This window comes from Podarcis raffonei, chromosome 2 (genome assembly GCF_027172205.1).
Source record: "Podarcis raffonei isolate rPodRaf1 chromosome 2, rPodRaf1.pri, whole genome shotgun sequence".
NCBI lineage: Eukaryota > Metazoa > Chordata > Lepidosauria > Squamata > Lacertidae > Podarcis > Podarcis raffonei.
The window spans coordinates 76,754,954-76,827,042 of record NC_070603.1 but is presented as its reverse complement, the minus strand read 5'-3'; the positions used below and the strand labels follow the sequence as shown (position 1 = coordinate 76,827,042).

Here is a 72,089-nt window from a genome sequence, read left to right as displayed (position 1 = left end):
GAAAATGACAAACAGGAGATGAATAACTCCTGGTATTTACTTGGGACAATTAGTCCTGACACCCACATTGATCACAACGCTAGCTGTCACCAACCACCCCAGTCTGGAACCTATACAGAAAATTAATCAACAAGTGCAATACTGGCTAGATTCACATCTTGAATGTGTTTCCTTTAAACAAAAGCGTTTGGGGAGAGACCATCCAAAGTGGGCGCCCAGCCAGGGAAAAGACCCTTCAGTGCTCACTAGATCATGGTACAGACAGTGAGCATACATCCCCAATCCCCCAACCCTGGTCTTAAAGACACTTTGGCTGATAATGGAGGTACTCCTGCAAATATTTGAGCAACAAACTATTTAGGGCCTGGTGCAACATTACTAATACCTTGAACTGGGCCCAGTAGCACACAGGGCCAATGCAGTGTTTTTAGAATTGGTGTTAGCAAGATGATCTCACCCTGCTGCCATAGTTAATAACTGACAGTCACATTTTGCACTAGCTGTAGATTCTGGACTGTATTCAAGGGTAGCCCCAAGGAAAGCTCATTGCAATAATCGCTGACAATTTCATTTCCCGGAAGGTGGAAGAAGCAACAAGGGGATCATCTACCTTGGACCTGGTCCTCACCAACAAGGAGGACAAAGTGGAAGTAATGTGAACCTTGGGAGGAAGTGATCCTGACCTCTTGGCTTCATGATACAGAGGCAAGAGAAAGCTGAGTGTGGTCAGACATGCATTCTGAATTTGAAGAAGGCTCATTTCAAAAAGCTTAAGGAGCTACAGGGTGAGGGCCCATGGTCAGAAATACCTGAATCCAAGACGGGTGGGAGTTTCTTAAAGGTGAAATATTGAAGGCACAAAGGGAGACAATTCCAACAAGAAAGTGGGAGGCATCTAAAGAAACCAGTGTGGCTGCATAAGGAGCTTACAGATGAGCTGAGATTTAAGAAGGGCAGGTATAAGGTCTGTAACTTGAACTTTAATGAATATTATTACACACAACAGCACAAAAACCAGCATATAAACAAAATGTAACATATCCAGAAAACTTTGTTGAGTAAGCTAAAAACAAACCTTGGCTACAGATTGTGGCTTGTTTGGAGTGAAATAAATTTGAATCCTAGGTCCATGGGAAACGGTAAAGCAAGGATTATGGTTTGTTTATTCCCGGACCTAGAGGGAAGAAATATAAAGCTATCATGGCTAGCAGTCATTAATAGCTTTATTTATTTATTATATTATTTATTATAATAACTTTATTTATTTAATATGTCTTAGCCCTTTTTAAAGCCATCTAACTTGGTGGCTTTACAACTAGCCAATAAAAGACTTCAGTGTTATTATCCCTATTCAGCAGATGAGTTATAAAGGTTAAGGACCAAAGATCAGCTCTGATCATGCTGAAGGTTTTGTGCATAGACAAGGAAATGGTATGTGAATCACACCCGCATACCCCACTTGCAGATAGACTTGTGCATGGAGACTGTGCAGAATAATTAGTGAAGAGCTGAAGGGCAGTGCCTCCTCCTGCAATCCCGCCTTGCCCCCCCCATTCAGTGTGCTCAGTTGGTCATTTTTGTCATTGTGAGCAGGGCTATACTGTCTCACTGTACTGTTAAGAGATATCTGATCCCAGTGATGACAAAATTGAGTCATGCTCACGTTAGTCAAGACATAATATATATGGCTGTATTTCTCGCCATGAGCCCGTTTATTTGCAAAACAAACAAAATGTACATTTAAAAAAGATCCTATGATGTTCTCAAAATAGAAAACGTCACTCCACATGTCAGTTCTGAACCTACTGATGACTGCTCAGTGTGGGCATTGCCACCCACACGAATCATGCATGTTTACTCTTGACAGTTGGGACAATCATTCTCATGGGAGGCAAACCCACACAGCTACATGCTGAGATATTATTTTGCATGGTGGTCATGTTAGGAGAAAACGTTTTCTTTGCTGTTAAGTTTGTTAAGTCAAAGGAACAGAAGCAGTGAAACTATGGGTATTGTGATGGGATGGTGAGCTGCTTGTGCGTAAAATCCTAGTCCCTCAGAGTTTGGCTAAGTCCACAAACCTCTGTCTGTGACGGAGCTCCTTAAGCATGGCTCCATCAGTCGCTCGTTGAATCGGACAGTGGGCGTTTACGGAACTTCTTCCAGCATAAAAGCTCCTTAACGGAAACGCGTCTTCTGGACTCTCGGCGTGACAGTTTCCGGCGAGGAGTGGGTGTCCCTATAGGAGGTCCCGAAACCTCCCCACTGTTCTCGCTTGAAGTGTCTCTGAGCCCTCCCTCCGACTCACTTTCCCTTGGAACTCCACTTCTCCCCCTGCTGGTTCCCTCCTCAGCTGAATGGTCTCTCTCACCCTCCGTGAGCCCTTTCACCTCCTGCGTCTCAGATGGCAGTTCCCTGACATCCACCTCCCCTCCAGGGCCCCCTTCACCCCCTTCCCTCCCCTCCTCTGTGGGAGGCGAGGGAGCAAAACCCCTGAAGGAACCTCCCTCATCTTCCGAAGTTTCGAACACTTCCCTCCACCTGTTGCTGTTTCCGGTTTCCAAGTACTCCTCCTCATCGGAGTCTGTTCCTTCTTCCAGCTCCGATTCCCTGAATCCTTCCAGTTCCTCCTCATCGTCGGTGGTGCCAAAGTACTCCCTCCGGAACCTCGCTACTGGCTGAGGTTTCCTGGGGAACCTTTGGTGGAACGTTTCGATCAAGATCTCGTCACGGACCTCCTCTGCCGTCACCCAGGTGTTTTCCGACTCCGGTTCCCCTTCCCACGCGACCAAATACTCCACCTGATTACCCTTCCACCTGGAGTCGATGATTTCCGCCACATGGTTGCTGCTTTCCCTTTCTTCTATGGCTGGCCCCCGTGTGGATACCCCTTCACCCTCCCCCCTATATGGTGACAGTAATGACCTGTGGAATACTGGGTGCAGTTTCATGTGGTTCGGTAACTGGAGTCTGAAAGCCACTGGGTTGACCTGTTGGATGACCTCAAATGGTCCCAATCTTTTGGGTCTCAATTTCTTGCAACCCCCCTTGAACGGCAACCCTTGGGTTGATAGCCAGACCTGACTCCCCACCCTAATGGTTTCACCTTCCCTTCTGCTCTTGTCTGCCTGCCTCTTATATTCTTCTTTGGCCCTTTCTAAGTTGAGTTGGAGTTGACGATGGATCGCTTCCATTTCTTCTACAAAATGTTCAGCGGCCGGGACACTCCATCTCTCCCCTCCTCCCCCTGGAAACGCCCTGGGGTGGCACCCATAATTAGCCAAAAAGGGGCTCATCCCGGTGGACACATTCTCTGCATTATTGTAAGCAAATTCCGCTAGCGCCAACCTTTCGACCCAATCGTTCTCTCTGTCATTGACATAACACCTCAGGTATTGTTGGAGGATACCGTTTGCCCTCTCCGCCTGCCCATTGGTCTCAGGGTGCCTGGCAGTCGAAAAGTTGACCTCTACGTGCAACAAGCTCATAAGTTTCCTCCAGAATCTGGACGTGAACTGTTTCCCTCTGTCGGAGACCACCCTCAAGGGGGCGCCATGCAGCCTAAAAATATGTTCTACAAACAATTTCGCTGTCTCTTCCGCCGTGACTGCATGTGAGCAAGCTACAAAGTGACCCATCTTAGTTAACAGGTCTACTACGACTAGTATGGCGGTTTTCCCCTGGGATTTAGGCAGATCAGTCATAAAATCTATCGATACCGCCTCCCACGGTCGTTCTGGTGTGGGTAACGGTTCTAATAACCCCGCTGGCGCCCGCCTTTCTCCTTTGGCTCTCTGGCATTGGTCACACCTTCTCACATACTCCCGTACATCCTCCCTCACCTTGGGCCACCAAAACTCCCTGGTCACCAACCACATGGTCTTGTGTTGCCCAAAATGCCCCGCTGTGGGGTTGTCGTGCAGTTGTTTGAGTACTCTCCCCCTCAATTCCCCTTCGGGTATATATAGTGCCCCTTTGTAATACAATGCCCCGTTTCTTTCTTCAAAACCTCCGGGGTCTTCTCCCTCTCTCCTTAAACCTCTGAGCTTATCCTGGGCGTATTCATCATTTACCGTTCCCTCTACCAGTTCTCTTTGCCCCACCCAGGCCGCCCCACACACCCAGTGGTCCTCTGGGATAATATGTCTCTCTTCAGGCGCTCCCCCCCTCCAAATATTCAGGTTTGCGTGAGAGAGCGTCCGCTCTGATGTTTTCTGGACCTGGCACATAGCAGATTTCAAAATGGAATTTGGAGAACTCCTGGGCCCACCTCACTTGTCGTTGGTTGAGCACTCGTGCCGTTCTCCAATACTCCAAATTCTTGTGGTCCGTACACACTTGCACCTTATGCTGTGTGCCAATTAGTAAATGTCTCCATCTCCGGAACGCTTCGTGAATGGCGAGTAGTTCTCGGTCATATACGGTGTAGTTCCTCTCGGATTTGTTCAGCTTACGCGAAAAGAAGGCACACGGTCTCCATTCCGACTTATTGCTCCCTGGCTGAAGCAGCACCGCCCCCACCGCCCGGTCTGAGGCATCAGTTTCCACTCTCATGGGTTTTTGTAAATCCACAGGCAGGAGCTGTTCTTCCGAAGCGAATGCCCTTTTCAATTCCTCAAATGCTTGCTCCGCCTCCGCCGTCCAAACGAATTTCTTCTTGCTGCTTAGACAGTCCGTGATGGGAGCCGTTAAGTGGGCAAAGTTCTTGATGAATTTACGGTAAAAGTTCCCAAACCCTAAGAACCTTTGCACATCCTTTTTCGTTTTCGGTGTCTTCCATTCCAGCACCGCCTGGACCTTGCCTGGATCCATGGCTAATCCCTTGTCTGATAAGCGGTACCCCAGGAATTCCACCTCCTTGGTGTGAAACTGACACTTCTCCAATTTCACCCACAGCTGGTTTGCTTGCAGCTGGCTCAGCACTTCCCTGACATCCTTTACATGCTGCTCCTCATTCTCTGAATATATCAGCACGTCATCGAGGAAGGCCACGCAATTCTTGTAGAGCAAAGGTCCCAGGACATGGTTCATGAGCGATTGAAAACAGGCGGAGCCTGATTGCAATCCGAATGGCATAACTAAATATTCAAAAGCCCCCAAAGGGGTGAACATGGTGGTTTTCCATTCATCCCCTTTCCTTATTCGTATCAGGTTGTATGCCCCTCTCAGGTCCAGTTTCGTGAATATCTTTCCCTTCCTCACCCTGGTCAAAATGTCATCAATCCTGGGCATGGGGAAAGTCACTGGTTCTGACACGGCATTTAGCCGCCGGTAGTCCACTACAAGCCTGGGTTTATCCGTGTTTTTTTTGTCCACAAAAAACACTGGGCTCCCCCCCACCGCTCTGGACTCTCTGATGAAGCCCCTCTTCAGGTTTTTATCAATAAACTCCCTTAACTCCTGCATTTCCCTGTCTGACATGGCGTACAGCTTGCCCACGGGGAGCTGGGCCCCAGGGACCAGGTTAATTTGGCAGTCAAAGTCTCTATGCGGTGGTAGTTTATCTGCTTCCCTTTCGCTGAAGACCTTGCTCAGGTCAGCGTATTGTTTGGGCACCCTCCCTTTGTCCGCCACTTCCGTCCCTGCTAGAAAGGCTTTTGCCCCTTCTGGCACCTTTCCTTCTCTGCAGTGTTCCAGGCAATGTGCTGACCCAAAGGAGACCACTCTCTGATGCCAGCCCACTAGTGGGTCATGCAACGCTAGCCAGCTCATTCCCAAAATGACGGGAGCCCCTCCCAGGGTGGCCACATTGAACGCTATCCTTTCGGTGTGCCTGGCCACCCTCATAACCATTGGGACGGTCTGTAGGCTAACTTCTCCTCCCAACAGCTCCCTCCCATCGATAGTGGTCACCTGCAGGGGGTTGCTTAAAGGGAGTATCTGTATCTGGTGTTCGGCTGCAAACTCCTTACTCATAAAATTACAGGAGCTGCCTGAGTCCAACAGCGCCTTTGTCTTTAGTGGGTATCCGTTTGCCAGCTCTAGCAACACCTCTATTACTAGGGCTGGTCTTGGAGGTTCCGGAGTGGGCACTTTTACTGCTCCTTGGCCTGGCTGCAGTGCCCTGACGGTGGCAGCCAGGCGTTGGCTTTTACTGGCTCCTGGATTCCCTCCTCCTTCCCCCCAACAGCTCCCGCCATCCCTTGCCATTCCTTTCTTTGCGGGCAGACTCTGGCAAAGTGACCTGGCTGCTGGCAGAGATAACATTTCTTGGCGCTCTTTCCCTCCTTCTTCCTCCCTTCACTGGGATTTGAAACTGCGCGCGCGCGCGCTGTTCCAACTTCCATCGGCTCTCCTGGCGGGAAACTTGGCTCTGGAATCTCTGGAATGCGGAAATCCCTCCAACGCTCTCCTTTCCCCTCCCGCTTCTCCAAGGCTCTTGCCTCCTGGCGCGCTCCAATGGTCAGCGCTGATTTGGTCAGCTGGTCCATAGACTCCGCCCTGGGCGCCCGGGAAATTTCGTCTTTCACCGCCGAAGAAAGCCCCTCTTCAAAGAGCATTTGAATGGGTTCCGCCGATAGGTCCCACCCCAATTTATGTATCAACATTGTAAACTCAGTCCAGTACTCACGAACCGATCGGCTACCCTGTTTGCAAGCCATCAATTGTCTGCGCACCAGTCCCTGTTCAATCTCGCTGGAAAACATCAAATCCATGGCGCGAAAAAACTTCCTCGTGTCCTTCAGCATTTCACTATTCCCTGCCATCAGGGGTCTAAGCCAGTCTCTCGCCCCCCCTTCGAGATGGCCAATCACAAACGCCACTCGCGATGCCTCGTCGGGAAAGTCGTTAAACTGCAGTTCGAGAGCATACTGCATCTCTGTCCTAAAGGCTTGGTAGTTCCTGGGGTCCCCCCCAAACTTCTGCACCAATCCTGGCATCTTTCTTGCTAGTGTAGCGCCTTTTGCCTTTTCTGCATCCTGCGCCCTCCTTTCCTCTAGCCTCGCCGTTTGCAGTGCTAGCTGGACTTCCAACACCCTGTACCTTTCTTCCAGGCTTGGACCCTCTCCAGCTCCTCCTGCTCCCCCGGCTCCGGCTGGGTTGCTCATGATGCCTCTCTGCACAAGCTGCTTTCAGGGACTGTCCGATTGCTGTGATGGGATGCTGAGCTGCTTGTGCGTAAAATCCTAGTCCCTCAGAGTTTGGCTAAGTCCACAAACCTCTGTCTGTGATGGAGCTCCTTAAGCATGGCTCCATCAGTCGCTCGTTGAATCGGACAGTGGGCGTTTACGGAACTTCTTCCAGCATAAAAGCTCCTTAACGGAAACGCGTCTTCTGGACTCTCGGCGTGACAGTTTCCGGCGAGGAGTGGGTGTCCCTATAGGAGGTCCCGAAACCTCCCCACTGTTCTCGCTTGAAGTGTCTCTGAGCCCTCCCTCCGACTCACTTTCCCTTGGAACTCCACTTCTCCCCCTGCTGGTTCCCTCCTCAGCTGAATGGTCTCTCTCACCCTCCGTGAGCCCTTTCACCTCCTGCGTCTCAGATGGCAGTTCTCTGACAGGTATGTTTGCACTAATGATCAATGTGTACTCACCATGTTTCCTGTACCGTATTTTCATTAGATGTTCTCAGCAATGCATGCGCATCCTGTTTATTTTTGAAGAAAAAACACGATTGAAGTGCTCATTCTCAAACTCGCTTCACAACAGTTGGAATCCACAACTGATGCAATATCATCTTTAGCTAATGTGTGAACCTCTTTACCAAAGCCACTTCTTCTGCTGTAGGTGGTCCTACACTGAAGAAGAAGAAGAGTTTGGATTTGATATCCCGCCTTTCACTCTCTTTAAGGAGTCTCAAAATGGCTAACATTCTCCTTTCCCTTCCTCCCCCACAACAAACACTCTGTGAGGTGAGTGGGGCTGAGAGACTTCAAAGAAGTGTGACTGGCCCAAGGTCACCCAGCAGCTGCATGTGGAGGAGCAGAGACGCGAACCCGGTTCCCCAGATTACGAGACTACTGCTCTTAACCACTACACCACACTGGTGATGTGATAGTGAGAGTAAACAGGACCAAATTCAAATCCTTCAGAGTACGGGTGTGCAGAGAGTGGTGTGCAGATGACTGCTACATCACATCCAGATTACCACTCTTGCTTTCAAACCTTTGAGCATGCACTGGTGGAACAGAGAGTACAACATTGCACCGAGGGTGAAAACACCACTACTCCATCAATGCCCTCGGGTGTGAACACATATTGAAATGGATCAGAGACTAATCAGCAACGGGGAGCCTGCTTTCAAAGTGCAGTGGGTGAAACAGACTTCTGTGTGCTTTAAAGGGAAAATGTGAAGATACTGTTGTGAGTTGAGGGGGGTCAGTCTGCATGATACTCTGAGTTCCTTCTACTTCCAGAAAGGTTAAAATCTAATGGGGGGATTCCATTGTTGTACTAGTCAGGCATGTTTTTTTGTGAGGTAATGGCTGCACTTGTCACCTAAGAAGTGCCACCTAAGTTAGTATTGTTAATATAACAAAATATGTTGCTCTGTGCCAGAGGGCAAATGGGTGGGCCCCTTCCCTTGCCTGGCTGGTACAGTGGTTCCTTGGGTTACAGACGCTTCAGGTTACAGACTCCACTAACCCAAAAATACACTGTAGTACCTCGGGTTAAGAACTTTGATTCAGGATGTGAACAGATATTGCACGGCGGCGGCAGTGGGAGGCCCCATTAGCTAAAGTGGTACCTCAGGTTAAGAACAGTTTGAGATTCAGAACGGACCTCCAGAACGAATTAAGTTCTTAACCCGAGGTACCACTGTAGTTAGAAGACAAAAGCAGAGGGTGTGAAAGCTGAGCTGGAAGACAAAGGCCAGCCTTGATTTCTGCTTGATTCCAAGGCTGTGACTATGGGAGAAGCAAGACCCTTCAGGCTGTTGATGCTGTGAGCCCCTCCATCTTAGGATCAGGTTGTATATGTGTGTAAATAAATCCTACATCAGAAAGACAACACAGGCTCTGCAAACTGAACCCTGGGTAAGTGGCTGGAACCCCTGCAATCACTTGCCAATTGGAGATTGGGGTGGCGTGTAACAATACCCTCTGTTTGATTAATCACAATTGCATTGCCATAACTGCAGTGTTTCCTCTAAATGCTAGTGGAGAGTTGAAACAGAAGTTAAGCCTAGGGTGGAGAAGGTATACATAGAAATCTATTTTTCTCCTTCCCTCATAATCCTCCAACTCAGCTGTAGCTACTGGGTGAGGGGGGTGACTAGCTAGGGATTTTGCCCCAGGTGAAGCCTCCATCGGGCCAACATTGAGGCTGCCAGCCTGTGTGTGTGTTCGCAAAAGTGCATGGGGGTGCCAAACTGGGTTTTTGCCTCAGTTGAAATAAAGTCCAATTTCATCCCTGCTCAGGGCCTTCCAGTGAAGCTGAATGTTGGAAGATTCAAGACATACGAGAGGAGGTACCGAGTTAAACTATGAAATTTGCATCATCAAATCATGCTGGCTGGGGCTGATGGGAGTTGTAGTCCAAAATATCTGGAGGGCATCAGGTTGGTATGAAAATGCCCTTTTCTCCACTATTTCATTCTGCGTCTTCTGTTTCAGCATAAATTCAGTTGCCACCTGTAATCTTAAAGCCTATTAAGAGCAACCCTACTAAAACCATAAGGACTACTCTGAAGTAAGAGGCTTGAGGATTGTGGCAATAGTTTAGAATGTGGGGAGAACTTTCAGGCAATCGCATTTTGTGAGACTCATTTCCTGAGCCAACGCAGAACTCTGCAAATCTCAGATTCCGAGAACGGCAATCCACTGGGACCAATTACTCCCAGCCACCTTACCATTCATATCCACATAGTTGTGTCACTGGCTTAATAGCTCCTTCCCTTGCCATACGCATGCTGCTTTGTTTGATTTCGCATACTGGCTTTATCAAACAGATAATCTGTTTGTTTTAGCAAGGCTATTGTTCAGGAAGCTGCAGAAATAAAGGAAGGCTTTGGGGGTGTCAACTTTATTGGAGAAAACTAGTCCAGCTTGAATTATGGGTTTTCTTATTTAATCAAACCCACTTCAAGTGATATGCTTGGAAAAAAACCCAACCCCCAAATCTTGGAACAAACCTCATTCTGTACATCAGAGCATTTCTGTATCCATTAACTGGGAAATCAGAACAAAACACCGCATAGACATCCAGCAGGATTTACTTACTACTGGCATTATATTACTGTGGTGTTAAGTCCTGTAACTGAAGAGAAGCAGATGTTGTTTGTTTAGCAATGCTGGACATGATGAGACATTGCCCTGAAAGCTTTAAACAGGGTAGAAAAGTCTGCACAGCACGACACTGGAGCATTGTAAAACTACCCATGTGTAAAGTCTGCTATTGCTTTCCCAGGACACTTATTTCTGGACTCCTCCTCCCTCCTTTCAATTCGAAGAACAAATTGGACTTTTCTTTTTCCATTCAACCTCATAAATTTGTTTTCGTGAAACAGTTTAACCGAGCTTCAACAGCATTGTTTTAGAAGTATATAGTTTAATAAATGGCTGGCACATTTATTTCTGATGTGCTGCTGTGGCCCAGCCGCTTCTTCTGAATCTGAATGGCTTCCAGACGGCAGCTGGTTTCATTTTTAGCTGGGTCAGTGTGAGCCTAATTCACAAGGAACAGTATAAATGTTCTTTATAATTGTTTAGCTTTGGATTCTTTAGGAATACTGTGGGGTATGGTTGCTGTTTTTAGCTGCACGGTAATATTTAAAAGTGATGTCTATTTGTGTAATAGGATTATGTGACGGGAAAAGGGTTTTCCATGATTCTAACTTATGGGATTCATCACTGGGAGATTAGCACACATGCCCTCCTTTCCCCTTTGCCTGGATACCTTCAGAGGAAGAAGATCCAGCCAAGATACCCTCCCTGGTTGTGTATGCTGTTCCACCTTTCTCCTCTTGAATAATGACATATACCATATACATGTCCATTAAAATGCAGGTCTTCAAAATTTGCTCGGCACAGTTCAATGAATATTATTACTCTAATGACTAGAGAACACAAATGCAAGGTCAAAGATACATAATCCTATCTATTAAAATAAAATGACAAAACATCACAAAGTCTGTTCCTGAGCCCATGTTTGCCAAGGTAACCTAGAGGTTCAGGGGAGGATTTGGGTGTGGGGGGCAGCTGTTTAACTTCTAATCCTAAATCTATTTATGTTGCTATGGGTTAAACCACAGAGCCTAGGACTTGCCGATCAGAAGGTCGGCGGTTTGAATCCCCGTGATGAGGTGAGCTCCCGTTGCTCGGTCCCTTCTCCTGCCAACCTAGCAGTTCAAAAGCATGTCAAAGTGCAAGTAGATAAATAGGTACCGCTCTGGTGGGAAGGTAAATGGCATTTTCATGCACAGCTCTGGTTCGCCAGAAGTGGCTTAGTCATGCTGGCCACATGACCCGGAAGCTGTATGCCGGCTCCCTCGGCCAATAAAGTGAGATGAGCACCGCAACCCCAGAGTCGGCCACGACTGGACCTAATGGTCAGGGGTCCCTTTACCTTTACTATCTTTTACTGGTTTCAAGTTAAGTATGCTTAACACATAGTCACTACTAGGAGCTTTTGTACCCTCCACCAACTACAACTCCCATCAGCCCTAGACAGCACCACCATAGGAGCCCAAAATGTTTGGAAGACACCCAGTTGGAGAAAACAGATTTAGTAATTCTGAAAAGAATCTGTAGAGCTCACAGATTTCAACCCCTGTGTCTACCTGCCTGAAGTATTTATCTTCCTTGTTTTTAATTTGTGCTTTGATCAGCATTTCCCACAAAGTTCGCCTCATTCCAAATTGTATATATTGTCTGGTTGGCAGCCTAAGAACACACATTTTTGTGTTTTTTTGTGTAATCCATAAATGTATGGGTTGTACAGTGAAATGACACATGTTTGGCCAAGCAGGACAGTAACAGTATACATTGGGAGCCTGTGAAAAACCAAAGCACAGGTACAGTTCTGGTGTTACACACTCTCACCTTCCAATAATTCAAACATGGGACTGAATAGATGAGACAGTTTGTTTGATCTGGCCTCATGCTAAGCAGTTTCTGCCATGCCAGAACTCATATAGAGCGAGAAACAACAAAGTATAACTCCCAGACGGGTAGCCATGTTGGCCTGTGGCAGCAAAAACAACAGTCCTGTAACATTTTAAAGACTTTTTAAAGACTTTAAAGATTTCTGGGACAAAGAATCTTTTTTATCCATTTGGAATTCTTTTAAGCATGACTAAAGAGGTCGTATGAATGACTTACCAGCAGGAGTGGGGACTTCTTTGAGCCTGGGGGCTGCTGTACCTTCCAGCCAACATTCCAGGGGTCAAGCCCTAGCAGTGTGTAGGGCCAGAGACAAAAGCTATAAGGCAACAAGTGTACATTTTACCTTTGTGCAATAGCCTATTTTGATAAGCCTCTGTAGAGCTTGCTCAGAATGCGCTGTCAAGGCATACAACATCTCTCAGATAAGGACCTGCCACACTTTTTTCTTGGTGTGTAGCCATGTGAGGTTGAGCAGACCCCCATTGCTCTCTGGAATGGAGATACACTTCGTCTTCAGGCATAGGACAGGGAGAAGAACATGCCAAAGAGAGTTGGGGTAAGAACACAGCCCTGTTTTACATCATTGAGAGCCAAGTAAACAAGGCTGGGAGGCTACTTGTGATCCCTGGGTCTATGGCCCATTTAGAGATACACCAGTCAGGATGCTATACAAGAACTTTATCATCTCTCTCTTATACAAGATTGGAGCAGCACCATGGTGCATCTACAGGAGGCACTGCCAGTCTCCTCCCACCCTTGCCCCCAGTGGAGATCTTAGCTCACCCTTCTTCCCTGGTCTGTGTGCCGTTTCGCGGTTCACCTCAGGTGCCAAAATGTATTGGGTCAGCTCTGTGCATCAACATATTTAATCATGTTCCTATATACAGGATTCCTATTGCATAGTTATAAGGGCTTTAGAGTCCTCTCAAGCTACCAAAAGCAACCTGAAGAATGAAGTTGCTTTTTTCCTTCACTTCCTGTGTTCCATGCTATTCATTTAAAGAGGAGTGGCCTTTTCCCAGAACATGCTCTCCAGGACGAGTGTCAGGCCTCACTGCTGTTAGAAATGTTGCAAATCCTTTGAAAAAGGTTCTTCATTTTCACCCTTTTGTTGGGGCAAAAGGCTCTTTTGAATAAATCCAATCATCCCATTCAATTAGGCTGTTGCTGGCTATCTATTATTCATAAAGTGCTTGATTGCCTTTTCATTGTTGACTGTGTAAGGTTGGATAAGATATGATTTCTGACTGTATTCTTAGTCTAACATTGCCCGACTCCTCGGAGTGATACAAAAAAGTCCCCTAGCTGGCTCCACATTAAGCTATCATCACCTGCCTGCCCATTTACCAGTGATAATAGATACTGGATCATAGGAATGTTCACCATGTGCCATCAAACAAGTTCACCAAAAGCTTATCAGGTGGTAGCTTTCTCTCCTTGCTAATTTTGGGCTAAATCTGAATTAGAAAACAAGTTACTATGAGATATCAAGCAGAATAGGTTTTATGTGCACCTAATAGTGTTCCTTTGGGGGTCAGCCACCTGTTCTGACACTGAGAGTTGCTGTCTACCACTTGCCCTTCAGATGTGGAGCACAGACCCAGCAGTGCTGGAGGATTAATGTACAGTGAATCACCATATCTGACACTGAAAATCTTGAAAAGCGTGGACCTCAAAATACACTGAAGACCAGTTTAGATGTCACACTTGTCACACCAAAATGTGTGCCATTTTGTCACACCAAAATGGGTGCCATTTTGTCTGAACGCACCAGCCACTTGCACTCAGGGCTGGCCCTCCCATGACGCATGGAGAGGTACACACCCATCTATTTTATTTGCCACATATTTTGAACACACATTTTACATGCCAGCCTTCAGAATGATTTTTCAATGCATGACACTATATATACACGTTGGCCAGCATATTCCCAAAATAAAGGTTTTCCCTGGAGATGAAAAGTTTACAAGAAAAGGCATCGAGATTGAGACAGAGAAAAATGCCTTATTGGGAAAGAAAATAGCTGCAGTCATCAGATACATTAAGATAATATGTTTTTCTTGTGCAGGGACCTTTTCTGGATTTTATTCTGGAATTAAAGAGAAAAGCCTTAAGCTGCAGCTTCACCACTAATATACCCTAGTGTAATCATATTCAAGTCAATAGAACAGCTCTACAGTAAGATGACTCTATTTTCTTATCCTCCAACAGGCATCAAATAGATATTAACTGGGTCAGAGTTCAGCAGAGAAGTAATGTGGAGTATTAGCATAAAAAATGAGATGCACAAGCTTCATGGGTTTGCTGAGTGGCATTCAATTTGTGGCAAGCTGTCCAGTTTTTCCAAACATGCTGAAAGGTGAGCCTTAGTTTGGAACAAACCATTGAGCTGTCTTTCTTGAACTACTAGCTGCAGTTCACTAAACAGTCTAGATCCTTAAGAAAATGCTTGCCTTAGTTTTCAAGTGAAGTACAGCTGAGCTTCCCAAGTCATGTGCAAGGCTTCATTCAAGCAAGCCTAGAACTGAGGATGTAAATCTGCTTGCAAATGGTTTGGATCCAGAACAGCCGCTCCTGCTTGTACATGGCCCTTCTCATTTGCTCTGCTTCACAAGAGGAGCAGTGGGTGTAATCAAGATATTTTGCTTCTTGGGGTGATGGACAAGATGGCAGCCCACCCCATACCACAAAGAGAAGCTGATTTGACTGGCAGTTAAATCTTATCTCCTTGGTAGTGATGGGCCAGCATTCTCCACTGCTCCTGAGGGTAGCAAGCGAGTTTTAGGGGTGAAGGGCAGTCTACGTTACCCACACAGCACTGTCCTCACCCCAATGCTAAGTCCCCACAAAACTGAATGCGTGAGGTGGCTGCCTGACACTAGGTTCTTTCCCTGAAATTCCTTTTTTAGGGAGCCCCATTTGACCATCTCTGAATTTTTAGAAAGGTTGCTATGGCCTTTTTAAAACAACAACAACAAACCAATGCCATTTAGGACTCTGGGTTGTTTTATTGTACTGCTCATTTTCCTTTCAGCAGCTGACTTTAAACAATAATCTTAGTGTTTAATAGTGGTTTTTATTGTACTGAAGTTATCTGATATATGCTGCTTTGAGGGATCCCATGGGCTAGTTAAGTGGGATGAACATGGTTTAATGAACAAATAGAGAGAACATTGCCCTGAAAATGAGAGGGAAAAGAATGTCTTTTTCTAGTCTTAGGGCTGGTTCATATATTCATATCAATTCCTTTGGTAACTTCAGAATCATGTGAAGAAATTTGACTCTGGAATTCTTACACATACGGTGGCTCTCAACAGGGATTGTACTTCTGTGTTCAAAGTAGGAAGACAATAGAGCAAGGATGGGAGAATATGTGGCTCCTCCCACTGTTGTTGGACTACAACTTCCATCATTCCTGATCTTTGGTCATGTTGGAGTCTTAATAACATTTGAAGGCCCCAGGTTCCCCATACTTGCACTAGAGATACAAACGAAAGGAACATTTCACTGACTGGTGGGTCTGCTTATTATATTGCAGTCACTGTGTTCCTCTAACTACAATACTAAAACTCCCATCATCCTTGACTATGGACCATGTTGGCTAAGGCTGATGGGAGTTGTAGTCCAAGAATATCTGGAGGACACCTCAGCTAACCAAGCTGTACTATTCTTAGAAATCCATGACACAATGAAGAGCTCGCTGCAATGAAATGGGAGTTTCCCGGTAGATTTTGAGGAAATCTTCAAAATACACATGTTCTAAAGACAATAACTTGAAAAAAGCATATTTTAAAAAATTACGAATGAGAGCCTTTATATGAAGGATATACAGATGAAATAGGCATCAAGTGGTGGAAGACATCGAGTAATTGAAGTTACAAAAATAACTACCAGAATGGAATTCAACTGAGCAGTTCACCAAGGGAACAGGAGAGCATCTGAGAAGGAGGGTAATTGGCAGGCATTCAAGCATTCCATTCCTTTCAAACAACCACCAGTCCCAGCATGCCTTTTTTGGAAAATGAAGTGTTTTTTGTTTCCTTATTTGCATGAATTGATCCATTCCCATCATTTTCTGTAAATGCTGAACCAATGGTGTTGACATTGCAAATGTGCCATGAATCAAAATAAACATTTTTCTCACAAAAGTATAGATACTAGAAACAAATTATATTTTATTTTTTCCTTTACACAGATCGACATCTGATTCACACAATTGCTTCTTGGGCCAAATCTATGACCACACAGTATGGATCTATTTCTATATTTTGGTATGCATAGATAACTAATCTGCATTCAGGTACCTAAACGAATCATACAACTACTGGAGCACAGTACTCCAGAATGGACTGTGGCTCTGTACACATTAAAGGCATAAAACACAGTGAGTTCGCTCCCACTCCCCACCCCCATTGCATTTTAACTTGAATTTGCAGTGTTGTGCACATCAGAGAGGGGCAGGGATGTCTTCACCCAATGCTCATGGCCTGGTTTGTTTCCCTACCCCACCAATGCTCCAGAACACATACCGGTACTCATGAAGTTCTTGTCTGTGCATGTGCAGTCCTCTGCACATGTGTGGCAGCTGTCTCAAATGTACACACTCAGCTTAAGTACAAAGTGAATGTGACTTAAGTTTTCTAGTCAGATTGAAGCTCCCTTGAGGGAAAAAAATATCAAAGAGCAAGAAACTACAGGATGAATGTGGATTGGGGCTAAGGTTGTGTGTATGTGGCTTCAAAAACTAGCAGTTGAAGTGTGTTGGAGTAAGCAATAATGTATACAAGGCCTGAAAATAAGCCCAAGAGCTGCTTGAGTGAATTATCCCTAAGTTATGATTTCATTTGTGTGGTGCGTAAAAATATTAAGCTTTAGAATAAGTATCAATCTTCTCCAGGACCTGAAAACTTGACTATAGCATAGTTTAGGGTCAAAACACAAAAGGCGCCCCCCAATTTTCCTGTTCAGATTAATGATTTTCTTGGGGGTGGGAGGGATGACTAATAATTTCCAAACTTTGTGCTTGGAAACATTACTAGCTATCCATTGCAGAAATGAACTTGGCTCAGTTATTATCCAGCTGCTACAGACTGGAGATTGAACAAAGGGGAAGGCTTTTGCATCTAGTATTTCAAGAACAGAATAGCTGGCCTAAAGTCAGCTCTCTTGGGGAGAATCTTTCTGCTCCCCTTTGAAACTAAAACCCCTCAAACAAAGAACTGTTCTCTCATGCAGTTTTTTCCTTCTTGATGGAGAAATGAAACTTCTTGGATCTTTTGCTTGCTTCTTTATGCACCAGCAGTTTCTTACTAAATATTTTAGTGCAATTTCTGTACAAGTCACTTATTATTAATTGTATTATTAATTGCAAATTTAATTGCATGTATGTATAGCCCACATTTTGAACTAAAAGTGATCCCCATTCCAAGATTCTTCACAAATTTAAAGTCCAAATACATACATACATACATACATACATAAACTACCACAAAAAATGATAGCAAAACAGAAACAGACTTCTTCTTTGGTGATCCCTTGAGACTAAATTACTGCAATGCACTTACTATGGGGCTGCCCTTTGTCCTGGTTCAGAAGCTTCACCTGGTGCAGAATACGATGGCTAGGTAGCTGACAGATTGTGACACCTCTGCTAAAATATCTGTGATAGAAAGGAAATTTACATACCAAGTTTATTCAGTGTCATTTCACTATAACTGATTACCTAAGCTCTTTTAAGTTTTATTCAACATAAAATTAGACATTGTAGAATGCAAATAAGTCAAATTATGGAAGACATATTGTCAGAGCTGCCCGAGGTCCCAGCTCACAAAGGACCAACGCCGTTTTGTTGTTAAGTACGAAAGTCTTTATTGAAGTTCAGTTTCACTTTCACAGCCGCAGCGTGCAGCTCTACGTCTCAAACTCTAGACCGCTGAAGCTCCGTCTGAATCTCCTCCCCCCAGACACCAGTTTAAGACTCTAGCCTTGCTCCACCTCTTCCTTTGCTCTTTCCTCCTCTGGTTCCGCCTGTCTGTCGGGGTCTCGCCCTTCCTAGACTCTTCTGACGCTGAGTCCCCTGAGTCTTCCCCCTCCCTCCGGTGGGCTTTAGGACCTGGTTCCCAATCCGGGTTTCCTGCTGTCCCGCGCGCCTGTACATTTGAACTTGGCGCGCGCGCCCAGCCGGCAACCTTCCTCCTGACCGTTTCACTGCTGCTGTCACTGCTTCCCCCTTCGGGGAGGCTAGCTGGAACTGACCTCCCCTCCGTTCCCCCACTCTCCGATGGAGGCGTGGTCAGCCCTGACTCATCTTCTCTCCCTGCTGGAGGAGACGCTGGTCCTGACACATGTGACTCTTCCCCCCCACTACGCTCTGGTGGGGAAGCTGGTCCTGATCCCCCGCTGCTGCTTTGGGAGTCCCCGCTGGCCCCTTGTTTCTGGTGCGTCCCCCCTGGGACCCCCCTTGCCCTGACCATCGGCGCCCCCTTCTGGGAATCTTCTGATTCGCTGGAGAAGCTCATGGAATCTCTCGGGTCACTGTCATACTCCCCTACGCTGCCCTCGGATTCTTCCCCTTCGCTCTCCATTTCCTCTCTCCCCTGTGCTTCTGCTCCTGAGCCCCTGACACATATATATGGTGTCTTTGCTGATTATTTTTCATTCTAGTCATATAGTTCAGGGATGGCAGAACCACCATCTGAAAGCAGATGTTATTTTTAAATCTCTCTAGTTTGAATAAAGACACAGGTTTGAATAGATGATCTGCATCAAGAAAAAAAGGGTATATCTTTTTTTCCTGAGCTGGCAAATTCACCTATCTGTCGAAGAGAATTTTTTCCTTTTATCATTTAGCAATCTGGACTACTTACCACATGAAACAGTTCCCTGTTATTTGAGCTGCGTGATCTAACCAAAGAAAGAGTCATCGCTGACTTATCATTTTTATTTGTTCATGTACTACCTAAGAAAGTATTGGAAACAAATTTATTGTGCAATGGCACCATGAGCATTTTCCAAAGGGGTATTATACATTTGCTGCTGATTAAACTCACTGAGCATGGCTACTTTAAAAAGAAAAGAAAAAGACCAGTGTTTTGATATCCAGTGCCTCAAGAGCTTCAGAAGATTACACCGTAGTTAAATGGAGGTACAGAACTCAAACAAAGGCAATGTTTGTTTGACTACATTCAAACTGGCTCAGTTTCAGCTCCTGTTCTGGTTCAGCACACTGCATGTTTTCAGTAACCAGATAGAAAATCTATGTAAAAATGAAGAAAGAATGGATGAAGGTTATAGTTAATCATCTTTTTACTCTGGCTTTAGGCACCTGAGGTGTATATTTTTAGGACCCACCTTATTTTTGTGACTGTAACTTGTTTTTAAACTGTTTATTATTATTTAATGTTGTAACCTGCCCTGGGACCTTAGGGTGAATGGTGGGTAATTAACAACAACAACAACAAATGTCCAAATGCCTGAACTATCCTGAAGTAGATTATGAAATTACTCTTCGTATAGAATATGCAACTTACTTGTTCCCCCAGGAAAAATGGGAAACCATCTTTCTTTTGTACATATGGCCAAAATCGCCCACTGCTTCTGTTCATTGTCAATCCAAGTATCATAGCTAAACGAGGAAGGAAGGTGCTTCAGAGTGGCGAACAACTCGGCATGAGGCTAGGAGGTGCATTAAAGAGCTAAAGCCTGCAAAATCTCCAGCACAAAAGCAAAGTCCATGCTTCAGAATTATCATGGGTTTTAAATCCAATCTCAGGGCAATGCCCTGATTAGAATGTTTTATAATTAAATATGTCCCCATTAATTGACTAGACTAATGCGCTATTGTGTTCATTACTTTGAGCCGTGAATGGATAAAAGGCCTTTCTGTTTTTGTAATCCAGTAATGCACTTGGATTTATTGTGTACAAAAGCATAAAATGAAGGGATTAAAGCACTGCAAAGCAGAATTATGTGCCACTTGCTACAATTTGTTCCACTGATAACCTTCTTTTAATAGGCACTTTACAAAAGAAATTTATTTTATTATCATCCATTTGCTGTGCCAAGCAGGGTTTTTAAAACACTCAGATGTCCTTGCTGAGTACCTTGATGTGTGTTAACCACGAAATAAGATGTGGCTTTTAAATAGGACGTTAATTAGTGCATTTGGAGGAAATCTTCAGCGTTGATAGCTTAGCTGTCAATGATCATTGTCTGTATCTGGATTCATGTCATCAATTTATATTTTCCAGAGGAAAAAAAAGTAGTTTACGGTAAGGATGCTTACAAGTATATAGTTTTATAAGTGAATCCTCTGCAGATACTGCAATTTGGGAAAATAAACTTTGCCCCCTGTATATAGGGAAATACAGTCTTTAGGTTTTAAGCACAAGACAGAATTTCACAGTGAGGCACATTCAATGAACTTGGCATCAAATGTGAACTGACTCCGTCAGAAGGCACTGTGTTGTGAAGAGCTGATGAGACTATTTTGTACCTGGTATGTGAACAAGTTGGTCTTTCTCCCTGTGCTCTGCTTTATCTATTTCCTGTAGAGTTGGACTAAGTCCTGATTCATTCATGACCACAGCAGGTGTACCACTCCTTCAACTCGTTCCCAAGTGACAAGATAGTAATGGCTGTGTGGAGAAACTGTACGGGCAGGATGCGTGATATGGTTCCTTCCCACACAAGCATTACCCATCTGCCCAGAAGAGTGACACTTGCAAGGCAAGGAACTATGTAATTTGCCTGTCTCATGTAGAGATGTTTCCTGGAGCAGTGTGGGAGTGGATCACAGGGAATCAGCTCCCACACTTCTCCAGTGTTGCAGGAATCACATCTAACATAAAACACTAACACGAACCCTCTATACATTTACACAAGACGGTCACATTGAACTTAGTAGAATTTATTTTTCAAATAAACAGAGCGTTGGGCTATATGGCTTGCCCCTACAACTTACCATGTGTTGGAACTATTCACCTGACCTGCTGCCCTGTTTAACTGTAAGTCATTATTCATTTTGAACAATTAAAAAGTAGGACTTGCAGTGATAAGAAGGCATCCCTATATTTAAGGTTGCAATCCCAAATAAACTTACTTGGAAAAACTCTCCACAGAAATACGGAGCAGAGATATTTGTGTGGCTGCCCCTGTTCTGTGGAACAGCATTCCTGTTGAGATACAACAAGGGCTCACTATCTGCAGTTTATAGAAACAGTTGAAGACATTTTTTTATTCTGGAAGGCTTTCCCAGTGGGACAAACGAGTCTTTAACATGGGGGTCCATTTGTTAGAGTTGTACATGTTTTTCTGTTTTTTAACTGTTTTAAATTATTTAATGTGTAAATTGCCACAGCAGCAGCAGCAACAACTTTCTTCCTTGAGTGTGAAATTAACATGCAACAGGAAGGAAGAGTATGCCATGTATATGTCTGCCCTTTCCATACAATGTTATAAATGTGTATATCTATTTTTGTATCTACAGGCCAGTTGAAGACAATACTTCATCTATGTTTGTGCCCATGCAATCGGATGTAGTGGGTTCTAGTCCACAAAGTCTTATACCACAATGAATCGCTTAGCCTTTTAAGGTGATGCAAAACTCTTGAAACTATAAAAAGGAACTGCAAAAATGATTTGGTTACAAAGTTGACTATTTCTATACTGGGATTAATATAGCTCAGCAAATAAAGCAAATCCTGACTAGCCCAGTAATTAGACTTCCGGCATGTGATTGTTTGGAGAACATGGTGCCTTCCTTTGCCTTAGCAATGAGATCCTGGCCATGAGTACAGTCCTCCATAATCATCATCCTGACTGAGGAGGTTGTGGAAGGCGGAATTGCACAGCTGAGGTTTTCCTGATGGGTGGATGTATTTTAGGTTATCTTCATCTTTTATTCTCGAAAAGGCAGCATCCACTTAGCTCTGCTTTAAAAATAAAACAAGGCATTCTGAACAAGTGTCTCCAAGTGCCGACTGCCACAGGGCCTTCTTGAAAGTTCTCAGTAGAGATACCCCAGGCCTAGAGGGAACAATACAAAACCTTGTTAATAATCCTGTATTGGTGAAGTCACTTTTCTGCTGTTTGCAAATGTGTCCACAGGCCCAAAAAGTTTGTTGTCAGGGTAGGATGACATCCCCAGAGAACTGTAACACAAGTAATGGTTTTCTATGGTTTTTGAAACTGGAAATATTGTAGAGAACTGGTCTATATAACAGAGGTGGCTATTGATAAGTACAGTGTGCGGCTTCTGGGATTCCAGAGCAGGTGCCACCATTATTACTCCAATGGAAGACGAGAAATTTGAGACACCAAAGCCCACCACTGTAGATGAACTCAGCATGTGAAGAGGTTTCAGCTGGTTGCTCCAGTTTAGCTGCATGGCTCTCACAAACCATGCTTGCGTTCCTATACCAATACAGTGGTACCTCGGGTTACAGACGCTTCAGGTTACAGATTCCGCTAACCCAATAGTACCTTGGGTTAAGAACTTTGCTTCAGGATGAGAACAGAAATCGCGCGGTGGTGGTGGTAGGCCCCATTAGCTAAAGTGGTACCTCAGGTTAAGAACGGACCTCCAGAATGAATTAAGTTCTTAACCCGAGGTACCACTGTACTTCCATGCTTTACTTTGCTACATATTACATGGTTTAAATCTCTGCTGGGGTTCTCTCACCAAAAGAGTAGTTGCAAAACTAGGATCTTGGCATCCAGGAATTCTCCTTTCTATATTTTCATTTGCGCCAACAGAAGCAAGCTGGGCCCTGAATCCGGCACTTGGCTGCTTAGTCATACACTACTGAGTAATTTGTGAGGTTGAGGCTCAAAAGATAGTGAGTGGACACTTTGGCTCCTGACTCTGCAAATTTCAGGGGCACCCAGAAACAATCTGAGAAACAATCCTGGCTCAGGATTGGGGGACTACAGGGCTGGTGGCCGTACTACCAGCAGAGTTGGTTTTCTTTGGGTTATTATTAATTATAAAAATATTTATTTATAGCCTGCCTTTTTCGCTTACAGACACTCAATGCGGCTTACAGACAAAACAGAAACAGCTAAAAACATGGGGTGTGTGAAACTATCTCACACACACACACAATATTATATTATATTTATTATTATATTATATTATATTATATTATATTATATTATATTATATTATATTATATTATATTATAACATAATCCAGGTCACTACAATAAAAACATCACAGTACCATCCCTTTCCTTAAATACGATCAGTTCCCAAAAGGCTGTTGGAAAAAGAAAGTCTTCTTCTGCTGAAGGAAGGATAACAAAGAAGGAGCCAGTCTAACTTCTCTAGGAAAGGTGTTCCAAAGTCTGGGAGTGGCCACCAAGAAGGGTTATCACGCATGGTTTGTAGCCCAAGCAGAATTCTTTATACATTGGCAATGATGAGATGGAAAAATAAATCACAAACCCTTTACAAGGTGTCAGCATGGAATAACACAGGCTGTTCATGCTGCTAGTTTTGGATATGAGGCACAAATTCATTACATGTTGTGGAATGTCCTCTCTGCTGAAATGCAAAAGGACCCATGCCCCATACTACAACTTTCCCATTTACAGGTTGTTGCATTTAGTTAAAACACAATTTCAAAATAAAACACAATTACAATGATATGATAGAGGGTCACAAAAGAAAAGATGATGCTAGGATACAAGGTTGAAATAAGGCTGAGGCAGCAATTTTTCCTACTCATTGCCTTGAGGAAGGCTTGCCATCTAGTGGATCCAACAGATAAAAACATGTTGACGAAAAGACCCCTTAATGCCAACTGAAAGAAGTGAATTTAAGTTCTTAACTGTTCCAGTTATTCGTTTATCTTATTATACATTTTTTTCTGTACTTTTAGAAAGTGTATGATGTGATACAGGACTATAAATCAGTGATCATAAAAGTACATTTGCTCTTAGCACCAATAGCTTTAATGTCACAGGTTTTTTCCATTAAACTATCTGTTGTGACCATTTCTACCTGTTACGCTAAGCCAGAAAGTAAGGTTTATTAAGTCATGCTGTGCTAGTTAATGCAGCCTGAGCACTTCTGCCTTGCTCCCTTCTTTAGTGAGTAGAAAAACAAAACACACAGTCACCAGTTTAGCATAGTGTGACATCCAAACACACAAAAAGTCCTAACTGCTAAGCTAATTCTTGCTTACCATTAGATTCTTCCATTCTGTGTATGTGACCAAGCTAGTGTAGGTGTCACTGAGAAAGAAGGGTGAACATACTGGGAATGTGGGCTTGGGAGAGCACCTTCGGGGTGCCCAAAATCGTCCTAACACAGCACCTATGGAAGGCATTGATGCATCGCTCCTTGTGGGTGTAAGTTGCCCACAGCTTGCTTCCATAAAGCAGTGTGCTCAACAGACAATCCTGGTAGACCTTTATCTTGGTATTGGGTGCTAGCATCACATTATTTAGATCGGTTCTTTTAACTACAGGTACCAGCATTCAGGGTAGAGCTTCACATGCAGTGGAGCTATTCCATAAATGCAATCAAGCAAAGTCACTGCTGCAGGGTGATGGCGTTCTCTACATTAAAAACATGGTAGTAATAATTTCATTCCCATAGAAATCAATACTATAGCTGGAGAAAAATATTGATCATTAAAACACACACACAAAAATGGTTACATTGTAGAGATAGCAAGTTAACATGAAGATATCAGTTAACATGGGACCAAGTCTGACTTAAGAATTGACTAAACATACATTTAGTCTTAAGGAAATCAGCCCTGAGTGCTCACTGGAAGGACAGATCCTGAAGCTGAGACTCCAGTACTTTGGCCACCTCATGAGAAGAGAAGACTCCCTGGAAAAGACCCTGATGTTGGGAAAGATGGAGGGCACAAGGAGAGGGGGACGACAGAGGACGAGATGGCTGGACAGTGTTCTCGAAGCTACCAGCATGAGTTTGACCAAACTGCGGGAGGCCGTGGAAGAAAGGAGTGCCTGGCGTGCTCTGGTCCATGGGGTCATGAAGAGTCAGACATGACAAAACAACAACATTTAAGGGTTGCATATGGAAAAAACAAGAGACTTTTGGGACGTTAAAGCTGTGAACTCCTCCCTTGTAGGTTCAGGTTGCATATAGTGTAAATAAACCATGTATCATAAAGGCACCACAGTCGCTGCTGTGCCTCATTTCCAAAAGGAAACATGAACCCTGGGTCTTTCAGCCACATTATCAGGGCACCTTGCAATACTTCCCTTTACAAACACACACTAAGCTCCCGACCTACTCCATAGAGATGACTGGCAGTCACTTTGGGGTGCAAGGCTGTTCAAATAAATCTCTGATCCTTAACCCGGCTGCATCTGCACTTGTGTGTTCAATAAGGAAATATAGAACGAGCAGGGAACTGGCAAACAACTTGACTCCCGCCCCGAAACTGTGGTGAGGCAGAAAAAGGTTGCCCAGCCGCCCTCCCGTGCCAGAAAGCACCGGCACAGCGTGGAGAGAGAGGGAGAGGCGCTACTGCAGGGGACGCACGGTCTTTTTGCTCGCCAAGAGCCTTCAGAAAGATGGGACGAGGGGGGGGGCTCATTTCCAGCTTTGCCAGCGTGGCTCCTCGCATTCCCCAGCTATGGCAGACGAGCAGCAGGCAGAGCATTCCTGCCTCACTCCATCCCGGCTCGTCAAAGCTGAAACTAAGCCGAGCGGCCGCCTTTTTCTCGTCCTCCCCTTTTCGGCTGACGCGCTCGGAGCGCGACGGGGAGGAGCCATGCGGGGCTTCGCCCTCTGACTAGGAAGCGGCGCTCGCCGGGTAGCAGGACAGGGAGAGAGGAAGAGCAAGGGGGGGAAAGGAGGCTGGCGGGGCCGCGGGGAGCGCCTTCCCCTTATGCAGGCGCCAGCTGAGGCGGCGGCGGAGGGCTTGTCTGTGGCAGGGAGGAGATGGAGGCGGCAAAGGCAAAGATGGGCTCTGAGGACGTGCTTCGGCAGACCAGCCGGCTGGCCTCTTCCAGCGCCCTCTTGCAGGTATCCGTCGTGGCAGAGGACGGAGGCGAGGCGGTGCTCGCTCAGCCTTAGCCTCGTCCCTTTCCCTGGCTTCTCTTCGGTGACTTGTTTGCAGAAACGCCCTCTCGACCCAGTCAGGGATGCCTCTTCCCGCAGTTTGAATTGCTTGTCTCTTCCTTGCAAGAGGGTTTGCGCAACGGACTCTCTGGCCACCCTTGTGGCTTGGTTGCGTTTGGTTTGCTTGCTTGCTTTTGCACCCTGTCACCTGTGCGTGTGTGTGAGAGAGAGACATCCACATATCTTTATTCCCTCGCAGAAAAGACCCTTCGCCGGCGATGACACATTACCTTGCTCCGTGGGTAGACTCAGCTGTTGTTGGACCTCAGCTCCCATTATCTCGGACCGCTGGCGCAGCCAGCTAGGGATGATGGGAGTTGTAGTGCAACAACAGCTGGGTCCTCGAGTTTGAGAAACACTCTGGTAGAGCATGGGACTCTTAATCTCAGGGTCGTGGGTTTGAGCCCCACATTGGGAAGAGGGCTCCTTTTTGGGGGAGCTGGACCCAATTGGTGTATCTCCTCAGATAGTATTGTCTCTGTACGACATTGTCATACTGATCACACAAGAGTGTTCTTCACCATATGTGAACAGGACTATTGGCTTCCCAATAGTCTATTGGACTGTTGGTGTCCCTGTACAAGTACACACATGTATAGTATGGACATGTTCTATACATGGGGTTTGTGCAGTCTCCTTCACATGTATTTTGGAGCATCTTTCACAAAAGTGCCTTCTCTAGGGATAAGTAGTATTTGTAAAATGTTCAGCAATGCCCACTATTTGTTGTTGAAATAAATTCAGAAAGCTGTGAGTTCATGCGATTCAGTTAATTGCTTCAAATAATTTGTGACTTGTGGCAGAATATGTTCATAGGAGAGATCTGTTTATCAACAACACAAAATCATGTGATTTTAGGACTGTTCCTTATATTCACGTTTGCGTTCTTTGCTTTCTGTATGTATTAGCATAAATAAACAAATTGTTTATTTAGTGTTTGGTTCCCTGTGTCTGAGTAAGACCTAGCTTCAAATTCCCACTAGGCCAATAGTGCTCAATGGGTGACCTTGACTCAAGTCACCTCTCAGCCAGACCTACCTTACAGGGTTGTTACGATGTTAATAAGGAGAGCCACGTACATCACTTTGAACTCCTTGAATGAAAGTTGGGATTTGAGTGCAATAATAAAGTGATTTCCATTTCAGGAATGTGGTTTTAGAAGCCTCAAGTCACAACCATATATATGCACACGGTGGAGACCATTTCCCCCAGGACTAATGGCATCAGGTGGATTTTCACTGGGATTGTTGCTGGACAGGGAAGGAACAAATTTCTCCCTACACTCTTCAGTCCTGAGGAAAATCTGTTCTTTCCTCACCTGCTCTAAATTAAAATCAAACAAACTCTGATGTGCTTTCAAGTGATGTTCTAAGTGACCTGCCTAGCTTGGTCCTGAGAGGAACATGCATAGAATTTTTATAGTTGTGTAGTCTACATGGCTGTCTTCCCATGCTCAAAATTATTATACAAGAGAAAAAGTGCCTATGTTTTCCTAAGTTTGAGTTATGCTGCTGGTTATACTCTAGGTTGGAGCATGGGAAGACAGGCCAAGTTCACACGAAATGCTAAATCATGATTTAAAGTTGCGGATTGTGTCCCGCTCCCTCCCATGTGGCTGGGAGGACGAATTTTGATTTTAGTTTTGTTTTGAAGAATCTTCGCTTAGTGTTACCTATGAACCAGAGCTTGGTTTCAAACAAACCATGTTTGTTTAAGAAGCCAACTTCATAACCCTTGGTTTGAGAGTCTTTTAAAGGAAAGCTAAATCGGCAGATGGAGAGCGGAAGTGTGTAAGAGCAAAGCTTTGTCACGCTCCTGATGGCTTGTCTTCTTCCTGCTAAACCATGGCTTCGTCTTTTGTGTGAACTATGGTGAGGAATCCTGTGAATGTCATAGATGAGAAAACTGAGAAACAATCTGCATATATAAAAATGATAGGTAAAGCTACAAATACTGCAAGGGATTGGTCTACAAATTTTCAGATGGGAAGCAAACAATGGCATCGAAGAAGGGAATGGTTTGCCAGCTAGCTGAATAACCAGGATCCAGAAAAGTTGAGCGAGTAGTATAAAACCAACAATAATGAAAATATTTAAAGATTCCATATATATTGCAATTAAGTATTGCACACTACGAATGATAAATTAGAAGTTTATTATAAGTACTAGTCATTTAATAATAACTGCAGTTAAGAGTATAATACTACAATGCTATACAGGCCAAGAAGTAAGCTGTGTTAACTTCAGTGGGCCTAGTATAAATCTATCATATTGCAGCCTTAGTGAGTATGGTTGAGGTGAAATTTGTATTCAAGACTTCCAGTTTACATAATTAGTAAGTTGCTCCTTGAATCTGATTTTGCTTACATGTGTTGAAAGCTGGTGTAAATTTATTTCCTGTTTCACTGTATTTTTATTATTATTTTTACAGATACTGTTCCGCCTAATTACATTTGGGTTAAATGCTTTTACCCTACGATATGTTTCAAAGGAAATCATTGGCATTGTGAATGTAAGGTAATAAATAGTAATCTGTTTCTTTTAAGGTATGAGTGATTCATGATTCCAAATTATGGCAGTTTGTCTCATTATATTCTGTTCTATTTGATTTCTTTTTAAACCTGGGCAGTGACAAAGTAAATTATTCCACTTAACTTTTTGCTTGGCAGGGATGCTGCAAAGAGACATTTTGAATGGTTTAGTTGAATTAATGTCTGCTGTGTTGTCTAAATGCAAATTTGAATTTGTGATTCGGTTTCTTGGACAAATGAATTTACATCCTCTAGTATGCAAATCTATAGTACTATTGAGAGTGCTGTGTTTATGCACTAGTTTATGACTTGGGTGGAGATTCAGTAATTTTTAGTCTTTCTTGAAATATGATGTGTGGTGTGTACCTCTCTTATTTTTATTATATTCTCATGGTGTTCTTCTGCGGCGGGCATTCCAATTCCACCAAATGTTAGTTTTGAAACATATATCTATTTTTATTGAAAATCTCATCTGTCTTCTGGACTGCAAAGTTCTCTGGTTTTTCTTTTCTTTTTGCTAGCAGTGAAATGAAATATTGAAGTTGCTTGCATGCTGTACTGTTCTTATGTTGTTGCTGCTGTTTTATCTTGATGGTACTGTTATAACAATGCCAATAACAATGTTAACATATAAAAATAATTGATACAAAATATACGGCTGAAACATTTGTCTGTCTGAGGCAGCAGTATAGTTTTGCATTTGGTGATATGTTACTGTAACTGTTGGCATTCCCTGCCCCCAACCACTTATAAGGGGACAAACAAAATTTGGATTGGTTGGTTAACCCAATCTTCTGTGCTGTTTATTATTGGAATTATTGGAAGTTTTTGTCTCGTTGACAGTTAACCTTGTACTGAAATTACTCATTTTCCTTTTTAAAAAACATTTAGGCTGATGCTGCTTTATTCTACAGTTGTTTTCTTAGCCAGAGAGGCATTCCGAAGAGCTTGTCTGAGTGGAAGTACAAGGAGAAACTGGACCAAAACATTTAATCTTTTGTGGACAATGTATGTTTAAATAAGATATTGTAATCCTCAAATTAATTACTCTCATTAGCTCACTCAGTTAACCCTTCCCCCATTTCTCCTCTTATGTCTAAGTACATAGTAAAAACAAAAAACTACCATTCTAATTTATTTTCTCTGGCAAGGGTTTCACCTGTCATCCTGGAGATCATACTTGCATTTTCAAAGATTCAAAGCAGATGTTCCACTTGCTGTTTATTCTACAGCAGGCAGTGAAGTAATATAGGATACATTGGCTCGTTTGGCTTCCTACATTTTAAGGGAACAGGTAGGATGCCTGGAATGATAGGTGGCCATCCTAGTTTCAGTTTGTAGCACTTCTGATAATCTCAGAAAGGTGAAATCCTTTTGAAGTGCCCATTTAATTTATATGAGTTTTACGTGTACTTTTGAAAAGGTAGGGCAGCCTCTTGTTTTCAAACCATGAATGAGTCAAAGAGTGAACAGTTTAGTTTTTTGGTTTAGTTAAGGTAGAAAATGGAATACTTATTGGTAAATAACTCAGTGCCTATCTAAACTGCAAATGAAATATTTGAGCTTATCTGCGGTGCTGTGTTTCTGGGGATTTAACTCTTGTTTCATGAGAATCTAATGCATATATTAAATACCATGTCTACATGAAGCACATCTGGGGGTTGATGTAGCTTCTAAGTCAGTGTGCAGAAAGCTGCCCTAGATTGATGTAGGGGTTGGGGTTTTGTCAAATGGAAAAGTGTAGATTTCTTGAGGAATCAAGTATTTTTATCGGAAAGTTTTTAATGTTCTATGATGTTTTTATGTTTGTTGTAAGCCACCCAGAGTGGCTGGGGCAACCCAGCCAGGTGGGCAGGGTATAAATAATAAGATGGCTGATAATTTCCCCCTGCATTCTAATAGGTAGTGTAAGTAACCTAGAAGTGGCCTAGTACAGAATGTACAGATGTACAGAAAACAGATGCACATATTTTTTTGATGTTGATTTTATTTGGACTCCTGGCTTGCAAAACATTGAACTTAACTCATTTATAAAAATTGCAGAGAAAAGGACAACATGTGATTCTGTCTAAAGGACTCATCTTTTCAATTTTCATAGAGTCCCCTTGGGCGTGTGTTGGTCTGTATTCCTGGGCTGGGTCTGGCTAGATATACTTGAAGTTCCTGATGAAAATGCTGTTCCTTACTACAACTTTGGAGTGGTTGCCTTTGGTCTTTCCGCTGTAATTGAACTTCTAGGTGAACCTTTTTGGGTTTTAGCCCAAGTACACTTGTTTGTAAGGCTAAAGGTTAGTAAAATGTATGCAGCATTGTTCTTGTTTGGGTTTTTATTAATGTGACATATATATATATATTTATATGGACTGATGAATGAAGCAGTGAATCTTTTTTTAAAAAAAGCTGTTTAGTGTTTGTTTTTTAAAAAGAGCTAGTTTCACTCTAAATTTGGAGAGCGTGATGTACAACACAACAACAAAACATTTTTTTCATTGTCTTGTATTAAGTATTGATTTAGGAGCTGATATAAGTAATTTGTCTGACTTGCACACAAAGCTAAACCATGGTTTATTTAACCATGGTTTAGTGTTGTATTCAAACCTTGCTCAGCAGCTTAAGTATGGCTTGTTCATGCCATACTAAACTTTACCTCTTATTAAAATAGGCTTAATTGCAGAGACTATTTGTCACTATTACTATTAAACATTCTTAAAGATGTTTGAAAGGCAGAATCTGATCACAGGATTTTTGAAGCCAACACATGTAAGAATTACCATTAGGAACATAGTGTCTATGTCTAACATGCTTTTTGTATATTCTTTGTAGGTAATTGCTGAAAGTCTCTCAATCATATGCAAATGCTTTTTGACAGTTATTTTAGTAGTTACGTATCCTCACTGGGGGCTTTACATCTTTTCTTTGGCCCAGGTACGATTTCTGCCATTTTTACTATTGTCTCTTTGATCTGATATAATAATTTTAGTTGAAGAAATTAACATTATTTTTGCTATAGCTTCCATGCTTTGGTCCCTTCACTTTTTCATGGATAAAAGCAATGTTGCAGTCCACACTATTAGTACCTCTATCCCAATATTAGGCTAGCTTAACATAACGTCAGATCAGGGGCATAGTCATACACAAATGCACTTTTATTCAACAAATGTTTACTTAAAATCGACCCATTATACATGGTTCGTAAGGCTGTAGCATAGATCAGTTTAAAGCCAGTTGTATTTCAGTTAAGCATATAAAGAAAATATTATTTTGGACTGTTAGGCTGCAACGCTTTACTTGCATACTTTGGCGTAAGCCCCAGTGAACTGACATATATATAGACATATATAGAATTGTGTTGTTAATTTAGGCGGAAAAAAACTATAAGAAGCTGACCTTTTTCTGGTCCATTTAAGTCCCCCACAAAAACTGGTGTGGAAAGGATCAGGAATGAACTTGTAATAGAACTCATGAAAACCCTGGCTCTAATTTTTGAGAATTTTCTTAATTGTATTAATTTGGATTAATGGTAAGGATAAAAGTGCAAGAAGTAACTCCAGAGCCTGGATAGCTCAGCTGGTTAGAGCATGGTGCTGATTATGCCAAGGTCGCAGGTTCGATCTCTGTATGGGACAGATGCATATTCTTGCAACGCAGGGATTTGGACTAGGTGATACTCAGGGTCCCGTCCAACTCTACATTTCTATGATTATATTCTATGAATTGCAATACATAAACTGAGCATCATAATACCAGATTGTTCATTGAGCATCTTTGTGATAACAGTCAACAGCATGTTAAGCTCCTCTACAGTTGCTTGTATCTCAGTGCTTTGATTTGGATTGCACATCCTTAAAGGCCTTGTGAGAACTGCACAATCACCTGTGTTCTGTTGATGAGGTTTCTGCAATTCCAGCAGTCTGAAAAAGGCCCACTGCAATTGCAGTTTAGGCAATCCCCACATGGAGGCGCTGGTTCATGCAAACAGTGCCAGTGCTGTGAGGCCTTAAGCCTGGGAGCTGCCATCATGTCTGAACTGGAGCTGAGTACTTGGCAATTGAATTTTACTGGTATTTATTTTGTTGCTGAAGTGGAAATGCTGCAATAAATGGTATGCTGTGTAGCTAATGAGATTTTGTTCTTGCAGCTTCTATATACCAGCGTTCTGGTTTTGTGCTATATAATTTATTTCATGATGTTTCTGGGTTCTCCTGAAGCAACCAAAAAATCATTTCCAGTTACTCGTATGATATCTGTTTTACCTAATTTTGGACAAGATGAGGTAAGTAAAACAGCTTTATGTTAAAAACCAACTATTCATAATTTTGACACAAGAAAAAATGATGATCATGTACAGCCATTGTCCCAAGTTAATTCTTATAGTGAATCTCATTATAGGTGGCTTGCTTAGTGGCCATCAAATCAGTGCCATGCTGCCATTTTCAAAGTCTCTTTAATTGCATTTCCCCTGTTAAATTTTATTGCCTGGAAAAAAATAATCCATGCTTTCATTCATACAACAAATACCTTTCTAAAACTTCATACCTCAAATGGTCTATATACAGACTTTGTTGACTGACTTTCATTTAGAAGCTATTATTCCGGTATATTTCTATTTCCATTAGAGTAGCCTCTGTTCACCAGCTACTCACAATTTCCCATTTATAATTTAACAAAAACATGTGTGGATTTTTATGAACAGCATATCACAATATTTCTTGCATTACATTTATAAGTCTCTACATAATTTATATTAGTGTGTATTTTCTCATTGTATGGTCCTCTTTTTAGCATAGCATAGCTTTTAAATAGATGTATTTATATTTCCAAATTTCTCTAGATATTAAAGTTCCATGTAGTTGTCATTTTTAAAATGTTTTCTTAGAATGTTGGATATAGTGGCTACTTTGATTTTCCTACATCTTTTGCTATATCTTGCTGCCATTTTACCTCAGGTAGTGTAATTTCTTCTGACAAATTCCATAATAATACATTATTTCTGTGAGTCAAAGCAAAAATGTTTAAAAGAAGCCAACACTCTTGATGAAATAAGGTTTTTCTATATACACGTTTTTACTCCATTACGTTAAGCCAAAATATTATCTCAAAAGGAGCTTTACAAACCTTTATGCTTAAATTAATATTTCAGCTATAAAAATACAGTATCATCCCCAGTATTTTGATTATATGTGCCAGATACATTTATAAAAGACGACTTGCATGAATTGAAGATGCTGACTCGTCTGGTGCACAATACATTCAATAAATTGTGGAGCAGAGATTAAATTTAATATAGTTAAGAAATCCATGCATGAAAAGAAATAAAGGTCCCGTTTTTCAGCCTCTGTATCATTGAATATATTAAGGTGAAAACAGACCTTCTAACTTTAATGGAACTTGACATTGCTCGGTTTGCATAAAGTTTGTAAAACTACTCTGAAATATTTCAGAGAGGAAAGGGCTGAGGTGGAATGAACTACTGTAAACTTGCCTTATTAAGTAAGAATACAGTTTCAGCTACTCTAATATTAGATTTAAAATTTTCCTCCATAGAATTCCTATTTACATAACCAAAGTATTACATTTAAATCTCCAGAGACTATTCTTGTCTCATAGCACAGTAGATATAGTTGACCCGCTTTTGTCTATAGCTGATCCTAGCTAAATCTTCCTTAGTGGGGATGGTATTGCAGGGAAGTGAAAGAAAATATTAACACTGTATTGTGATAAAAAGCAGCACACTTGACTTTTATGAAAAAGCATAAATTAGCTTAAATGGCAGTGAAGTATAGCTGCTTTGGTTGTTCTGTTAGGAATTTTGAAAAACAGCTTACATACTTGTGAAGGAAACTAACAAAGCAGTAGCCATAACATTAGAAGGAATTTCCATATTCTGTACGGAATTATTTATAATGAGTATTTATAAGAATACATTTCTGAGACCAAGCTGCCTGGATTACTTTACTAGCAAAATATTAATTGCAGTTCAGAATAAGAGAAGGAGAGTACAGGTTTACATAGCATATTAGATTGTATTCTTGAATTATATATTTGATTAGTTATAATATTAATTGTACCTAACCAGATCTATAATATCATGCAGCAGAAAGTTTACCAGTCAAAACTCTAAATAGCAACAATTTGCCTTTTTTCTTTCTGCAAAGAATATTTCTAATAATTGCATGCTTCTCTCTTTCATGTACTTACTCAATTACAGTTGATATAATAAAATGCAAGCTTCATCAAAACTGTTTTTCAGAGTAAAGCTTAATGGTCACAAAAATATTGAGAGTGATCAAATACCAACAAGCAATTATCATTTCGAAAAGCATACTTGGCTAGAAACCACTTCGAGCAGACTTTAATATCAATATTTTTTTGCATCCTGCCATGGCATCAAGGTATAATTAGGCAACTGAAATGATTTTAATACCTTTCACTTCAAAAGGCCTTGTCTTACAAATTTCTGTCTGCTTTGCTTATCAGAAAGCTGAAGCTTGCTGTTCTGAGATATGTGTGTGAGGAGTATGTAACTGTTCCTATCTACAAAGTCAAGTGATTTTTTAGTTTGTATTCTTGGTGCAAAAATGTATGCTGTGTCTGATTTGGATGATGGAGCGCTGGTATTGGAGTTGAACCAACCATGGCTTTGAGGCGGTTAGCTATCGCCTGCCCTAATTGTGCAGGGAATTTTGTGGCAGCCTGGAGGGCCACAGTGTAACAACTTGTGGGCTACAGGAAACTTGTACAGCCCTGAGCAGAGAACCAAAAGGTTATTGGGTTTGTAATTCTGAGTAGCCACCTCCAGTTACAGAGTTCTCACGGATGATAGTATTGTATGAACTGATGCTCCATGGATGCAGTTCTGCTGCAGTTGCCGTGATGTAGCATCTCCCAAAGTGCTGTGATTGTAGAAATCATGATAGGAGTTTATACGTGAAGCCATTTCAACATAATCCTTGCACCTAGAATATGTCTCAGGGTGCCATGTGAAGGTTGTTCACCTGTGCAAACCAGCAATAGATAGTATTACGTGTATGTTGTACACAGTCAACGGTCATATTGATGTCTTAGGAGTATTAATTCCTCCAATACTTCACAGTAATTTTATATCTATTTAACTTTCAGGAATTTGTTAACTGGGAAGAGGCTAAATTGACTTGGAGTTTCTTTAAGCAATCATTCTTGAAGCAAGTTTTAACAGAGGGTAAGTATGATAGCCTCTTCCGCATCCATTTAGCCCCTCTCTGCAAGCACCTACCCCCAATATTTTGCGGTTTCTAGAATTGTTTGTTTTATAGCTTGGGCTTAGACAGCTAGGAGAAATGTGTTTGTTGTTGAAAGATACCAATTTGGTTTTGCATATTCATTGGAATGTGAAAGTTGTAGATAAAATATTTAGGAAGGATATACTTACTTTGGGTTTTCTCCTTAGTCCTTCATGCTGTGGTTTCATTGTTAAATATTCCAATGTGCACTGGATGCTTAGTGGAATTGTGTCACTATGGTGAAATGATGACATAGTACGTATATAATATCGCTTTATTCATATGGACCAACAATTGTACAATTGGCACTTGTAACCTTCAGTAAAAGTTTATTAGCAGCTCATAATCATTATTGGACTTGGCTCCGAGCTGATGTTGAAACAATAATTGATCAGATGTCTCTAACAAAAGCTGTCTCCCCCTCCCTTTCCCCTCTCAAGTATCTATTACCTGAGATACCTCTCAGGTGTTCCTAGGGTTCTAGTTCCACAGCTTCAGAAGTTTTGTCGTAGTAAAGTCGTTACATTATTCACTTTGCTTAGATCTTATTTTTCAACTTCTTTTATTTTCTTACGTTGTTAGCAATACGTTTACAAATATCTACTGCTCCAAAATGCAGGGCTGTAACAAATGCAGGTGGGGATGGAACTGCTGAGAAGCAGATTTTGGCAAAGCAATAGGAAAAGTCTTCTAATGGTAAGAGCTCTTTGACAAGGGAACACACTGCCTTAGGAGGTGGTGAACTCTTCTATACTGGAGATAATTAAGCAGAAACTAGATAGTTATCTTTCAAGGATGCTGCAGTTGCATCCTCCTGAAAAATCCTCCTTTTAAAAACAATTAATAAGAGAAGGAACCACATTTGAAAATTATATTAAAAAGGTTTAGTAAAGTAGATTTGAAAGAAAGAAAGAAAGAAAGAAAGAAAGAAAGAAAGAAAGAGAAGGGAGATAAATCCTTAGGAGTAGAACACAGGCTTTTTGCTGCAGGTATTTATCTTCTGAGATGGTCAAGGTGTGTTTTATTAGCATCCGTCCTTTCATTCTATATTTCGCAGCCTTCTCAAGTGCCTGTACTTCCTAAAGTTCATTTGATTTCCACAGCTGGGCTTCCTTCTAAGAGCAAGCGGGTGGGGAGACTGCCTACTGTGTGCCTGAAAACTTTATTTGTTTTTAAAGTGATGCCTTTTTTACTTCTAAAGAAATAATCAGTACAGAGAGATTTTTTTTTAAGATTAGAGGAAGCTCTTCCATTAAAGACAAAATCAGGAAGTGTACTGATCTCTGCAGCTAACTTCCCCAGCTTCACAAGTGTCAGTTAAAAGCTATGGGGAAGATATCATGTGGTAACGTCTCCTATGAGATATTTTGGGGTCAGGAAATGGAGGCTTCAGAATCCTGGAGAAATCTACAAAAATCCTAAAGAAATTATGAAGTACCTTGAGAACGATGCAGAAAAACAATGGAAGCCTCTTTTGCAGGAGAAAGGAAATTTTCGAGAAATTGGAATACAAGATTCAGCATAGTGCTATCCTGCGCTGCGGATTCTGCATTAAGCAAGCTGGGAGTAAATGACCTCCAAGATGGCTACCAACTCTTTGATTTTGTGATACTGAATAGCAGTCACTGGGTCCGACATCTCTTGTAGAATCATAGAATCATAGAGTTGGAAGAGACCACAAGGGCCATTGAGTCCAACCCCCTGCCAAGCAGGAAACACCATCAGAGCACTCCTGACATATGGTTGTCAAGCCTCTGCTTAAAGACCTCCAAAGAAGGAGACTCCACCACACTCCTTGGCAGCAAATTCCACTGTCGAACAGCTCTTACTGTCAGGAAGTTCTTCCTAATGTTTAGGTGGAATCTTCTTTCTTGTAGTTTGGATCCATTGCTCCGTGTCCGCTTCTCTGGAGCAGCAGAAAACAACCTTTCTCCCTCCTCTATGTGACATCCTTTTATATATTTGAACATGGCTATCATATCACCCCTTAACCTCCTCTTCTCCAGGCTAAACATGCCCAGCTCCCTTAGCCGTTCCTCATAAGGCATTGTTTCCAGGCCTTTGACCATTTTGGCTGCCCTCCTCTGGACATGTTCCAGTTTGTCAGTGTCCTTCTTGAACTGTGGTGCCCAGAACTGGACACAGTACTCCAGGTGAGGCCTGACCAGAGCAGAATAAGAAGAGAAGAAGAAGAAGAGTTTGGATTTGATATCCCGCTTTATCACTACCCAAAGGAGTCTCAAAGCGGCTAACATTCTCCTTTCCCTTCCTCCCCCACAACAAACACTCTGTGAGGTGAGTGGGGCTGAGAGACTTCAGAGAAGTGTGACTGGCCCAAGGTCACCCAGCAGCTGCATGTGGAGGAGCGGGGAATCGAACCCGGTTCCCCAGATTACGAGTCCACCGCTCTTAACCACTACACCACACTGGCTCTATACAGTGGCACTATTACTTCCCTTGATCTAGATGCTATATTCCTATTGATGCAGCCCAGAATTGCATTGGCTTTTTTAGCTGCCGCGTCACACTGTTGGCTCATGTCAAGTTTGTGGTCAACCAAGACTCCTAGATCCTTTTCACATGTACTGCTCTCAAGCCAGGTGTCACCCATCTTGTATTTGTGTCTCTCATTTTTTTTGCCCAAGTGCAATACTTTACATTTCTCCCTGTTAAAATTCATCTTGTTTGTTTTGGCTCAGTTCTCTAATCTGTCAAGGTCATTTTGAAGTGTGATCCTGTCCTCTGGGGTGTTAGCCACCCCTCCCAGTTTGGTGTCATCTGCAAATTTGATCAGGATGCCCTTGAGTCCATCATCCAAGTCGTTGATAAAGATGTTGAATAAGACCGGGCCCAAGACAGAACCCTGTGGCACCCCACTAGTCACTCTTCTCCAGGATGAAGAGGAACCATTGATGAGCACCCTTTGGGTTCAGTCAGTCAGCCAGTTACAAATCCACTGAGTGGTAGCATAGTCAAGACCGCATTTTACCAGCTTCTTTACAAGAATATCATGGGGCACCTTGTCAAATGCCTTGCTGAAATCAAGGTAGGCTACATCCACTGCGTTCCCTTCATCTACCAGGCTTGTAATTCTGTCAAAAAACAAGATCAGGTTCGTCTGACATGACTTATTTTTCAGAAATCCATGCTGACTATTGGTGATCACAGCATTCCTTTCTAGGTGCTCACAGACTGTTTGCTTAATGATCTGCTCCAGAATCTTCCCTGGTATTGATGTCAGACTGACTGGGCGGTAATTATTTGGGTCCTCTCTTTTCCCCTTTTTGAAAATAGGGACAACATTTGCCCTCCTCCAGTCTGCCGGGACTTCGCCTGTTCTCCAGGAATTCTCAAAGATGACTGCCAGTGGTTCTGAGATCACATCTGCCAGTTCTTTTAATACTCTTGGATGCAGTTCATCCAAGAACTGCATCCAGGATAAGTTTGAAATTTCTTGTTGTGCAACCGCTTGTAAGTATAATGGAAAGATAAATAAATACTAATATTAAGTATTACTTTTGTAGGTGAACGGTATGTCATGACGTTCCTGAACGTGTTAAATTTTGGAGACCAGGGTAAGCAAGACATTTTTTTATATTACCTTGGTTCTTGAAATTGGAAGAAGCGTTCTTGGCTTACTTACTGTGGTTTGTTTGCACCAACCAGCATGCTTTCATGCTCTCCTTTAAACCACAGTTTATTCATGTGAATAAGGCCAGTAAATGGTAATCTGATTCCACATTCATTTAGAAATGTGGTAAGTCTGCAGATGAATGGCTATAAAATAAGTGCAAAGGCGGCAGCTTTCTTTTTAATTTGAATATGGAAATGCATTTAATTATGTTTGGAACTTTAAAAGTGATTTACCTCTTCTGCTAGTGTAGGGCTGTCCAACTTCCAAGAAACTGGCAGTGATCTATCCATTGTTGAGCTTTTTTTGGAAAAGCTTCATCAAAGTTGTTGAGCTATTTGGGGGGAGGATGAGCCAAAGTTGTTGGATCGACCAAGGGCACCCTGCGATCGACCAGTAGATTGACCTCTTGGACACCCCTGTGCTAGTGGAAGCCAGCACAAGGACTCTTGCTAGTGCAATAGGACTTTCCACCATTCTACCACCATGCACCCTTCACACCACCCTCAACTCCACTCTGGAGGGCCAGGAGAACCCTCAAAACAATGCATGGGGGGGGGGAAGAGTGGGGAAATTGTTCCGTTGAGCAAGCAGAAATGTTTGTACTGGAACGGTTGCCTTAAGTTCTGCATCCATTTAATTTTTTTCCTCCTTCTTTTAAACCAAGCAATAATTTTACTATTAAGCACTTAATTAGATGTTTCTGTTTATTTATAAAGGAGTGTATGACATAGTGAACAACCTTGGTTCTCTGACGGCTCGATTTATATTTTTGCCAATAGAGGAGAGTTTTTATGTTTACTTTGCTAAGGTTCTGGAACGCGGAAAAGCTACCAGGTTTCAAAAACAGGTAAATTAGTCTTATTGTTCAGTAGTCTGAAAATGTACATTTAAAGCGAAGGATAAATATCGTTTACTGATTTAAAATAAGTATATGCCAACTTTCACTGGGCATTTTACACAAATAGAATAATTCCTGGGGTTGGAGCCAATGTTGTTGATGGGGAGAAGGCTATTTTCACCTGCTTGCCCCTTTTCTTCACTTCCAAAACATCCCACACTGTCCCGATGGGTCCTCTCTACCAGATTTGGGGAAGTGATGGGGGCTGCAGAGGGGAGGGTGAATATATGGGGGGGGGGGACCTTTTGTTTTCTGCTGACAGAAGCTTCCTCTAAACCAATAAGTTTTCTGTTATCAGGGTACCATTGGATAAAATCCTTTCAAAATACTAGGCTTGACAGATAATTATGGGGGATGAAGTGAGAATAAAAGTTAATTGTGCAGGCATTATCAGAGATAAATAGATGATAAGATTATAGCTGTTGTCTTATTTGTTTCATTTTTTAAGAATGGTTTTTAATACTTTTTTTCTTCATAAGTAGCCTTGAGTAAGATTTATGATAGAACGAGTATGCATGTTGAAATAAATAAATAAAAATAATGGGTTGTATTCAGCGAATATCTACTCACAGTAGAACTGTTGAAATTAAATGTTGGTTGAGTACAAACCAGTAAATTTAAATAATGCTGTGGTCCTGGTGTGTATATTTGTTAATCTACTGAAAATATATGGTTGGGGGGGGTCTATGGTTTAAAAGAAGGACTTGGGGCAACTGAAGAATGTGTATTTGAATGGGACTTACTGTGGTTAGGAGTGAGCTATTAGTGTCTAAAGAGACGTTGTGCCTATTTTTAGTAGAGAAGCTAAGGTATGCTCATATATCTCACAGGAGGGTATTGTAAATAAAGTATTAGATGAGTTCAGGATCAAATGCTCTAGTTAAGCATAGTTTTAGTTCAGGAACTATATTCTATATCATACAGTATGATCTCTTATTTTTAATTTTTTTTATTTTCTGCAGAGGTAGAAGTTGCATACTGTTGTGTAATTTACCAGAAGTGTTAGTGTTCTTGGTTTTCTCTGATGCATTAGAAGCTACCGGTAGTTTTTGTCAACCTGTTTCCTTTGTCACAGCAGATTCTCAGGCATTTCCTGATCTTCTATTTAATGAAGGGTTTTGTGCAGATTAATTAAGTTCTGTCTGGAACTTGCAGCACATTTGATATATAAATATGGCTGCTATTGAATATGTTCATACTTCTAGACACAAATAGTCTACAATTATTATTGAAAATTATTATAATTTGCCATTAACTAGCCAAGTATAAATAGTGAATTGTAAAATCTAATTATTCCATATATAAATTTAACACAGTAATCTGGCATATGTTGTTTTGTTTTGCCTATTAAATAAATGCAATTCTTTTTTAGGATGATATCTCCATGGCAGCAGCTGTATTAGAATCACTGTTGAAACTTGTGCTTCTGATTGGCCTGACTATTACAGTTTTTGGTTATGCATATTCCCAGTTGGCACTGGATCTTTATGGAGGTTCAATGCTCAGTTTGGGATCAGGTAATGTCACATCACAGCTGCCTTTCTGAGAAGTAGCTTCATTTTGTGAAAGCTTCCTCAGTTTGCTTTTCATATATGAAAGTACTATATCCACATGGAAGAACTAACACAGAGAATCCGATCCATTCGCATTGCATGTCCTATGATGTCTGTTTCAGAAATGGTGCTTTTCCTTGTGTTCGGAAATTTCATTATGTACCATATTTTTCGCTCTATAAGATGCACCAGACCACAAGACGCACCTAGTTTTTGGAGGAGGAAAACAAGAAAAAAAATATTCTGAATCTCAGAAGCCAGAACAGCAAGAGGGATCGCTGCGCAGTGAAAGCTGCAATCCCTCTTGCTGTTCTGGCTTTTGGGATAGCTGCGCAGCCTGCATTCGCTCCATAAGTCGCACACACATTTCCCCTTACCTTTTAGGAGGGAAAAAGTGAGTCTTATAGAGCAAAAAATACGGTATACCTTATGGAAGAGCAATCTAGGATGGTTGCAGTATAACATTTTGCATGTCGCTTTTAGTGCTGAGAGAAACAGGACATCTCTTTTCAGCAGTGTTAATCATTGTATTCTTGAGTACTTAGCCCTCTTGAAGATAGTAATCACTACAATATTGGGATATAAATGTTTAAAAGCTCTAAAAAGAAGATAAGATGGATTCCTCAAAAAATTGACCCAATACTGATTAATAGAGGAACGTTCATTTTCTATATTATATGCTGCTTCTCAGCAGAACCAGACTTAGATCAGGCTTCCTGGCATGCAGTTTGAACTTTGTGGTTTTAAAAATTATCAGTTAGAACAGTTAACTGGAAATAATCAGCAGCTACATTCATTTATTTATCTAGATAAACATGCATAAGATCAATCTGTATTAGCAAAGCTGCTATACTGTTTTCAAAAAGGCCTTTGAAACTGTGTGGCAGGGTTCCTAGTAAGAATTGTTGTCCTGTTCCAGTTAGGGGCGTGAACTCACTTCAGAGAAATTGTGAACCCAGACTGAATCAGGCTGCTTTGGAGAGATTTGGTAGCTGTTTGAAGCAAAGCAGAAGCCCTTCAGATTGGTTTTAAGCTAATCAGACTGTTCCTGAACATCCAGGCCTAATTCAGAGGCACATAGACACTGGGTCTTTTAAAATTCATACTTTCCCCCCAGCTCTCCATATAAGCAAAATGCCAGGGAGGGAAGGAGGAGGAGCTTTGAGATTGATAGCACTATCAAAAAATAGAGAAGTAAATAAAATTTCTATTTCACCCTTATTCCCAATGGAGCAGATCCCATCTTCACTCTTCCAATATCAAATTTAAATGTGACTACTCATCCCCTGTGCATTTCACCAATTTCCCCATGACATATCTCTCCTCCCTCTCTCTCTCTCTCTCTCTCTCTCTCACACACACACACACACACACACACGCGCGCGCACACACACACACACACACACACACACACTCTCGCTTAAGCAAACTCAAAACTTAAAGTCTACTTGCACAAACATCCCTGCACCTATTTTTTCTGATATTTTGTAGGCTTCATCCACTCACAAACTGCTACTGTTTCTGTCAAGTTCATCCAATTCTGTTAAAAAGCAAATAAGCTGTCACTGCTTATTGATTCTCCCGTTATAGTCAATGGGGTGGCATGAAGCTTCACATTTTCTAAAGTGAAGTTCTGATTCAGTCACAAAGTGAAAAGTGTCCTCCAAAGCAGTCTGAACTGAATTGACTCACTTCTTGAAGTGGCATTGAAATTGAATTTTGTATTTGGTGCATACCCCTAGTTTCAGTCAGAATTGGGTACAGTGGTATCAGATGGAATATACTTTTTGTGCTTCTGTTATTTATTTCAATAAAGTCCCCATCTAGAAGTGATAATTCATCATGGTTGAAGTGAAAAGGGAGGAGGCCATGTGTCCATTTGAATTGTGAGACCAGGTGACTGAGTGGAAGGTAACAAAGCAGAAGAAAGGAAGGTCTTCTTCCTCTCTTGAACATATATTGAATTTTGCAGATGCCAAGAGTGATATGGGGATGGGGAAAGAAATCAAGGAGCTCTCCAAAGTATTGTGGTAATAAATTACTCCAGTCTCCCTCATATTGGTTGGATCAATGCAACAAAAAAGGGCAACATTTTCTAGACTGGGTTTAGAACTGCTTGTCATAGACCCACCAGAAGAGTGGCAACAACCCTGGACTAAATTCTAAATGTTGTCCGTGACTTAGTACAAAATGTTTTACTGTAGGTGATTTCCGACTAAGTCATGCTCAGAGTAGTCTCACTGAAACAAATGGACCTTCTCAGAGTATTACTAACATTGGATATTGGCCATTGTGTCTTGCTGCTCAAGTAACAGTAGGGATATATTTTGTTCTGAACATGATTTTTTTTTATTGCAAGTTGACAGTCTGATGCTGTTATAATTCATTAATGACATGTTAAATTGCGTTAATGCACAGATCTCAGCAATGAGGGGTTTCATTTTACTAATCTTCTTGTCATAATATTTTCTCAGGGCCAAGTCTCCTGCGTTGCTATAGTTTATATGTCTTGCTGCTTGCTGTTAATGGGGTAACAGAATGTTTTACATTTGCTTCAATGTGTAAAGAAGAAGTGGACAGGTGAGTTTAAAAAGGGCATAGTTCCATACTATTATTTAGCTTTTCTTTGATTGCATGTAACTTTGTATGTATGAGGATATTTTAGACAATACACACCTCAGAATAATGTGCCTGATAACTGCTTGATGTGTCCCATTGCTAGAAAATGTAATGATATGAGGAATAAGCGCTTACATTTGAATATCTTACGTTGTTGGGAATCCTGGGAACCTTCTGAAGGGTGTGGGTTATAATGATTCTTGAATAGGTATTTCTCTGAAATCGAATGCATATATTCTGTTCTTTCTGTTTCAGAGCTATTTATCTTTCTTCTGACTAGACTCTCCCATTCCTGCTTAGGTGATAGTTTAGACTTGTTCACTGTCATAGGAAATGGGATTTAAAGTGGTGCATTCTATAAAAAGCATTGAAAGAATTCAGTAGGTACTAAAAAAAATTCCTATGTTCAAATAATAATATACTTTTAAGTATATGTACTTACGGATCTAGATGTGTGCTTATTATTACAAGAGAGAATGCTGTTGCACTCAGGTCCTGTTTGTAGGTTTGCCATAGTTGGCCACTGTGAGAACAGAGTGTTGGATTAAATGTGTGTCCGCTCTGATCCAGCGGATTCTCCTTACGTACTTAGATTATTATTATTATTTATTGAATTTGTATACTGCCCTATACCCGGAGGTCTCAGTGCGGTTCACAAAATAAAATCAAAATATAAAACCACAAAACACATAATCAAAATCAAAATAAAAACAACCAACCCAATTGTAATGATCTCTGGCAGGCAAGCAAGCCCGATAAGTAATGACTCTCTGGCAGTTTTATGTACGTTTATTAACAAAAAGACACATCCAGAACATGGTTTCTTGCCTGCTTGCACTGATGATAGTTGGTCAGTCTGAATCATTGCCCCTCCCACAGCAGGAAGGATGCCAAACTCCCACCTTTCCCCTCTTTGCCTTCCGTTGCCCTCTTATTCAGTCTCCTAGAAAAGGGACTGAGAGGCTGCCCTCTGCACTTTCACTCGACACAGTCTCAGACCTCTGCTTATCTGCTGATTGCCTAGCAATTCTCTGGCTGCCTTCCAACTCTTCCTCTTCTTGAGAGCTAACACTGTCTTCCTCTGGAAGGGGAGTCGAACTACTCTTTCTCAACTGTCAGCCAGTTCTCATCTGCAGTCTGTCCCTCTTCCACTTAGCTCAAGTTCTGAGTCTGACTCTTCTTCTGTGCACTGGTGAGCCACGTTCCTGACACCAATAAAGCCCCCCCCAACCCACCACATTTTAAAAGGGCATAGGATGTCAATCAAATCAACCAAAGGCCTAGTTAAAAAGGAACATTTTTGCCAGGCGCTTAAAGGTGTATAATGAAGGCACCAGGCGAACTTCTCTGGGGAGAGCATTCCACAGATGGAGCCACTGCAGAGTAGGTCCATTCTTGTGTTGCCATCTTCTGGACCTCTCAAGGAGGAGGCACACAAATAAGAGCTTCAGAAGATGATCTCAGGGTCTGGGTAGGTTCATATGGAAAAAGGTGGTCCTTGAGTTAGCTTCTATCTGACACAGCTGCATATTACTGGAGGGCACAGGTAGATTTGTTGTTGTTGTTGTTTAGTCGTTTAGTCGTGTCCGACTCTTCGTGACCCCATGGACCAGAGAACGCCAGGCACCTCTGTCCTCCACTGCCTCCTGCAGTTTGGTCAAACTCATGCTGGTAACCTCGAAAACACTATCCAACCATCTCGTCCTCTGTCGCCCCCTTCTCCTTGTGCCCTCCATCTTTCCCAACATCAGGGTCTTCTCCAGGGAGTCTTCTCTTCTCATGAGGTGGCCAAAGTACTGTAGATAAGAGCACCTATAAAGCTTGTGACATAGTTTCCTGGAGAGCCAGTGTGGTGTAGTGGTTAAGAGCGGTGGACTCGTAATCTGGTGAACTGGGTTCGCTTCCCCGCTCCTCCACGTGCAGCTGCTGGGTGACCTTGGGCTAGTCACACTTCTTAAAGTCTCTCAGCCTCACTCACCTCACAGGGTGTTGGTTGTGGGGGAGGAAGGGAAAGGAGATTGTTAGCCGCTTTGAGACTCACTACCCTGATAAAGCGGGATATCAAATCCAACCTCCTCTTCTTCTTGTGGTTGGCCTCATTGTGAGCCATCTCTTCAGTGCAGCTCTTCAGTGTGTAGATTCTAATGCCATGCTCTACAGATGTCTGTTTGCTTGGGGTACCTTCTGTGCTGCAGTAGCTGAAGGATCTTTTAAGTCCCATCTATCTTTATAGAAATCTCACATTGCTGAAAACAAATGTTGAGCACCATGCTGTTTTGAGATTTTGAGTTACGTATTTAGGGTAATGCAATGTACTTTGCTGGCCACTGTCACTGCAACTGAGAGAGTGTGAGAGAGGTTTTTTTGTTATTTCATTTTAAATTTGCTTTTCCCCCAAGTACAATGCACTTTTAAGGCTGTGGATTTGTAAGATGTGATTAATTGGAAACTACAGCACCAGCAAATGTATAGTGAAAGAGAGCATCCTTGAAGATGCTCATTACAGCATTCTAGACGAAGATCAGTACAATGTTGACTTATCCTCATTTATCATTTTCATGAATTAGTTATTAGCTCACATTTCCTTTACATGTGTGTCTTTGTGAACTAATGAAGCCGTCTGACGTAGTACAACTGTGTGTCAAGTAGAGATATGAACTCATTTGGAATAAAGTTTGGGATAATATGCAGGGATCTTGTGTCTTGGGGAAATATTTCTGCAAGTTAAATGTAAATGGAGAGGGGGAAGACGATGTTCTGAACTATCATAGAATTGTAGAATTGACAGGGACCCTGAGGGGCATCTAGTTCCATTCCCTTGCAATGCAGGAATCTGAACTAAAGCATCCCTGACAGATGGTCATCCAACCTCTGCTTACTTTCGTTTTGGGACATCCTAAGATACCATTATAAGCCTGCAACCACAGAGCAGAAAAATAAATATTGAGAGACAATAATTTTAAGACCCTTGTCCTGCTCTTCAGCATAATCGATGTTATTTTGATACTAGCTGCTCTAGTTATCACATGTGTAATCTCACCAACAAAAAAGGTTCTCAAGAATTTATGAGCACTTCCTTTTAGAAATAAAACTTTGTAGCTATTTAACTGAAGAAACCTTTAATGCTGAGATGAGAAGAGATACCAAATAACCATTTAAATATACACTTGAGGTGTACATTTTTAGGCTCCAACATATGTATTTATGTGATTAGGAGTTGTTTTAAACTGTTTTTCATATTGGGTTTTTAATGTTGTTCGTGGTGAGTGCTGTGGCCTGGACAGATTCCCAGGAACCTGACAGAGTTCCCTGAAGGGCCACAGTCAGACTCCAGGCCTAGGGTTCCACAACCTTGGTTTAGAGTTACAAACCCCAGGTTTATGTGCCTACCCCCCCTTTCTTTCAGGTAGGCAGGAGGAGATCAGAACTTATTGCTTTCTTTTTCAGTTAAAAGTAGTTTGTTTTCTCTAAACTCAAAATCATGTTTAATCTTAACAATGGTATGTTTACCTGTCATTCACCTGATGTCACATAACGTCAAGTGATTCAGCTTGAAAGGAGTGCACAAGCATGTATTCCCAGTTCTTCCTTTTGAGCTATAATGCAGCACTTTTAAAGTTGGCAAGTCTTTCTGTGGCAGCAGGTGCCCAAATTTACCTCTGCTCTGAAAGAACAACTACCAAGTTGGGGAGTGCAGTATTATATATATATATATATATATATATATATATATATATATATATCTCAGTGTACTCATGTTTATAAAGCACATTTTGTAACAACATAATTATATTTAAAAACAGCTTATTGTGTCACTAAAATAAACAAACATGAAGTCCTTTGTAACAATATTAGATGTGTTTTGACCATTACTTTTTAATCTACATCTCCAGTGTCACAATAATCACAATTTCATATATAAAAATATTGAAAGTAATATCCTGCCTCTTTGCCCAATATAGTATAATAACATCAATGGTATAATAGTGGTTATATTTGTAAAGTAGACAGAAACGGAATGTTCAAGGTATTATGATTATGAAGAGCAGGCGAAGGGATTGAATCTCTCTCTTTCTCTCTGACTATGTCTGGAGCACTCCTGCTTTTGCTCAGATGGATAAGTTGCCTGGTTAAAGAGGCTAGGGGAGAAAGTGGACAACTTTTGAATGTCATATTAGTTCAGAAAATAAGCCAATCTATTTCTAATTTGGGGGTGGGTGGGAGGTAGCTCGGCTTACTTTCTGAGCCAATGGTTGGGAGTTGATCCATCTCTATTGCTATTCTCATATTACAGATAGGAAGCTGGTATATAGTTGCTCATCTATGGCTATCCATTGAGTTAATAGATACCGGAAGATTTTTATTGGTGACTTGCTGATGAGTCATAAACAAATCTCTTAACTACTAACAATCAAGACTTAACATATATGCTACCAGATATAGGTCTGCTGCACTTTACCATTGATAATGAATTTTCCTCCTCCATCCCATTCATCTTAGAAAGCAACTTGTCAAGCTCATAAAAGACGAATACTGAAACCATACGAACTGTTCCTTTTTTGTTTTGCTTTTAGGTACAATTTTGTCATGCTCGCTTTGTCCTTGGTTTTTCTGTGCATGTCCTATTTCTTGACCTATTGGCAAGGCAGCATAGGATTCATCTTTGCAAACTGCTTCAACATGGGGATCCGAATCGCACACAGCATCCGCTATATCCACAACTATTTTGCACAGAGCCCTTACAAGCCTTTAAAGGGCCTCCTTATATCACCGTTGCTGTTGGTTGTTTATGTCATCTGTGGAGTGGCCACGGGCTTTTCAGAGGTGGGTAGTGCTTTTTCTTTGTGCTTTTGTTCTGCCAGAATAAGTTAATAGTCCTTTTTTTTGCTAGTAAGTAACCCGCAAGTTAGTTCCGGTTTATGATGTACACAAAGCATATCTACAGATATGCATAAGATATTGAAACATACCCACATGTAGAGAATTAATTTTTTAATGCTTTGAAATGTTATTTCTTTCTTTGTGTTATTTATTTATTTAAAAAGTTTCTCCAGCGCTTCTCACTCAGTTTATCATAGCAGTGCACAACTTATTTTTATGCACACACAAAAATATACAACTCATAAAGGTGCAGCAATCAGTAGACATGAATGAGTGAGCTGATGATTCAAATGCTTGGGTGAATAAAATTGCTGGTGGAAACACGAATGAAGGTGCTAATGAACAGTCTCTGAGGGAACACCATTCTGTAAAACAGAGTGACAGAAGTTTGCAGAACCTAAACTAGCTTTTATGTGATTGTTTGGCCTACCTAAACTATCTTATAAACACAGGGAGGCTTTACTGGGTTTTAGTTTTCACATTACTGTGAAGAGAATTACCAGGTCTGTCTTATCTCTGAATCGGAGCATGAACCGTAACTTAAAATAATATATTTCTTAAAACAGTAAGTTAACATTCTGTCTTTCTTTCTTCCTAGGCGTTCCTGTGCTGTGATAAAGGGTGGCTGGCCAGGTTAATTCACGTTGCTGTGGGAGCACTGTGTTTTACAGCAACTCTTGCCACTATATTCTTCACAGAGACCAAGCTGATCCATTTTGTTAGGAAACACATTTTGTCAAGATATACCAAAGAAGTGCTAAAATAATCGTGTACAAGCTAATTTCTGTACAGTGGTACCTCTAGATGTGAATGGGATCCGTTCCGGAGCCCCGTTCGCATCTAGAAGCAAACGTAACCCGTGTCCGCGGGTCATGTTTCGGCGCTTCTGTGCATGCGCGTGACATCATTTTGAGCATCTGCGCATGCGCAAGCGGTGAAACCCGGAAGTAACACGCTCCGTTACATCCGGGTTGCCGCGGAGCACAACTTGAACGCGCTCATCCCGAAGCACATTCAACCCGAGGTATGACTGTATATGAAATGTATATATTTGCTATGGAGGAGATATACGGAGAATTAAATACGTAACTACTATAATATACAGGTGATACTGTCCATGAAATGTACACAACTGGTAACAAGGTAATTCACAGCAATTTAAGCTGATACATTTGTTCAGAACTCCAAAATTATAACCGTGGCAAGCAACTTGGTAAGTTTACAGTGGAAGGTTACTGCTGCCCGGTATATGAATGCAAATATTACGCTTAATTCTCACTTGCGGAAGCCAGTAGCTGGAAAGTACTGGGCATTACTCTTGTGATGCTACACTAATGTCACATTGAACTGTAATATACTTTAGAGACTGGAGGTGCACATCACCTGACTGCTTCTTAACTCTTGACAGTTAGTTTACTCCCAAATTTTATTCTAATCCCAAGACACAAAAATAGTTAAGTACACTGGAGTCCAGCTATTTGCACTGGTAAGGTTTTTTTTGGGGGGGGTGGATTTTGCTGTGGCGGCATGAGGCTGGTGCAGCAGAGAGATTGGATTAGGCCTATTTCTGGTAACAAACCAGAATGCCCCATTTGGGAGGTATACGCTGCTGGTACCTTTTGCTTACCTGCAGTTTAGGTGGGCCCAGCCAGGAGTTTGACAGAGGTGGTGTCCCCCATGCCAGGACATCCATGCAGAATGTGGTGGATGGGACAGCTCTGCCTCATCAAAACTCCCTTCAGTTTGCTGGATTGCTGTGTTTAATAGGTAGTTTGTCTGAAATGTCATGTAGCCATGCAAAATTGTTGTTGGACTATGGCGCATTTTCGGATTGAATTGCTTTACTTTATTGTGCCTGAGCCTCGAAGGCACTATAAAAGAATTTAAATTAATTTTTTTGCTGCCCTTATAAGATTATTGTAATCTAGACAAGCATCTCTGGTCCCTGTAAAAAGTGCTATTTGTAGCACATAGCAGCAAACCCCTTAACTACATTGGGACCTCTGAAGAAAATGAGATATTTTTTTCCATGTATTCTATATATCATGATTTACCAGTAATTCTTAAAACAGTTGTTAGTAAAAATGGATAGAAGAGGCATAAAATAAGCATAGGAGAGTTTTCCTCGTTTACAATCAGGATTTTCATATATTGATGCCTTAACTATTTTAAAAATAGTTTTGAGGGCTGCTGTAAGCTAATGTTTTGATAGCCTTATAGGGGAACAGGAAGATTATCTGGAGAATTGGTAAAAACAAAAGCCAGGATACAGTATTACAAGAATATATATGGACAAATAAGGTTTGTTGTCAGTAAAACTGAAACTTGAAAAGTATTAAGAACATAACTGTTTACTATAAACATCTCTTACTTTGTTTAACGCAAACAAATCAAGCCTAAAAGCGACTGTTCCTATTTCCTTCAGCTTGAGGTATTGCAATGTATAGGATTGCACTATAAAGGCCTCATCACACCTAAATTTTGAACAAGACTATAACAAGTGTGTGTGTGTGATATGGTAAGAGTGTCAGCTGAATCATATTCTGTAGTATAATGAGACTATGGTTGAGGAAGTATGTTCTATGATTTACAATTAGAAAATGGTTCAGCTGTCTGTTTTGAAAACTGGACATGTAGGAGACATAAATTGAGCGTGACCCGTACAAAATTTGGGGGAAATTATTATTATGATGAATGAGTTAAACATTTGCTAAGAGAGTAGCATGTTGACAGATGCTGTGCATTTTCTTTTATGGACTATGCTAGGATATTTTTTAAAATAGCCATTTGTACTGCATCTTGTATTGGGGAAATGGTTTGTTGTGTTAGTTTAAGGGGCATATCTAGTATGTGCTATTTTGACAAATAGTACTTTTAGTATGTAGTTTTTTTTCTTATTGAAGAGACATTTTTCTGGCCAATGTTAGTCAATAGACTTGATTATTCTGCTGTTGCCAGGTAACAGTTTTTGGCCAATCTTAGCCTCAGGAAGTATACAGAAGCTTGCTGTTGCTAGGCGAGATTCACACAGACCAGGCCTCTGCCTTGAAGAGTTGTCCAAAATGTTAACAGTTAAACCAAAAGGTTGTTTAATTGAATGTATTTTTTATAATATACGTTTTCTAGCATGTTCATGAAATGTTCCGTGGAATCAGAATTGACTTATGTTTTCTGCTCATAAGTATGCATACATTGCCAATTCACTGTTTCAAAAAAATGTCAGAAACAAATTAAAAGGTTTCTATAGAGGCAACGCCTTTTTTTAGTTAAATGTATAATTTGTCTCCAGAGTTTGCAACTGCTTGTTATCTTGTATGGCAGGGATATACATTTAAGAATGCAGTAAAGTTGTAGGGGGCCAAAACATACCTGTGATTGTAAGCTGTGATTAATGAAAGCGAATGGGTCTGTTCTTCTTTGTTGTTGGTTAAAATTGTCTGTCTTTTGGGTTGCTGGATTTTAGAAATTCTGCATTCCTTTCACTGTAATTCTAAAACACTAATGAGCAGGCTTTGTTGAATGCCATGGGATATACCTCTTGAGAAACGTGCTTAAGATTGTAATGCAGGACCCAAAATGAGTAAAAAAAATTTTTTTAAAAAAATTTACTGTTAAAAATGAATAAGTCCTTAAATTTGTACTTCTGAAAGAAAAGCATCCTTGGTTGCTAACTTGGGTGTTTGTGTGAATGTAAAAGTGCTAGTGGAAAGCACACTTGGTAGCAAATGTCAATCAACTTGTGAGGCAGTTGCTAAATGTATGGTGTTGAAAGATGTTTTTTTCATTGCTATCTTTGACCCATTGCAGGCACACTCCTGATTCTGCCTTGTAGGGTCATGTGTAGGCACTGCACGAGTTGTAAATCAAATGTTTAAATTATTTAATTTTGATTAATTTTCACATGTAATCTTACCTACAAAAATCCATACCACAGCAAATACGTATCCTACAAGATAGACTAAACAACACAAACTGCCTCTCTGGAATTAGTTTTAACATTTCTCCAAAGTTTGCTATAATCTGAATACGTATTACTGAAGCTCTGCCTTATAAAACAAAAAGTTGGAATATTTTATATTCTGAAAGTGAAGGCAAGCATGGTTCTATTTTCTTTCCTGTCTTAATTTTATTATAATAAAAAAGCAAATCTTACTCTGTTTTGATAACTCTTTGTAGTTCATATAGATCTCCTTCTCCAAAGATTGCAACTGTGGTCTATAAAGGAACTGTGCTCTCTTAATTTCTTAAAATGGGAATCAGGCCAGATGTTGTTGAACTACAACTTACGTCACCCCTGGCTATAGTTGCTGGGGCTGGTGGGATTGTAGTTCAGCAGCATCTGGAGGGTCACATTTGTGGCATTCGTACGGGCCCCCCGGTCGTCTCATGGACTATTGACCCGTACACCACTAATCTGCTGCCACCAACCAGGTCCTCCCTGGTAAAATCACTTTAGTCTCAGTCAGCTTTTCAGTTAATAAAGAATAGTGTATTTTGTTTCAGACACAAACAAAACTTTTACAGCATTCCAAACGTTGTTGCTCTTTACTTTCTTAGTCTTATTTTCCTCTCTCTATCTCTTCTACCTCCCCACACTCAAGAAGAAGAAGAAGAAGAAGAGTTTGGATTTGAGATCCCGCTTTATCACTACCCGATGGAGTCTCAGATTACGAGACTACCGCTCTTAACCACTGCATCACACTGGCTCTCCTAACTGTCTCTCTATTACCAACTGCCTTTCCCAACCAGCCAACCCACAAAATCCAACCAACTACCCACCACAACTCCCAACGAACTCCTCCCAGAATTCCTCCCAGAACTAGTTTGATAGACCCACTGACTCCACCCCCCTGGGTCCTGTCTGTGCAACCTATTTAACTATTTCCCCTCCAGCACTCTCTCATATATGTTAATGTCACATTTTCCCCACTCTTGCTGTAAACTATGGGAGGCATTCACCTACCACATCCTATTAGCATTAAGGTTTCCAGTTGTGTAGTAGGACTTCCCCCCTCTCCTCCCCATGCATGTGACTTGCACCCTCTGAAAATCTGCCACAGAGGGTTGGGAGACCCCAGAAAAGATTTAGGGAGAGGAGATGTGAGAAGAACATGCAATTGCACAAGGAGAAATCCTTGCACTGATGGAAGCAGAGACTATATTGGATCCCCCCCTTTGGAATGTTGAATAACAGTTTAAACAGCTTAGGGGAGGACTGTGAAGTATTTGTCCTGTGGGCAGCTATGGAACTGAGGCTAAAGTTCTAAATGGGAAGAACATGAAATAAGACAGAGCAGATACTGGGTTGAAAGGCAAAGAGCTTAGATAAACAAGAGTGAAAGGAAACTGAGGAAAGAGGAAAAGACTGCCTGCAGTCAGGACAATGGAAGTGAGTTGGTAAAGGAGTTTGAAGGCTGTAGACCAAGGAGGCAATGAGGGACGAGCATTGAATTTCATGTATTTTGATTCCAGACCTGTAAAACAGATGATTATCAGACTTTTCTCTGTGCCATATGTCTGAAAAGAAATTTGGGCTTAGTAATAATAATTAATATTATTATAAAAATTGAATGTTGGACAGAAGGAAATGTGTTTCATGAAATTGAGAGGTGAGAAGGTTCCTGTGATTAATTTGCTTCATCTGTCACTGTTCAGTTATTTCATGGCCATCAGTCCCATCATTTTATTTAATTTTTCGATCAAAAAGCAATGGAATATGAAGAGGAATGCAGCAATAATTGAGCAAATGGATTAATTAACAAAATGCTGTTCTGATAGCTACATTAAGAAGTTTGCATTAAAGCCCTTCAAAATGACGGAAATTGGCTCAAATACTGTCCATTGTTTATATGTCTCTGTTTTTACATGGTCAATTCATGAAGATGTTTACATTCTACTGACTTTGCCCTTGGCAAATGTTGTTCTTGGAGCAGTGAGCTGATTTGCAAATAGAAACCATCTGGCTATGCTTTGTGGATGAATGGGTGTTAAGGAACAACCCCTACCCTTAATTTTAAAAGGCCTTTTGATTTTAAAAGAACTTTCAAGGTAACAATGCCTTTTTGAAAGGCTGATTCTGGACCTGAACTGAAGTTGGTGGAGAAAAAATTGCGCCACCTGGGTAGACTGGTGCTAAGAGATTAGAGATCGGGTTGGGAGAAAGTTATTGATCAGTGTTGGTTTTGTGATCACTCCTGTGGTCACTCCAAGGTTGAGTAGACCTACCAACTAACTGCACTTGTAAAGGCAGGGGGGTACTGGACAGACAGGATCCTACTTGCAAATGGTTTGTATGAGTCCAGGAGCCACTGTTACAGCTAACAACAATGAGATCTTAAATAATTTGAGCTTATGGCAACAAATGGATTAAAATATTAGAGGCCAGAGGCTCAGGTCAAGTCTAAAAGCAACAATAAGATTTGAAAGGGCCAGAGGTAGACATCAAGACAGGCCTCTGGTTGGGCTCTAAGGTAGGGGCCAGACTTTGGTATAAATTATCCTCATGATTATTCTTTCTTGGGCAGTTTTGATGACTAGAAAAGAAAGAGCAACCAGGCTTTTATTCTTGGTGTACAGCTCATGCACTCAGTTTCCAAGACACCATGGACCTTATATTATAACCATATTTATTTTCCAGTCCTCTTTATGTCAGGCCTAAACGTCAAAACATTGGATTAGACAACAAAATATATAACGGCAATGGGGTTGCTATAAGTTATAAATGCCCTTAGAAAGGACATCAAGCCCACTGGAGGTATTCTTCACAAATGTTCCCTGAATATTTTCATGTGCAAATTCTGGTGGGTTGTGGAAAGTAGAAATAAAAAACGAATGCTTTTCAAAATTTTAATAAACTTTGCACGGATGGCTTACGTGCTTTCAGTTTTGATGCCAAGTTGAAACCTCTACATTCCAAATTCTGTTTAATTACTCTCTTGTATGTGATGATGATGGGAGTTGTAGTCCCAAAACATCTGGGGGCCGAGTTTGCCTATGCCTGATATAGTTTATCCACTGTATGAAATACTAACTGCTTTTGTCAACTTTTGAGTCTTACAACATTCAGTCTTCTTGGCTGGCCCCGAGCTCTATCATCATGAGAGAGGGAGAAGAAACTTGCCCTCCACCTACTTTTTGGAAAAAATTATAGACTTCTATCACATCCTTCCTTACTTGCCGTTTTTCTGAACTAAAAAGTTCCAAATGTTGCTCGTTTTGGTTACCTTTTCTGAATCTTTTCCTCTTCTTTGGCATAGTAGGCCCTACACCTACAGTGGTACCTCGGGTTAGATATGCTTCAGGTTACATACGCTTCATGTTACAGACTCTGCTAACCCAGAAATAGTACCTCAGGTTAAGAACTTTGCTTCAGGATGAGAACAGAAATCATGGTCCGGCGGTGCGGCAGCAGCAGGAGGCCCCGTTAGCTAAAGTGGTGCTTCAGGTTAAGAACAGTTTCATGTTAAGAACGGACCTATGGAACGAATTAAGTACTTAACCCGAGGTACCACTGTATTTCTGTTTCCTGTGTTCATAGAGAACACAGGAAACAGAAATAGGTGTAGGGCCTACTATGCCAAAGAAGAGAGTGTGTGAGCTAGGCCCTCACAAACACCATATTATTATCACAAACATATATTATATGGTTTATATATATCTAAAATATATATAAAATAACTCACTGCCCTTCCATCCTCATCTGATTCACACACAGACTGCTGTCTCTACAAAGTATCTTGTCTTCTAGCTTGTCACAGAGGTGAAGAGTCACGTCTCTCACACAGTATGATGGAAATGGCACCTGAGCAGACTAACCACAGCAGCATTATGCAGCATACAGGTCCGTGATAATATTTATCTACCTGAGTCACGATTCAGGAGTAGGAGGGAAAGTTCAGAACTGGATGGAAATGGAAGATAGCCCAACAGTTTCCTCATTCCCGCCCCCGCCCCCCGCTGCCTAGTGGCATGCTCGCTTATGAGACTTGGCTTGTGGGAATGCTGAGATAGCGAGCGCCTGCTCTTGTCAGGACCAGTGAGTTTGCTTCCATCTGAGGAAGCAGTACCTGCTTTTAGGCACCTGGGTGACACCCTGCAGTTCTGGCTTTGGTTCAGACATTGCTTTCTGTTCAGCTTCTCCCCTCACTTGCTCAAAGGCCTTCCCAAAATCCACTGAGGCTCTGCGCTCTGCAGGAAGGTTTGAGGGGCAGCCAGCATCCCTCCTCTCCCCCAAAATCAAGGTGGAAAGGAGAGATCCTTCTTCCTCCAACTTGGGTTTCCACACTTCCATCCCAGTCTGTTTCTTCCTCCTGTAAACCCAGTCCCTACAGCGCTGCAGGCTTCTAGACAATTCTGCTTCCAGCGGCCATTTCTATGGTTTATTGATTTTCAGATTTAGGTCCTGTGTTGCTGCTGTTGTAAACAGTCAACCAATTTGGCTCTTGCTTTTTTAATTTCTTGCAAGCTGGCGTTGGTTTTTAGGTGCTATCTTTCAACATGAGTGAGCCTGCTTGTTCAGAAAATAGAAGGGAAAATTGAACGAGGCACGTCAATGTCTCTCAAGCATTTATCTAATGCTAGTGTGAATTCCAGTGTGTGATTTTTACTTGACATGGTAAAGTTTATATAACGATTGAAACACAGGACATGAAAATGATGTGCTGTGAAATCACAGGGCACTAAGCAAAAACACTGTTCCGGAAACAAATTGCTTCAGCCACCAGAACTGGGGCTGGGATGCTTAAGAATGTTTGCCTAATCATTTTCATCAGTTTCGTAAATTGCTTCGGCGGGTTTGTTTAGGTTTTCCTGCAGCTGTGAATTAGGCTTTAGAGGGCTGGGGAGAGAAATGCAGCAACCAAATATAATGTTGCTTTGTCACTAAAGCACTCATAGCAGCCCATGAATGCGGCTTGGAAAAAGAAGAAGAAAGAAGGCAATGACACCATATCTGGTTTGAGGAGAATATAGATAGCTATATTAGCGCCATGTAATTCGGGAAAACTGGAGTGCAACAATGACTCCCAGACTGATAATGGTACCTTTTAGAGCACTGATCATATTGCAGGGTTTTGTTAGCCAACTCAAGTCACGGGAGTGGAGGAAGACCACAGTGCTTCAGGCAATGGATGAAGGGCTGGCAGGACTATTAGGGAGAGTGAGGCAGCCACATCAAGTGTGGATGCTGAGGGGTTGGGAGTAATGGCAAGGTGTGGGAGAATGGAGCTGTGGGGGCCAGGCAGTCACCGAGCCGGCCGCCCTCCAGCTGTGGAGGATGTCCCCTCTCCAGGATCAAAGTTAGAGTCAGCTGCTGGTCCAGTTGGGCTTAAATGGGAAGCAGGTTGCTGCTTTACTTTTGTATCAGGCAGCGAAATGCCTTAGGCTGGCTCTGGTTCACACACACTAGTTCATTACCTGATGGGGTGGGGCTGAGCCAAGGGTAAGGGGGCCTGACTGACTCATTTGCAGGGTTGGTTCATGCAAGATGTGCCTGTGTGAAACAAAATGTACAGTGTGTTGGGACCATTCCAGTCAAACACACCCAACTATCCAGGGTTAGATACTGAAGTAAAATATGTCAATGCTCTCAAATATTCAGGCAATATTTTCAGCTGAGGTCAGACAGGCCCATCCTGACTGAACTTCTGGTGCCTACCAAAGGCAGCTGCTTCTATTTCAATTACAACAGTTGAAGTTTAATTTTATATTTTTATTTTAAGCATCTTTCTAGATGGCTTAGAGACTATTGCAGTTAAGTGATATATAAATGGTTTAAATTAAAAACAACAACAATATCCACACATTCAGAGAATGTTGTTGTTTAGTTGTTAAGTTGTGTCTGACTCTTCGTGACTCCATGGACCAGAGCACGCTAGGCACTCCTGACTTCCACTGCCTCCCGCAGTTTGGTCAAACTCATGCTGGTAGCTTCAAGAACACTGTCCAACCATCTCGTCCTCTGTCGTCCCCTTCTCCTTGTGCCCTCCATCTTTCCCAACATCAGGGTCTTTTCCAGGGAGTCTTCTCTTCTCATGAGGTGGCCAAAGTATTGGAGCCTCAGCTTCAGGATCTGTCCTTCCAGCAAGCACTCAGGGCTGATTTCCTTAAGAATGAATAGGTTTGATCTTCTTGCAGTCCATGGGATTCTCAAGAGTCTCCTCCAGCACCATAATTCAAAAGCATCAATTCTTTGGCGATCAGCCTTCTTTATGGTCCAGCTCTCACTTCCATACATCACTACTGGGAAAACCATAGCTTTAACTATACGAACCTATAGAGACAGATGAGGTGATCAGGTACTCCCATTTCTTTAAGAACTTGCCATAGTTTGCTGTGGTCAACACAGTCAAAGGCTTTTGCATAGTCAATGAAGCAGAAGTAGATGTCTTTCTGGAACTCTCTAGCTTTCTCCATAATCCAGCGCATGTTTGCAATTTGGTCTCTGGTTCCTCTGCCGCTTTGAGATCCAGCTTGCACTTCTGGGAGTTCTTGGTCCACATACTGCTTAAGCCTGCCTTGTAGAATTTTAAGCATTGCAAAAATAAAAATATCAGAAGTGACTTTTGAAAGAACCCTTTAGAACAAATTCATTTTAATCAATTATTCTTCATCCCACTTTGTGTGTTTTCTGGGCAATGAGAATTCATTCCCTGGGTTAGCCCAATCATGGCAGAAAAATGTTTGTTGTTTTAAGGGATTGGACTATTTCATTGTTTTAATGGTAAAGGTCTCTCCTTTAATTTAACCTGTCATCTATAGTTGCTTTGCATCTTCTTTCCAACTGTGTTTCACTGACATAAGATGAACAGTTCTTCTTCATCTCCAATTCTGTTTTTGGCAGCAGCGTAAATACGTATTGATTAAAGTCATGGCTTTCTCTTTAAAGTCAATAACCTTTGAATAACATTAGCTGGAAACTGTAACAAATGTGTCTGATGATGATGGATTGTATTTTGAGGTGAAGCGTTTTCTGTGCTGGAAGAGGAACCTTTTGCAGAAATCTTCATAAGTAAATTTGGGACAGTTGTGTATCAGGCAGCAGCAGCCTTCAGGTCTAAGTAGCTCCAGGCATGAAGCAGCTCCAGGCAGCATCCTGTGGAGGTGTGGGTAGCCTAGTGGCAGGGCAGCAGAACACAAAACAATACCCATGTAACTGAATTTGCTGATGCAGCAGCCATTAAGTCCCTCACAACGCAAGTCACATTATTCATACAGTGAAATGGCTGCCACACCCAGGAAGTCCAATTGTACTGGATTGGCTTTCCTTTCAGTGTTGCTGTTAGGAAGACAGCCTAGTGGGCAATAGGGCAGCAGCAATGGTCTGGCCAAAAGGCCTGTGCACCTGGATTGCCATTTTAAATTCCCCACAATGCAGTCTCTGTGACATAAATGCAGGAGGCATTGCATTGTGGGGGAAATAAAATGCTGGTTGTGCCAGAAAATCTAACTACTCTATGCTATAATTCAAAGGATGTTCACAGGCCTTGTGTCAGCAGTAGACCCTTCATGGGCTGCAGCATTTGCCAGTGTATGTCATGTATTGGTGTTGGCCCTGCTAAACTTAATGCACTGGAGATCAAAAAAGGAATCAACTTCAACCTCCAGCTGGTGTCGTGTAGCTTCCACTCATTTGGGTGGAAGGACCGTAGCTCAGTGGTAGAACATCTGCTTGGTACACAGAAGTTGTCAGTTATGATGGGGTTGGGGGAGGCTCCAGTTTGAGCTCCTGGGGAGCTACTGCCAGTCAGTGTACACATACCATAGTGATGAAGAGATAGTTTCTTATGTTTCATTTCAGTAGGGCTCATCATGCAGGACAAAGTTTACCCACTACATTTTGGCCAATTTCTTGAAAGCCCCCCCCCCCTAAATTTTAGAATCTGAAATGGTGGTGTATGCAAAACAGGACTGTATGCAATAGACCAAGCACCCCCAACCTTCGACCCTCCAGATGTTTTGGACTACAATTCCCATCACCCCTGACCACTGGTCCTGTTAGCTAGGGATCATGGGAGTTGTAGGCCAAAACATCTGGAGGGCCGCAGGTTGGGGATGCCTGCAATAGACCACTGAGTATTTCTGCAATTCTATGAGCCTCAGATTTCAAATCCCCCTGAAGCTCATGTGTGTGGGGGATATTACAGATTTGTGAAGCCTCCTGAGAAATATGATTGTAATCATGTTGAAACCTCTTTTGCATCCCTCAGAACTGGCAAACCCATTCTAAATTTTGTTTTAGGAAGATATTGGCATCTTCCCTAGAGCAGCCAAGCAAAATGCATCCTGGCATTCAGAGAACCAGTAATAGCATGATGGTTAGAGTACTGGACCTGGACTAAGAAGATCTGGATTCAAATCCCTGCTCAGCCACAGACCTTAGCCTATCAGGGCCAGCCATGGGTGGAATCTGGAAAGAGTCGGGACTGAAGGGAAAAGGCAGGACTGGGAAACAAGTAGAGGTCACAACAAAGCATCACCAGCCTCAGACAGCAAATGCTAACACTCACATACACCTCCTTGCTCAACCTCACATGGAAAAGGAAGCCATGTAGCTCCAGCCCAGCAGGAGCCAATGTTCAGCTTAGGTGCAGCCAGGAAGATCTGGAAGGTTCTTCCCTGATAGGTTGCAGTAATGCAGTTAACCACACGGGGCAGTGACCAGCAGTTCCCGACACTAACCTAACTCTAAAGCAGGGGTGGCCAGCTCCCAAGAGACTGCGATCTACCCGCAGAGTTAAAAACTGGCAGTGATCTATCCCCTTTTTGGGGGGTTCAGGTCAAAGTTGTTGAGCTTTATTTAGAGATGAGGAAAGCCCCATTTTTAAGGGGTGCAGAGCTTCTTTGGGGGGAGCCAGTGATGTACCACAGGCGTTCAGTGATCTACCTGTTGGATGTGCCTGCTCTAAAGCAGTTGAGAGGATGAAGGGAAACTGCAGCAAGGAGCTCTTTAGAGAAAGGTCAGGATAAAAAAGCATGTGAGAGAAATTTTTTATATACCTTTTCCCTTCCTTGGTTCACCTCTGGCTGAGTAACAGTGCATCCCTCCCCACTGGCCATTGCTGCATATACTCTTCTATTCAAAACTTCTCTCCTACTGACTGTACTGTGAATGGATGCACATGAATGATCTGGATGCTTTCTTGCTCCTCTTGACAAAGGATATAGAATTTGCATCTTGGAACCATTTTAAACACTCCCTTTACATTCATTTCTGTGCTTTTATGTTTAATTGTTTTTCCAGTTCTGTTGGTTCACATATGCAGAGTTGAAAGTTAACTCTGAGAAAGAAATGGAGCATTGTGTCTGTTCCTTCCCTTCCCCATCCTTTAATTCGCCAAAGATCATTTGTTTCATTAGTTTACTCCATAAAGCAACTACATAAGTTACCACAATAGAAGTGGAATAAATTATATTTACTGAAAATAACTATGCAATTAATTTTCAAATGATTTGCCTGCAGTGTTCTCCCACATATAATAGAATTATTCAAACGCCTGCAAACATTTTACATGCAGAACTGGAGTGAATTAGATCAATCAAAAATTAATTGCTTCCAAGGCATCAGCATAGTCTTCTGGGATTTGCTGAACTCCAATAAGTCACAATAAAGTCATAATAATTGATGTAGCATGGAATGTTACAAGTGCCACTTCCTCATAATGGAGGTTTTATTAGCTAAGCACACTGGGTAGAAAAAATGAAATAAAAAGATAAACAAAAAAATAAGTTAAATATCAGGAAGAGGCCATTAATATTAATTTTATTGTGTGGTAACATATTCAATCATATTGGCACTTTGCTTTAGCTAACCTGTCGCTTTTTGGCTGATTCACACGGGAGAGCAAGAATGAATCTTTACACGGTCAGAAATCTCTGGGTGACTGTAGCACATATTTGAACAACTGGCAGAGCTTTATAGCCTTGGCTGGGTAGTCTGAAGGAAACCTCTTTCCCCTGAATGTGGCATCTGGCCAATGAAAGGACTAGTGACATTTCCTGCAGCTAGTTGCTTTTTCTAGGCAGTGGGGACTGCTTTGGGAAGAATCTTCTCAGTGTTTACAGACCCTCTGAGAAGTCAGTGCTCCAGAAGACATCAGAGTCAGCTAACAGATGTGTTCAGAGGATGTAGAAGATGCACATGGGAAGGACTGGGAATGGCCCTATCTCCTTAGGTCAGGGGTCAGCAAACTTTTTCAGCAAGGGGCCGGTCCACTGTTCCTCAGACCTTGTGGGGGGCCGGACTATATTTTGGAAAAAAATATGAACGAATTCCTATGCCCCACAAATAACCCAGAGACGCGTTTTAAATAAAAGCACACATTCCACTCATGTAAAAACGCGCTGATTCCCGAACCATCCGCGGGCCGGATTTCTAAGGTGATTGGGCTGAATCCGGCCCCTGGACCCTAGTTTGCCTACTCATGCCTTAGGTCTTCTTTTGTCTCCCAAATACATGGAAGTGGTGCTTCACATCATTCCAAAGAAACATTACAGTAAACATGGTAAGAATAGGCTGTCAGAAATGCTTCCTTTATGACATGGGCTGCCTTCTCACATGCCAGCTTATTCATCTGTTACACATTGTGCTATTTTCCAGTTCTTCTGTGGACTCAAAGTCTGAGGAGCCATAGCCATCCCCATCAGCATATGGTTAGGTCATAGGAGAAAACTCCCAGGTCCTTAGGTCCTTTTGCCCCCCCTAACATATTTGAGGGGGTGGGTCCCCCCAAAGTTGATGGTCATTGCTGATAAAATGGTGTTTGTGTGTGTGCGCGTGCATGCCCTGCGTCTTGGGATTGATTATACAGGGCGGGGCTTCCCTGCCCCCCTCCAATATTTTATTCAGGGTGGCACCCTGGGATGGGATAGCCGGGTGGAGCTGCCACTGCATGGGGATGAGATAGTTATTCAGCCCTAAAGGAGCTTTCTTTTCCAAACCAGGAAACCAAATGCCAGGTTCCTTTCCTAGATCTCAGGAACAGCTTATTCCTTCTCAATAATGCGTCACACCTTTTCTGGCCCTCGACATGCTCCACCTAATCGTAGCCCACAGCTAACAGAATCATTGAGCTAAAGTGACATTTTGAGCCAAATATAAAAGAGCAGGGAGCAGATAGCTGATCACTTTTCACCTGTATGCTCCAATGGAGTTAGGTGGCTTGTCTATCACTGCAGGCTAACTGCATATGCATATTTATGTGTGAGTATCTACGGTATATCTATATCTATATCATCTATAGCTATAGCTATAGCTATATGTGAACATACACACACATATGCAGTTCCTTCATCTTTTGAAATAGTTTCTTCCTGCTATCTGCTTGGAGCTGCTCTTTGAAAAGATAGAATAGTTTTAGTTTTAAAGTTATCCAATGCTAATAATAATAATAATAACAACAACAACTCAGAATCCATGACTTGTCATACATGTGTTAACACCACATGTTCATTAATTAATTGGCTTATGACTTTGTATCCATTTGTACCTGTTCTGTTAATTAGCCTTGCAATGATTTTGGTTGCAGTAGTAAAAAATAAAATGAAATAAAAATAAAACCCAGCTATCTTATTGCTGGAAATTGATCTAAAAATATCTTGTAGGGACACCTCTTGTTTTCCTTCTAAATTATTGCAGATCATGCTTCCCATTTCCCTCCATTCATTTCTTTCAGACATGAATATCCTTCCTCATTCTGCACTGGAGACGGCTTTAAATCATATTTAAAATCACAACAGCTACAGTAATGAAACCAGTCATGGCAAAATTATAAACAATTGCATATTGCTTCTGCCCATTAAAACTTGTGCTTCAACTCTGAGGGATAGTAAAGGGAATGTTAGCAGGAAAGCTCCCCACCAAACTTCCCAATACTACTCACTCATCCCCTGAGTTCAGCACTGGACAGCTGCTCATCAAGTCTTCTAGGAAGAGGGTGGTCTTGGATCGGCTGGTGTGATGGTTGTTGTTCACACCAAAAGGTGCTTGTGGAACTAAAACAAATTCCACATAGCAATGGTAACTCTAACAGCAGTAGCTGCACAATTTATTTATTTGCAGGAGGACGGGAGTGGAGAATTAATATGTCTTACATATAACATGTAGTGCTGGCAGTGCTTGAAAATACAAATGAAGGCCTTCTGTATCAAATACCCGGATCTCCTCTGTCAAAACCACACACCCAGAGCAACAATAACAAGAAAGTTACATGGAATCCCCCCTATCCAAAATCTACAATTGTATCTACAACATGGGCATGGATTTTTAAGAACAACAATGGTATAAAAGAATTGCAAGGATTTCTCACTGAGCGTCAATAATTTTACATTAAAAGGACCTTCAAGTTTACTCTTATACATATTGTCAGTAGGTCAGCCATGTTTATGAAGCCTGTGCAAAATTAAGAGTGGGAGGGATTTTTTGAAAGCAGAGACACCGTATGTACTTTTGTTGCCCAAGAAAATCTTCAATTAAAATAATTTGAAAGAAAGAAAGAGATTATATAGAGAGAAAAATAGACAGGGTTAGATATAGTTTTAATTTTATCAATATGAGCATATTGTTCTCATTTGCATTATAATACAGAACGACTTAAGTAATAAAAATAAAAAACATTAATATTATATATATATTTTCTATTTAATGGGCTTCTATGTTGTTATTCAGGAAGTATTTCCAGGGGGCTTACAAAAGAATAGAATACAATGGTGATATTATCATAAAAAGATTGAAACCAACCAACCAACCAACCAACCAACCAACCAACCAGGAAAGCAAAATAGGAGCATTAAAAACTCAGAACGTGTTAAAAGCTCAGCAAATGTTTAAATGCCTGGTAAACAAAAAGTTATCAACTTAGGTGAGTATCCCTGAAGAACAAATTCCATAGGGAGATCATCACTAAGAAGGTCCCTTTTCTAGTTCAGATAGCAGCAATGCCTGGAGGAGATCTCTAAAGGTCTCAGTCCACAGACAGATGTGCACACAGCGTTGGAAGAAGACATTCCTTTCTCAGCTCCTTGGGCCCAAAGGCATACAGGATCTTAAAGGTAAGCATGAACTGTTTTGAGTTGTGTTCAGAAACATCAGGAGCCACTGAAGCTCTTGAAGCACCAGGATGACGTGTTCTCAAAGACTGGTCCCAGCTGGTAATCGGGCAGCTGTATTTATCCTAACCAAAGTTTCCAAAAGTCTTCAAAGGCAGTCCCACTTACGATGCATTGTGGAATGTGGAAGTTTGCTAGAGCAGGGATAACATGGGCCAGGTTGGAGAACGGTAGCAACTGCTGAATGTTCCCAGTGCTTGACCAGAGAAGAAAAAGTGTCACAGAAGTATCCCAAGTGGTCAACCTGTTGTCAATCCTTCATATTTGTTAAAGTGAATGCACCAGGGCCTCAAGATACATCACACGTCAATATACTTTGGCAAGGAACAGTATTATGTGGGGCTCAAAACTCACCTTGCAGGTGCTCTGCCTGCTTTGGGTGGTTTCAAGGAGGGAACTCTCCTTTCTGAGCCTTCCCTGCTGCTGTCTTCTCCATCTGATCAATGTCCCACATATCCCAGCAGAGAAAGATCATTGTGTATTTGCATAGCAGGAAGTCCCACACCATCCAGACCTAATTCCAGGGACTGAGGTTTGCCTACATGCATTGAGGCTTTTGTTCATCACTGTGAGTGCTGGATCTTGGAACTGCTGGGTAGGAATGGTGTTTCCTCTAGGAGCCAGGGTGCAGGCTGGCTAGCAGCTGGCTTCAATATGTATAATAGAATAGATCTCCTGTTAATAAGTTCAAAGAATGATCTGAAGTACATGAAACAGGTTAATTGTTGAGGCTAAGCACCCGGCCCCATGAAACTGCTCAGATGGGAGGAATCATTTGTCAATCTCCCTCTGTCCCTTGGGGTAGCTATATAATAAATAAATAAATACAGTTAAAATCCTCCTACATAATTGTAAAAAAAACAAAACTCTTCACTCATTATATTCTTACAATAAATAAAAAATCAGACATGTCTTTTGGTGTTTAAATATTTCATTACTTACCTAGAGGTACATTTACCAGGGAAAAAATAGCATAAAGGTGCTTGACTTATATTAAATTTTAATGGAAAGTAGTCCCTCTCTAGTTGTGTTTGAAAACCCCTCCCCATAGTCATGTAGGTTTTCTTTTTTTTTTATTTACACTTCCAAATGATCTGTATGTCCACAAATAGTACAGAATGTCTGCATAGCATAAGGAATTTGTGTGTTTGGAATAATTTGCAGCCCAATTTTGAGACTTGCTGTGTTAGCAGATAAGTGCTTAGGCTGAGGCATACTAACTGCTGTGCCTTTGCAATGCAAGTAACAAGCTATGATGCTATGATGATATTGCAGAGACGTTGCACTGACATTGCAGGCAAATAATTATCATGCTAATGCTTAGGATTAGGATGGCAGTCTGTTTCTTTGAAGCATGAATAACAGTTTTTCTTTTTTTACCAGTGAAACCGGTTAAGAGTTTTGAGACTGACTTCTCTTATCATGGGGTTTGAAGTGTGAGATTTGCAAGATTTTATGGTAAGGCACACATTTTTTATTATTAATTTGCTCATTCTTGCCACCATAGCAACAGTCAGCGCATTTTAGCTGGCAGTATCACTGATGCATCATTTTGTACCTAAATGAAGTTCCTGGTTGTACAAACAGATCAAACTGCATTTCAGCCCCTATAGGAGACTGTTCATCAACATATATAACATGGCATAAAACAAGGCCCCCAGTGCAACTAAAATAATATACTTTTTCCCACTGATTTTAGTTCGGTTTCCCATGAGAATTAAGTGTTTGTTTCTGTGGATTTGGGGCTTACAGATGAAACCTGCAAATAGAATAAAAATGAGCTATGAAAACACTCTGTTTGATGCATTTCTCCATATGAAATGTTTTTCTAGTCCCTTATTGTTGCTTTTTAAAAATTTTATTCAATTTAACAGAGGCGTACTTTTTTGAATCTTGATGAACTCTTCTTTTTTTTAATTGTGTGAATGATTCTTCAAGCTGTCAGTGCAGATGCCTTTCTAATGGGCATGCAAGACCTTTGTACAAAAAATTATCTTCAGCCATTAAAATGCTAAAAATAGTTTGGCATCTTTGCTTTTACAAGGATTTTTTTACAATATGGGCTTTAACATGTTTCACTGCTGTTCTTTTACAGCTAATGAATTAATTGCAAACACAAAATGAAAGCTTGTAAAAGGCTAATGGCAAATCATTTACAACATGGTTCCCTTTAGTTTCTTCTAGTACAGTTTGCTCTTCCTTAATGTGTGTCTGGCTCAGCTGTTTTCCATGAGTGGGCAACCCCGAGCAAGAAGAAGCTAGAACAGGTAGCCACTGCTGTTCTCAAGAAGCTTCATTAATTATGAACCCCAAAATTTGGGATGCCCTCCAAGCTGGTGCCAAAGTCTTGCAATAGTTTTGCAGTGAAAACTTTATGTTAATAATATAAATAATAAAATATTTATACCCCACCCATCTGGCTGGATTTCCCCAGCTACTCTGGGTGGCTCCCAGCAGAATATTAGTAATAATAAAAAAGCAATACAACATCAAACATAAAAAACTGCCTTCAGATGCCTTCTAAAAGTCAGGTAGTTATTTATTTCCTTGACATCTGGTGGGAGGGCGTTCCACAGGGCGGGCGCTACTACCGAGAAGGCCCTCTGCCTGGTTATATAATAATGTAATAATAATAATTTATTATTTATACCCCGCCCATCTGGCTGGGCTTCCCTGTAACCTCACTTCTTGCAGTGAGGGAACCGCCAGCAGGCCCTCGGAGCTGGACCTCAGTGTCTGGGCTGAACGATGGGGGTGTTTTGCAGTGCCCCCCTCCAGACAGTGTAATTGACAATGGTTTGGAAGGAATCCTAAATTTGGGTGTTCGTAGTTAATGAAGCTATCCCAAGCCCTGCCCCAATGGGTACCATGCTCAAGTTTCTTTACTGGAAATGAATACAGTGGTACCTCGGGTTACAAACACCTCGGGTTACAAACACTTCGGGTTACAGACTCCCCTAACCCGGAAGTAGTACCTCAGGTTAAGAACTTTACCTCAGGATGAGAACAGAAATCTCGCGGCGGTGGCAGCGGGAGGCCCAGTTAGCTAAAGTGATACCTCAGGTTAAGAATGGTTTCAGGTTAAGAATGGACCTCCGGAACGAATTAAGTTCAGAACCAGAGATACCACTGTATATGCTAATTTTTCCACAACATGACTCTTGCAGTGTTTGGACAAACACTTGAGAGGTTCTTCATCTTTAAAGGCAGGCTGCAGATTGGGATTCTTAGGGCATCCGCCCTTCAGTAAACCTATTCTAGAGAAAGTACGGCAATCCTTTTTTTATGGCATTTATATCCCACCTTTGTCTCCAAGGACCTCAAGGTTCTCCTGCTCTTCATTTAATCCCCACAACAAGCCTGTGAAGTAGATAAGGCTTGGAGGCCGTGACCGGCCCAAGGTCACCCAGTAAGCTTAATGGCAAAGTAATGCAGCACAAAAGCAACATTAGAAAACCAGGACAGAAGCACCAGCGTTATAGTTAGGAAAACACAATAAATACCATGTATGAATGCACACTTAGACTAGAACCAGACCTTCCCAATACACAGAATGGATATTGTTTGCCATGTCCTATGAAGAGCAGGCAAATCAAAAGATATATAAAGAACAATAGTTGTACTGTGGCATCATTTGAGATCCCCAAGTGAAGAGGTGGGGTGTCAACATAGAAACTCCAAAATAACCTCCACAAATAAATACAACTGGAAGAGGAAGAGGAGAAAACTGTTCCAGTTATTCTGAGGGGCTGGAGAAAGGAAAAGGGTTGCCAGGTTTGTATTATAATTCTTAACCCCATCAAACCTCTTAAACCTGGGCTTGTGATGGCTTGGGGGGGGCTCCTTCCACTTCCATAGGATCTGTCGCACCACATTTTTACAGTCCATCAGAACATCTGCTTCTCTATGTGGGCTGACAATGTATGTGAGAAGAAAGAAAATAAAAATACACAATTTGTAATCTAGTTTCATCTAGATTGCAACCCATATTATTGTTATGGTTCTGAAATGGCTGAGGGCTCAGTGGAACATGGAAACAAGTCGGATGGAGATTACCTCACAGAACTCTCGACATTCTTTGCAATATCAGAATTTATTTCAGTGAATTCTGTTTGTACTTTCTGATTTGGCTGAGATGAATATCTGTTGTATCTAAGACCCAAAATTATTCAGTCAGAATATTTTGCCATTTTCAAAACCAACAGTGGAAACATTGATCCTTACAGGTCATGTGGACAAGACCTTGAGTTTATGGAGTGCACTTTTATTGCAAGTTGAGAGAAGAAGTAAGAAGTAACAATAAACATAATGGAATTGCACTTCTCTCATGACAGTAGGGGGAGCAAGTGATCTGCAAAAGATGCTATGTAGTTCACTGGTTCCATAAAGGAAGCCTTTTGTTGTGACACAGAAATTGTGTTTTTTCTGTTTCCTTATGCTGTACCTAATATAATGAGACAAGTCTTCTTAATGAAGTGGCCAAATTGATTGCTGACAAATGGGATCAGGAAAAGGAGCATGTAATCTATAGCTTCGTTTTAAATTATTTTGGATGCATTTGTGGAAAAAGCACCTTCAAGAATAGCTCTCTTTCAGGAGGGAAACACACTTGTTGCTGAAGAGAATAAAATGGCTTTTCTGTATGCCTGGGGATTTAGTTTGTTTTCTCTATTTCTAAAAAGCAGTTTGCCATGAGTGGGTCAAATCAGTTCACTGTAAGACAGTAGCATGTGGTTTTATTTTTGGATTATGGGATTTGTCTTTAATAGCAAACAGTTATAATCCCCCAGGCAAACAAACCCAAGGGGAAATAAAATATAATTTTACATGTTTTAAAACCACATTTTTTATATGTTTAAAAGCATTTTAGACAAGTTATGCTGAATGCTGTGTTTTCACTGACTTGAAAATTGGTTTGTGTGCAGCAGGTGTATTGGAAATTAGGTAACATGTTTTCCACTGCAACCTACCTACTTTCCTTCCTTCCTTCCTTCCTCTCTCTCTTCCTCTCCCCATTTTGGATTTTTTCAGAGCTGCGCATAGGACTTCAGCAAGCAAGGGCTTGTGGGGCAGGATTGAATGAAAGTCATAAGCTGCCTCCTCTCATCACCTGTTGACATCAGGTACATGACACTCCCTTTTGCTGACGAGGATTATCTAATTACTCCAGCCAGCTGTGTCAAAAGCTGCAACATAATTGTGGAGTCCTCTAGAATGGTAGACATGTGTCACTCTGAGAACTCAAAGCACAAGGAAAACAAATGGTCCTGTAACCTGTAGGATTTTATCACCAAAATAAAATAGTCGTATACAACAAAAGCAAGAGGAAAATCAGAAGCAAACAATCTTTTTCATAATGAAAAAGAAGCTTTCTCACTTCTATTTTAAATATGGGTATGTCACTTGAAATGTCCATATACCAGCAGAGATTAGCTGGGGCTGTTCAGGAATTTGAAGAAA

General features: G+C 41.7%; 1 protein-coding gene across 3 annotated transcripts; it reads left to right on the top strand.

Moving 5' to 3' along the window:
- Nucleotides 1-25,799: 25,799 nt before the first annotated feature.
- On the top strand, nucleotides 25,800-50,967 carry RFT1 (RFT1 homolog). Of its 3 annotated transcripts, XM_053377606.1 has the most exons (13): nucleotides 25,856-26,056; nucleotides 28,583-28,668; nucleotides 29,574-29,690; nucleotides 30,781-30,970; nucleotides 31,506-31,607; nucleotides 32,821-32,955; nucleotides 35,802-35,880; nucleotides 39,466-39,516; nucleotides 40,292-40,422; nucleotides 41,846-41,990; nucleotides 44,501-44,606; nucleotides 49,220-49,469; nucleotides 50,125-50,967. In XM_053377606.1, exons 1-13 carry the CDS (start codon nucleotides 25,973-25,975, stop codon nucleotides 50,290-50,292), a joined length of 1,644 nt encoding a protein of 547 aa, XP_053233581.1. In that variant the 5' UTR covers nucleotides 25,856-25,972; the 3' UTR covers nucleotides 50,293-50,967. The 3 variants fall into 3 exon arrangements, with proteins under 3 accessions (XP_053233582.1, XP_053233581.1, XP_053233583.1); XM_053377607.1 differs by lacking the exon at nucleotides 28,583-28,668 and having other exon boundaries at nucleotides 25,800-26,056; XM_053377608.1 differs by lacking the exon at nucleotides 25,856-26,056 and having other exon boundaries at nucleotides 28,577-28,663.
- Nucleotides 50,968-72,089: the final 21,122 nt, after the last annotated feature.

Excerpts from the sequence above, each read along its gene's own strand:
- RFT1 (XM_053377606.1), top strand. The coding sequence starts at position 25,973 with ATGGAGGCGGCAAAGGCAAAGATGGGCTCTGAGGACGTGCTTCGGCAG. Across the intron at positions 35,881-39,465 it reads GAAGCAAGTTTTAACAGAGG|GTGAACGGTATGTCATGACG; the intron begins GTAAGTATGATA and ends TTACTTTTGTAG. Across the intron at positions 39,517-40,291 it reads GTTAAATTTTGGAGACCAGG|GAGTGTATGACATAGTGAAC; the intron begins GTAAGCAAGACA and ends TTATTTATAAAG.